The 68,746-nt window shown below is 42.0% G+C and overlaps 2 protein-coding genes across 8 annotated transcripts in view; both read left to right on the top strand.

Moving 5' to 3' along the window:
- Nucleotides 1–15,547, top strand: part of Chfr (checkpoint with forkhead and ring finger domains) — a 32,655-nt gene extending 17,108 nt beyond the window's left edge. For 3 of the 4 annotated variants that reach the window (XM_052168000.1, XM_052168002.1, XM_052168003.1), the window contains 10 exons: nt 1–40; nt 683–845; nt 2,525–2,670; nt 4,343–4,462; nt 6,600–6,683; nt 7,466–7,536; nt 8,754–8,841; nt 11,241–11,348; nt 12,297–12,369; nt 14,392–15,547. The exon at nt 1–40 is cut by the window's left edge and continues 115 nt beyond it. In XM_052168000.1, coding sequence (XP_052023960.1) covers nt 1–40; nt 683–845; nt 2,525–2,670; nt 4,343–4,462; nt 6,600–6,683; nt 7,466–7,536; nt 8,754–8,841; nt 11,241–11,348; nt 12,297–12,369; nt 14,392–14,434 — 936 coding nt within the window. In that variant the 3' untranslated portion in view covers nt 14,435–15,547. The remainder of the gene's footprint in view (nt 41–682; nt 846–2,524; nt 2,671–4,342; nt 4,463–6,599; nt 6,684–7,465; nt 7,537–8,753; nt 8,842–11,240; nt 11,349–12,296; nt 12,370–14,391) is intronic. The other variant, XM_052168001.1, reaches the window with a different exon arrangement.
- A 4,440-nt stretch (nt 15,548–19,987) lies between these two features.
- Golga3 (golgin A3) lies at nt 19,988–67,861 on the top strand. 4 transcript variants are annotated; one of them, XM_052168422.1, is made up of 24 exons: nt 19,989–20,259; nt 24,603–24,921; nt 27,116–27,265; nt 28,603–28,715; nt 30,536–31,182; nt 31,748–31,859; nt 33,861–34,167; nt 37,249–37,451; nt 39,142–39,279; nt 42,229–42,390; nt 42,754–43,122; nt 46,154–46,231; nt 47,158–47,421; nt 48,432–48,526; nt 49,947–50,163; nt 50,830–50,973; nt 51,876–52,073; nt 54,366–54,482; nt 58,680–58,819; nt 59,609–59,741; nt 59,892–60,014; nt 61,995–62,156; nt 62,859–63,022; nt 64,143–67,861. In XM_052168422.1, the coding sequence occupies exons 2-24, from the start codon at nt 24,786–24,788 to the stop codon at nt 64,312–64,314; spliced, it is 4,344 nt and encodes a 1,447-aa protein (XP_052024382.1). In that variant the 5' UTR covers nt 19,989–20,259; nt 24,603–24,785; the 3' UTR covers nt 64,315–67,861. The 4 variants fall into 4 exon arrangements, with proteins under 4 accessions (XP_052024383.1, XP_052024382.1, XP_052024380.1 ...); XM_052168420.1 differs by having other exon boundaries at nt 27,116–27,385; XM_052168421.1 differs by lacking the exon at nt 19,989–20,259 and adding an exon at nt 20,266–20,385 and having other exon boundaries at nt 27,116–27,385.
- The last annotated feature ends 885 nt before the right edge of the window (nt 67,862–68,746 follow it).

The raw sequence follows: 68,746 nt of genomic DNA, 5'->3' as shown, positions 1-68,746 counted from the left end.
CTGAACAACCTGGTGGAAGCGTATCTTATCCAGCACCCAGGTCAGCTCCACTAACTTTTCTCTTGTAGGGACCTGGGGCTGAAGCTCTGCCCTGAGCCCATCATCTCTCTAGTCCTGTCCTGTAGTAAAAAAATACTAAAATCCTAGTGTAGGCCTTCTTTCCCACCTTAGACCATTTATGTTCCTGGAAGAAAGACACACAGCCTCATGTAGCATAACAGCTAGGCGGCTGACTACCCTCCATGCTGTTAGAATCCAGTTTTCTATTGATAACCCCAAGTTATCACTTAATGTTCACTATGTTCCATCTGGGCTGCTGTTAATTCTAATTGGACAGCCCTCTTGGCCACATTTTCTTGGCACTGGCAGCTTAGCCCATGACAGCTCTCTATCTCCCACCTGAATGCTGTTCTTCATCCATGGTCACTTCTTCTTCCCTTTCCTCCTTGTGGTCTTCTCTTTCAAAGTCCATGAAACTTCAACCCCGCCTATGTATCTTCTGCCCAGCTATTGGCTGTCAGCATCTTTATTCCCCAATCAGAATTACCTTGGGGCAGGATCCCAGGGGCTAAGTGCAGACTCTGAATCTTAGGGGCCAGCACGTAACGTTACAGTAGACAGTAAAAGGCAATCCTCAACACTGTCCCTTGCCAGTGACTGTTGCTATGCCCTTTATGTCTAGATAAGAGTCGCAGTGAAGAAGATGTGAGAAGTATGGATGCAAGGAATAAAATCACTCAAGATATGCTGCAACCCAAAGTCAGGAGGTCGTTCTCTGATGAAGAGGGGAGTTCAGAGGACCTGCTAGAGCTGTCTGATGTTGATAGTGAATCCTCAGACATCAGGTTAGACCTGTGCCTGGCTGAAAGTGGGGCTCTAGGGATGAGAAGTATGTTAGTATTGTGCTTAACTGTACTGTGGGGGTGTTCAACTATAGGACTTCAGTAAGTCAGTTTCCTTAATGCTTTTAGCTTATTTCCTCAAATTGAAGTATGGCCAGAACTGAATGGACCCAGAGCAACAGTGAATAAGTTAAGAACCACAGATTGCCTTGATGGACTTTTCAGTTAATTAATTTTGAGACAGGGTCTCTTTATGTACCCTTTGCTGTCTTGGAACTCACTATCTAGGCCAGGCTGGTCTTGATCTCACAGTGATCCACCTTCCACAGCCTCCTGAGTGCTGGGATTAAAGGTCTGTGTCACCACTCAGAGCTTAGTTGTATCTCTCTATGTAACCTTGACTGTCCTGGACTTAATGTGTAGACCAAGCTATCCTTGAACTCACAGAGATGTGCTTACTTCTGCCTCCTGAGCAGTGAAATTAAAGGCATGCACCACCATTCCAAGACTCTTCAATGGGTTTTTAACCTCCCCAATAATAGCCTTCATTTTCATTTTTTTTTTCCAGACAGGGTTTCTCTGTATAGTCCTGGCTGTCCTGGAACTCACTCTGTAGACCAGGCTGGCCTCGAACTTAGAAATCCTCCTGCCTCTGCCTCCCAAGTGCTGGGATTAAAGGCATGTGCCACCACCGCCTGGTTAGCCTTCATTTTCTCAGGCCCCTCATTATAAGTCCTAATTCACTAGCTATAGCAGAAAATTCATATGTATTGTTTTACCCACATAAGCACATGTAATTTTTATAGTTAGAGACTGTGAGCCCTTAGTTGTAAATGAGTGTTATAATTTCTTAAGAGTAGTATCACAGGAGAGGCATAATACCCAGGCTGAGAGGAAATGGCCCTTTGAGACCTAATTTTACTTGGTGACACATTGGTTTCAGGTCTCCATTTTGGACCAAGGTCATGCATGATATTTTAAAAAAAATTTTTTTACCTACTCTGGCTTTCAGAGTAAGTTCAAAGCTAGCCTGAGAATCTTAGACTCTTGTCTTAAAACAAAACTATTTTAAAAGGTCTAGAACTGTAGTTGAGTGATGGAGTGATTGCCTAGCATGTGAGAATGTTTAGGTCAATCTAGCATATTAAGATGGGTGTGGCCACTGACACCTTTCATCATAGCTCACTGAGATCCTCTTGCCTTAGTCTTGACAGTGCTGGGATTGCAGCTATGCTCTGATTCTAACAAGGCAGAGAACTAGCAGTACTTGCAGTGTAGCTTTCTCTCATGAGCCTGGGTTTTCCTAGTCTGGGAGCCTATGAGTCCATGTCCACTAGTAGGGACTAAATGGCCCAGGGTAGAGTGTGCTGAAGCATTTGGTGTGAGGGACTGAGCAGGAAAGTGGCTGAGCACAGAACAGCTATCTTGTGTTGGATGCTATCCTCACTGTCAGATTGCTGTTCCAGGTAGTTATGGGTAGCATCATTCCTGTAGTAGGAGCTGGGCAGAAAAGTGGAGTTCACTGCCTTCTTCACACATGATGAAGTGGTGCTACTGATGAGCAAAGGCCTTGAAGGGTAGAAGCCCAACAACTGGAGCTGGGGGTAGGTGACGATGTAACAATGATGTCTGCATGTCTGGAGCCTGTTCCTTTATAATTGCAACTCTACTTCTCCTCATAGTCAGCCATACATTGTATGCAGACAGTGTCCTGAATACAGAAGGCAAGCACTGCAGTCTCTTCCTTGCCCAGTCCCAGAGAGTGAGCTGGGAGCTACACAGGCCATTGGTGGGGAAGCACCTTCAACATCTGCCAGCTTGCCAACAGGTAAAACAGTGGTATCTAACCATGAGCTCTTCCTTCCACTATGTTACATCCTTGTGATTTTTGTTCTATTTTCCTATTGTGTGATTCCTATGTAATGTCTCTCCTGCCCTCTATTCCTTTGCTTCAGCTCTCCTTTTGCCTCTCATAGCCTCTTGCTTGACATAACCAGTATTGGTAAGAAATTAGGGAAGCCAGGTAGATATGGAAGTATCTCTGAATTCAAGGCTTCTCTGGCATTTATATTGAGTTCTAGGCTAGTCAGGCCTAAACAGAGAGACCTTTCTGTCTCAGAGAGAGACAGAGAGAGATAGAAAGAGACAGAGAGAGAGGAGAGAGAGAAAAGTTATCAATTTGGTCAACATCTGTTTATTTGAGGGTCTCCCCTTTTGGACATACCTAATAATTGACAGTTCTGGCTTTTTGTGTTTGTTTGTTTGTTTGTTTGTTGTTTGATTTGGTTTTTTCGAGACAGGGTTTCTCTGTAGAGCCCTGGCTGTCCTGGAACCCACTCTGTAGACCAAGCTGGCCTCAAACTCAGAAATCCGCCTGCCTCTGCCTCCCAGAGTGCTGGGATTACAGGCGTGTGCCACCACCGCCCGACTGACAGTTCTGGTTTTAATGTTGGTCTTTCTCCAGCCTACTGCTTCAGGGAGTTTGCTTAGTGAGGTTTTCCAAAGCCAAAATGATCATTCTGTATCTGTTAACCAAATTAAGAGACTGGCTTCTTTCTAGCAGTATGCTGAATTCCCATTGGCTGTCTTCTATGTCCATAGAGTTGCCCATCAGTTGTGTATCAGATAGACACCTAGATGCACTGAAGAAAGCAAAACACAGGCTGAGGTATAGCTCACCAATAGAGGACATGCTGAGCATTTGTTTGTAAAGCACTGGGTTCCACTCCACCTTAAAAAGGAAAACAGAAAAGATGAGGGGAAGGGAAAAGAGAGCTGCCTACTTGCATGTGTCATGCTGTTCTTAGAGTTGAACTGACTGCAGGTAGCATTCCAGTGCTCCCTGCCTGGGACTGGCCACACTAGTTCTAGCTCTTCCTGTTCTTAGTACAGTCAACACTGTAATCACTGCCAAACTGAAGATAACCTTAGGAGCCCTGGCCCTTTAAATGCTATTTAGCCTAAGTGTGTTAGAAGGCCACTAACCTAGGATTGTAGTTAGGAGGCACATTATTGGCTACCCTACTCTCTTCCGGTTCTCTGGGTCACTTCTAGAACCCATAGTTGGGAAAGCAAAGCAGTGCTCAGCAACCAGAGGTAGATACTTGACCACAGTCCAGGCTAGCCTTTTTGCTTTTTTGAAATAGGGTCTTAATTTATTAACTCAGGCTAGCCTTGAACTTGATCTTCATGCCTGACTTGATGAACTACCTTAGTCCATTTACTTTTTTTTATTTTTAATTTTATTTGTATATATGTGTATATATGCATGCATGCAGTGTGTATTTTTGGTGCTGGGGATTCTCAAATGCTAGACAAATACTCACTGAGCTATAGCCAGCCTGAATTCTGTGTTTCAAATTGCAGAATATCATTGGGCCACTTAAGAAGTAGTTTGAATTCCTCCTGGGTTCCTCCTATGCCTCTAGTTATAAATGTTCTGTCTGCTGCCTTTCATCTAATATCTAGACATACTCTGACCTAATACATATGTGCTTCAGCAGCCCCAGAATACATGTGCCCTCTTCAAGGAAGCCATGCCATATGCACCTGCTGTTTCCAGCCTATGCCTGACAGGAGAGCTGAACGTGAGCAGGATGCCCGTGTCGCCCCTCAACAGTGTGAGTATGCCAGTCTCCCCGAGGTGCCCCCGTAGCAGGAGGACAGTCTGCCCCTCAACAGTGTATGTCAGCCTCCTTGAGATGCCCCTGCAACAGGAAGACATACTTGTATATCCCCATGGCCAACAGTGTGAGTATGTCGGTCTCCCTGAGGTGCGCACCCTCCCCCCCAACAGGAGGAAATTCTTGTATATCCTCCATGACTTGATTTTCAAATGAAATTGACTTTATGTAAGCGATGAAACAAAGATGATTTTTTTCCATCTGCATATAATCATAATCATCTGATCCTACATGAGCATGTTAAATTTCCCCACCAGTTAATAACACTGCCCTGTAAGAGACCGCATTTCCATGTGTGTGTGGTTCTCCTTCTGGGTTCTGAATCTATATCCATTCTCTTATCAATTCTATAGTCATCATATAATGTGTATAAATCTAATAGAGTTTATATTTCTTACCATTAAAAGAGGGCTTTGGATAGAGATGTAGCTGAGTGGTAGAAGAGTTGTTTGGATGTACAAGCTTCTAGGGTTCATTCCCAGCATCACAGAACATCAAAAACACGCATGGAGCTCTTCTTTATTTAATGGTTGTTTGAATTTATGTTTGCTTGTAATGCTTGTTTGTATCTATTACCTTTAAAAAATATTTCTCAACTTGAGAGTTCCTTGAATATTATTGATGTTAAATGAAGAAAGGCATAAACGCATGCGGCTGCATCAATAAGTCCCTACAGTACTTGAGCCACTCTTCTGGATATCAAGGGTACAATGTCTGATACAGTACAAGCTCTCCACTTCAGTGATGTAGTGTGTTCTGTGTGCTCAGAGACTGCTTTTGGGGAGATTGTTCTCCTATCCTGGACTTAGTGCAGCACATAAGAAACATTAGTTCAGCAGGGGTGTACATTCTGGGGTAGGCAGCTAACAAGTCCCAGGCATACCGGGGTTACTTCTAGGCATGTTGAGAAGAATCCATGGAAGAGTCCTGAAAATACCTTACCTTATATCTGAGAAATACAGATCAGCAAGCGGCAGCTGAGGTTATGTTCTTAAAACTTTGTTAAGAGGGCAGTCTTAAATACTTTTGACTTATTCTCTAGAGACTGCTTTTATAGATACAGACATTTACAAAATGATTACTACCTTTAAAAGATTTAGTTACTCAGTCCTGTAATAATTTCAGCTAGGGTTTATTTAGTACCATATTCAATGAAATTGCATTGTAGAGAATATTAAACATTAAAAACCTTTTCTACAAAGGCAAGCACAATAACAACTTAAAAACTATTTATGGTCGGAAGAAAAGTTCTCTGCAGACATGAATGTGTAGTTACTTCAAGTGTATCACATATTCAGATCAGGGAGACAATGAACTAGGGCTGTTTGGGTGCTGGGGTCAGAGACCAAGATGTTTTTAAGATCACAATTTTTTTATCCCTCCCAGAAGGGAGAGGCTGAATTATGTAAATTCCTCAGACCTCAAGGAGGTCCCTGAAGCTAGGGAAGACTCAAGAGTTATTATTGGCCACCTACCTCATTCCTTAACAATTAGTTTAAAGATAACACTGAGGCTAGGCGGTGGTGGCTCACGCCTGCAATCTCAGCACTTGGGAGGCAGAGGCAGGCGGATTTCTGAGTTTGAAGCCAGCTTGGTCTACAGAATGAGTTCCAGGACAGCCAGGGCTACACAGAGAAACCCTGTCTCGGAGAAAAAAAACAAAAAAAACCCAAAAAAACAAAAAAAAAGAAAAAGATAACACTGTTCTGCCAATCACATTGTGCCTAATGGTGGCTGCCCAGAGGACACTGTATAAAAGGTCCACTGTGTGGACTGCATGGGGTCATTCCCTCCTGATGTGCAGGGCGACCCCAGCATGCTGGATTAAATAAAATTCCTCTTGCTTTTTGCATCGGAAAAAAAAAAAATCACAATTTTTAAGATAACTCTGAATAATCATAATAATTTTATTTCAGATATTACTTGGCATGTTGTCTCTGCTCCCTAATTCCATGAAAACACCTCAGAAATATGTTTTCAAGAGTTGAGCTCTTGAGTCTGGTGCTAAATGACCTCAAGTATGAGAACAGCCACAGTCCTAGGTCTCAGTTGACTGACTGTCCTCTACCCACAGGTGCAGTGTGCCTGCAGCCCTTCTGCCACCTGTACTGGGGCTGCACGAGGACAGGCTGCTTTGGCTGCCTGGCCCCATTCTGTGGTAATGTCAACTCTTCAACCCTTAAATGCTTTGACATTTGTGTGTTCTCTTAGTGAATTTGGGGCAGGTGGTGAATTATGTTCAGAGAAAAGAGGCTTCTGTCACTATTATAGCACACAGGGTTTTTAGCTGGGTGAGACTGGAGATTACTTTCTGCCTCTAGTAGCATTTGAGCACTTGGGATACTAGTTAGTAGGGGTGAAATGTCTGGTTGAGTACCAGCTTGATTTTTCCATGTTTGGTGACATAAGTATATGATGATTTCAGCAATAGGATCTTACCTCAGATTGTGGAAGATAACAAGTAATATTGTTAATAACCTGTACTGTCTTGGAGTGGTCTATGGGACTGCTTTAGCTAATGAATAAAAAGGATGTAACCTATTCCTGGTACTGGAGTTTTGGTAGTATATGATGTCTAGTTGGGACATTGACTCTGTTTATTATATTTCATCATCCTTATTTTGAGACAGTCTTTCAGTGAACCCTAATGCTCACCACTTGGCTAGGACTAGTTAGGTCAGCAATCTCCAGGGATCTACTTGTCTCTTTCCTCCACCAATGCTAATGTTACGGAAATGCCCTGCTACACTTGGCTTGACTTGGCTTTGCTTTGCTTTGCTTTCCTTTTCTATATTCGTGCAGGGCATTGAAATTCAGGTCTGCATACTTGTGTGGCAGGCCAACTGAGAGCTTGTTTGCTTTTTATAATCTATGATTGGAAGAGATTTGGTTGTCGAGTCATCCTTATAAAATAGATAATATTCTTCCTTCCTCTGGCAGAGCTCAACCTGGGTGACAAGTGCTTGGACGGAGTGCTGAACAATAACAATTATGAATCGGATATCCTGAAGGTATCACCTCCATACTTGTCATGGGATCAGTGAAAACCGTGAGGCTTTCCTGTAACTTGTATGGTGTCTGTTAGTACACACATTTTCTCTTTAGCATTTTGCCTGTCAAAAACACACACTGTATTTTCTGACCAGCACAATCAGTTCCATGATTCTAGTATATTTTCCATATGCTCCAAAATAAGAAAATTCCTGTCTGTCCATCATGCTGTCAGATATAGGAATTGGTTAATGCATCTCACAGAGAGGGTTTCTAAATTCTGGCTTGCTCTGGATCGTTTTTTCTGAATATTTTTCCCCATGTTTGAGGAAGCTAGCTTAGGTCTAAAATTATAATATGTTCAGCTCTGTACCCTCTGCACTCATGCTGAGAACTTTGCTTCCCTTTGAGACCTCTCATTGACTTGAACATATCCCCAGGCACACTTAGCCAAGCACCATTACATCCTACTTTTGTGTACATTAGAACACCTTTTAGTGACCGCCTCGCCCAGTGTCAGGGAAAACAAAGGCCTAGCACTCAGCTATGCTTGTCATCCTTGGTGGGGAGGTTGGAAGGCAAGAATAGAAGGGAGAAATTTAATAATACTCAGAGATAAAAAGGAGAAATTCTCTTTGGAGTGTGCTACTGAAACCTCTAGCTTGTCTTCAAGGAGATTTAGCTTCTACCAGAAGTCATCCATAACTTATTATAGGCCAGGCAGGATCCAAGTAGACATTGGAGATTGTCCCTTCTCAAGGGCATATGTCTGCCTTTTCAGAAAATAGGGGAAGGAGGATCTGGTATGTTGTTTACAAAAAGCAGATGTTAGCAATGTAATGAGTTGAAGTATGTTGGAAGCAACTCTGTGACTAACAGACTAAGTCTGTTTTCATATCTTTCTGTCCCTTTTAATAGTATTTAATGTTAAAGCTTGCTATTTTCCTTCTCCCCTTCAGTGTCTTATCTGTCCTTGTGCTGTGAAGGCCTTTGTGGAATTTTATGAGAGAATCGTGACTCTTCTTCATGTCCAAAAGCAAAGGAGCCTCTTGACAAAGAGCTTGTGAAACCTATGAGGGAATTGACTCTAGTTTATCCACTGGCTCTGTGCAGATGCCACTCAAGGACAGCTGTGTTCTGGCTGTATCTACCTTTGGAGCCTTTTATGAAGTGTCTCCTTATTAGTTGAGTGATTCATCTAAACTGGGATTTCTTTTCACCTTTCTTCCCATCACAGAATTACCTGGCAACCAGGGGTCTGACGTGGAAAAATATGTTGACAGAGAGTCTCCTAGCTCTACAGCGGGGTGTATTTATACTGTCTGGTAAGCAATGCCCTCCAGAATGGGCATGAATTTTTAAGGGTGTCTTAGTTTCCTATAAAGTGGTAAGATCTTAGCAGGCCACACTTGGCAATATTACCTGTCTGTTTTACTATAGATTTATGTCTTTGACTCTGACCCTTCCTAAGATGATAGAGGAAGGTCTAGATACTTTATATTTACGTTTTGTTTTGACAAGAGTCCCACAGTGTAGCCTAGGCTGTCCCTGAACTCCTGATACTCCTATCTTCCTCACTAGTGCTAGGATAACTGGTGTGTGCTGCCATACCTGTCGAATCACTTAAAAAAAGAAAGATGTATTCATTTTATGCATATGAGCACAACATTGCTCTCTTCACACACACCAGAAGAGAGCGTCAGATCCCATTACAGATGGTTGGTTGTGAGCTACCATGTGGGTGCTGGGAATTGAACTCAGGACCTCTGGAAGAGCAGATGGTACTCTTAATTGCTGAGCCATCCCTCAAGCCCAGGCCTAATTATGTTTGATGTTTTAAAAACTTGGTGCACTTGAATCCTATATATCATGTTCTAGCTCCTTCTCTCCCTGTTAGGGAAGGATGGGAGCATAGCTAACTCCCAACTTTGTCACTTAACTTGTTGGTACTAAGTTGGCAATAAACTTGGGTATTGTGCTTTCTCCCAGAGGAGTATATAGTGTAGGAGCCTATAGAAATTGTAACAGATTTTTTGTTTGTTTTTGTTTTTGTTTTTTGTAAGACTTAAATGTTTATTAAAGAAATGTGAGCAATTTGCTTAAAATCCCTTCAGGTATTTCTTTTTTTGTTTTTTGTTTGTTTGTTTGTTTGTTTGAGACAGGGTTTCTCTGTGTAGCCCTGGCTGTCCTGGACCTCACTCTGTAAACCAGGCTGGCCTCGAACTCAGAAATCCGCCTGCCTCTGCCTCCCAGAGTGCTGGGATTAAAGCGTGTGCCACCACCGCCCGGCTCCATTTCAAATTTTAAATTGTAGGTAGTCAAATTTACAAGTCATTTCTTGTATGTGATTTCTATTCTGTTTTGTTTGTTTCTTTGTTTGTTTGTTTGGTTTTTCGAGACAGGGTTTCTCTGTGTAGCCCTGGTGGTCCTAGAACTTACTCTGTAGAACATGCTGGCCTTGAACTCAGAAATACGCCTGCCTTTGCCTCCCAAGTGCTGGGATTAAAAGGCGTGCGCCACCACAGCCCGGCGGTATTTCTATTCTGAACACTTGTAGGTTTAGCATCCCAAATTTGAAAATGCCCTCAACTGTATAATCAGTAGAGGGCCAAAGACGTGCTACCACAAGGAAAACTTCTTTACCACACCTGTGGTGGTGGATCTCTGTATGAAATCGCCTTCAGGAAATCTGTGTGAGATATGTAAATGATTCTGTGGTGAGAATTGGGTCCTCCTCCAGTTCTCATTACATATTCACAAATCACCAGAGATGGTCCCACACACTCTTAATTTCAGTACTGGAGAAACAGAGGCAGGTAGATCTATCTGAGTTCAATATCAGCCTGGTACTATCTCAAAAAAGATGTAGTGAAGCTGGAGAGAGGACGCAGCAATTAAGAGTACTGGCTCCTCTTACAAAGGATCCAAGTTTGGTTCCCCAAACCCACATAATGGTTTATAGCTATCCATAATTTCATTTCCATGTAGTTCAATGCCTTCTGACGTCTGCAGGTACTAAGGTACACATGTGGTGTACATACAGAGGAAACACTTATACACATAATTTATTTCAGTCCTTGGGAACATATACACAAATATGTCCAAATCTGAAAAATCAGTCTAAACCAGAATACCTCTGACCTATATGTTCTAGATAAGGAATAATTGACCATATTAAATACCTCTGACCCATGTATTTCAGATAAGGAATTATTAATTTCATTAACTTTACACAAGAGAATACTCTCTCCAATTTTAAAAGTTTTGGGGGATTTTTAAATATTTAAAAATTTTAATCCACGGGTGATTATTTTACTATTAAAAACTAAACTAGTGGAGCTGGAGAGATGGTTTAGTAGTTATGAACATTTGTTGCTCTTGAAGAGAACCAGGGTTCCCAGCACCTACATGGTGGCTCTTGACTCTCTGTCACTCTGGTTCCAGAGGATCCAGTGCTTCTTCTGATCTTTGTGGGTACTGTACACATATGATGCACAGACATTCATGTACATAAACACTGATAAAATAAAAATAAATCTTGAAAAAAATCCAGCTAAATTGGTATTTAGATTGGTTTTGGGATTATTTTTCAAATGTCTAACCTATTAGTTAGACATTAGTTAGTGTGTTAGTTTCCTACTAGTTTGAAGTGTGTCTATTTGGGTGTTAGAAAATGACATTGCTTGATAAATGGCTGTGTCCAGATATGGCTATGTTCCCCCAGATTACAGAATCACTGGAAATACTGTGCTGTGTTACTGCTGTGGCCTGCGTAGCTTCCGAGAGCTGACCTACCAGTATCGTCAGAACATTCCTGTTTCTGAGTTGCCAGGTAAAGAGCCCACAAACCATTTCTGTCTGTATTGGTGTCACTACTCAATTCTATCAGGCACTTAGTGTGGCATTATACTCCATACTTAGCTGAAGCTGTAGGCAGAAGACAGACAGGCACATAGGGTAGCTGAGGATGCATTTGCTTTTCAGACTTGGTCAAGACACATAAGGACATTATACCTATCACTGGAGCAATATCATTTCCTTTGCTTGGTTTTGAGATAAATTTGTTTTTCTTGTCTGACAATCTTGGCATGGTCAATGAAAACTGATCATAAGATGGAAGTTAGCATGAGAGCTTAGTAGAGGGCTTGCTGTGCTGGTGTGAAAACCTGACTTCAGTCCTTGTTTATGTAGGCCTTACAGGGGTCCTAGGTTCAGTTCCAAGAACCTACGTGGCAATTTACTGGCACCTTTTTCTGGCCTTCTCGTCACCAAGCACATACATAGCATTCTTAGGTATATGCAGGCAAAGCGTTAGCACACATAAAAGAAATAAACCTGTTTTAAAAACAAAGAATGCTGTCACACGCCTTTAATTCCAGTACTCGGCAGGTATAGGTAGGCAGACCTCTGAGTTAAGGCTCTCTAGGGCAAGTTTGCAGAATCAGCAGCAGCTGCCAGAAGCCAAGTGTAGCATCTCATGCTTGTAATTCCAGAACTAGGGAGACACAAACAAGCAGATCCCTAGCTTGGGCTAATTGGCAAGTCCCAGGCTAGTGAAAGGCCTTAGGTCAATCAGGGTAGATGAAGCCCAACATTGACTTCTACACAAACATTTGTACCCACACACTTGCACCTATGTAAACACACACACACACACACACACAGAGTGACAAAGAAGCTTTGTGCTCAGACAATTTCCTCATATGTCCAGTTAAATTCATTTAGCTACATGAAAGGTATATGATACATCTAATGTAGACAACGTACCTCTCTTTTCCAGTGACCGTAACATCCCGTCCTGATTGCTACTGGGGCCGTAACTGTCGCACTCAGGTGAAGGCTCACCATGCAATGTGAGTGAAGCTGGGGAACATTTGGGTCAACTGCAAGTCTTTCAGGCTCAGAGCTTGGGAAGAAAACAGTAATATAAATTATATGATTAAAAAATGCACTGATTTGGGGACTTTAGATGTACTTCTGTAGTAGAGTGAAGAGTTCTGGGGGCTTCAGTTCTCAGAATCCTACTCCATCCCCCAAAGTACACATATGTATACTAATTTAAACCCTATACTTCTATAAAATCATGCAGTATTTAAAATAGTGTTTTCAAGTAGAAATTGTGCTCTTGTTACTGGGTTTCCTAAATGGCTTCTCTGCAAGGGTCCTCCTCTTGGCTTTTATCTGTGTCCTCGTGGATGAGTCACGTGTTGCCTTGTCTGACAGCTTCCAGAGCGTGCAGGCAGATTCTAGTGCTAGCTCTCTCTGGGCCTCAGCACATGTCTCCCAAGTTACTGGCCCAATTTGTGTGATAGAATAACACCTGGATGTTTCTTCATATTGTGTGTGTTAAATTTTGTTGTAACTTAACCACTCCTTAACTCTTAGGGTTTTACTGCTGTGAACAGATGCTATAACCAAGGCAACATTTAACTGGGGCTGGCTTTTAGTCCATTATCATCAAGGCAGTAGCATAGCAGCATCCAGGTAGGCATGGTGCAAGAGGAGCTGAGAGTTCTACATCTTCATCTGAAGGCACTTAGGTGCAGAGGTGGATTTCTGTGAATTCAAGGCCAGCCAGGTCTATAAAGGGAATTCCAGAACACCCAGAACTGCACAGAGAAACTCTGTCCTGAAAAACAATACAAGCAAGCAAGCAAGCAAACAAAAGAGTTTGTGCTGCACTTGCAGAGAGGATCTGACTTAAGTTCCCAGCACTCGCACTGGTCATTAGTAGCCACCTATTCTTCTTTTGTCAGAGGTTTAAACATTGGTAATATACTGGCTGGTTTTGTGTGTCAACTTGGCAAGGCTGGAGTTATCACAGAGAAAGGAGCTTCAGGTGAGGAAATGCTTCCATGAGATCCAGCTGTAAGGCATTTTCTCAATTAGTGATCAAGAGAGGAGGGCCCTTTGTGGGTGGTGCCATCCCTAGGCTGGTAGTCCTGGGTTCTATAAGAAAGCAAGCTGAGCAAGTCAGGAAGCAAGCCTGTAAATAATATCTCTCTGTGGCCTCTGTGTCAGTTTATGCTTCCTGTCCTGCTTGAGTTCCAGTCCTGACTTCCGTTGCTGATGAACAGCAGTGTGGAAGTATAAGCTGAATAAACCCTTTCTTCCCCAACTTGCTTCTTGGTCATAATGTTTGTGCAGGGATAGAAACCCTGGCTAAGACAAGTATTCTCCTCAAGAACCCACATGCAGGTGTGCATACCTCCAAACAGACACATACATACAACTAAAAGTAATAAAAATAAATCTTAAAAAGAAGGGTGGGGGGACATTTGCTCACCTGTTCACCTTTGTTCATTGTTGTACAGATGTGAGTAGCAAAGACAGATGCTACTTTCTGCATGTAATTCCAGTGTTCTTCCTGGTCTGTGGAGAGGGGAAAGTGGCCCTGTTACCTCAGGATCTGTCTCCACCTTGCTGGGTGAAGGGCAGGCAAAGGCACACACTAAGAAGGCACAGCTCTTGTCCTATGATAAATTGTCATAGTGTTTTTATTTTAAAATTTAGAAAGAGAAAAAGAAGAAATACTTAGTGGAGCTGGAGAGATGGCACCGTGGTTAAAAGCACTTGTCGTCCTTCCAGACAACTTAGTTTGGTTCCCAGCACCCATGTCAAAAAGCACACAACCATCTATAATTCCATCTCCAGGGGATTTGATTTCTTCTTCTGGCCACCTTGGTCACCTCTACACACATGGCATATACAGATACTTTAAATATACATAAATTTAAAATTAAAAAAAATACACAATCTTTTAAGCATAAAAATTGTTGAATGGCCTCACATGACTCACATGTTCTTATGTGGCAATCACAGTGAGCAGTTTCACAGTTCGAATAGTCTTTAATGTTCTCTCTCTCTCTCTGCAGGAAATTCAATCACATCTGTGAGCAAACGAGGTTCAAGAACTGAATATTGGAGGAGACACATGGCACATTTAGAGAGCACAGGAGGCAATGATACTGTGTTTGTAAAATGTCCTGTGCAAACACTTTAAGGGCATCTTTACGGCTTTCCCCAAGTGGTACTGGGGTTTCTGGTCAGGCACTCCGGTGGCTCCTCCCTCTGTGGAGCTTTACCTTCAGTGGCACACACACCACAGTCCCCAGTAACCTGGGAGGCCTGCTGACTACACCAGCCCTCTGGTCAGCGCAAGAGGATCAGTAGACTGAGACCTCCCTCCCACTGGACAGCTTTCCCTCCCTGTGTGGTGAGGCCGTGACAGTGCAGGTTTGTACTTTTGTATCTTTTCTACCTTGTACCTTGACTATAGTTAATATGGAAAAGTTCATGGGAAAAGCTGTCAGATATGTCAGAAGCATTCTCTGGAAGGAAAGGAAGCATACGTTTACAGTCTCCGAGGATATATAGGATATTCTTCTGTCTGGAAAGACACGGCCTTTTGTATATTTTTTATTTTAATAAGTTTGGTGCTTATCTTCTAATAAGACTTAAATATTGAATACTGTAGCACAAATACTATAATTTATAATTTATAATTTACAAATTGACTAAAATTAGGAATAGTCTGATATTTGGAAGAATGAGCACATGTTTCTGTTTATTTAAAAAAATTATCAAATGTCCAAAACTGCTAATCTGGGGAGGATGTCTTGAATATCCAGGTCCTTGACACAGGTCTGGCCAATGCCTCTTGTCCAGCAGGCCAAGCCCTTAACCTCTGCCCGTAATCCTCCAGTCCCTGAGAGCAACTCCCTGCTGAAACCCCAGATGGCTCCAGACTTGATAGGGTCTTTGCCTTCCAAGCCCTGATCTGGTACATTAGGTTTGCCATGTCATCTGGAAGAATACTTGAAATTTTCTTTTTAGGTTTTTAAAAACTTTTTTATCTTTTATTGAAATCACCTGTTATATTTGTTTGCAACTGGTAACTTTTCGCTTCTCAGGAATACAATTTTCAACTGTTGTCTTGCTCTTGATATAGACTGAGAGGCAGTAAGCTGTGTTTGTGGGAGATGGTTCTCTTTTTTTGATTCTAATAAATGAGCTGTGTTTGTTTCTCTTCTTGAGTTGTATTCATGTGTGAGGTGCCACATGCTCCATGCTAACGCAGACACTACTAAATTCTTCACTACACTAATTGTTCACTACTCTTAATATTTACTTTATTATTGCCTGCTAGTCAATCTGGTGGCTTCACCAGCAGATAATGTCAAGAGATGAGCAGACAGGATGTCTGAGCTCAAAATACGAGCGTCTCTGAACATGGCACAAGACAGTATGTTTATCTTCAGACCTGGGCAGTGTTAGTGCGTTAACTGCACCTTAAGCTCTGGTGCTTGATATTTCATTCCTGGCCCCTGTAAGCAGGTTTACAGAATCCTATTCCAAAGGGAAACACCGGGGGTATTGGCACCAGGGCATCAAGCTCTTTAGGAATCACTTAATCCTTAGTTCTTTAAGAAAACATAATGTCTAAGAATCACTTCAGAGAGGCTGAAGGGAGCTTTGGGCCTTGGTAAGCATTGAGCTGCTTATAGAGGCAGGTTTGTGGGACTCAGGCAGTGTCTTTATGACCATCTGAACTTCCTTTCTCTAGATCCTATATTAGTTACTTTTCTTGTTGGCATGTGAAATAAGGAACGGCTTATTTTGGTTCCGAGTCTGGAAGCATAGTCTGTTGTACTGGTAGAAGCATGTTGATGGGCATGTGAAGCAGCTTGTCACACTGAATCTGCAGTCAGAGAGCAGAGAGCAGCGAAAGCTGGTGCTCAGTCTTCTTTGTATTCTGTTCATCTTGAGGACCCAGCTCATGGGCTGGTGCAACCTACACTCAGGGTTGTTCTCCTCAGTTAAACCTTTCTGAAAACAACCTCAAAGACACACCCAGAGAAGTGTTTCCTAGGTGACCTCAAATTCAGTTGATAATAAAGTTGAACCACTCCACCCCAAAACAAAACAAAACAAAACAAAAAAAAAAAAAACAATAATCTGGAGTTGTCTTGCTGCCTGTTATCACCTGTAGGGTATGCAGGTTTCCTCACAGAAATGACACAGGCTGTTTTCTCTGTAGTTCTTGACCTAGCCTTGGTACACACCCAGAGTGGGGCCTGCAGATGCCCACTGAGTCTCTTGTTTCCTGGTGCAACAAGAGGCACTCCAAATTCCTTGTTAACTCTGTCTGAATTTGTGAACTTCCTTAGGCCAGACTCCCAATTACAACTGAAAAAAAAAATGGCTTAAAGGAGCCCCTACTTCCAATTACAAAAAGCTGATTAAATCTTTAGGCTTACTCATCTTGATTACCTTATACTGTAGGTAAGAGGTGGTATAGTGGTCAGACCCAGGATTCCAGCTGGCTTCCCTACCCTGGAACTGGTGTTTGCCTCAGAGACATAGCAAACTCAGAGATTTAGCTGGGAGTTCAAAGTAGGTTTCTGCTAACTGAGGGGACTCTGGTGAGAGCTTACCCTGCATTGGCCTGGCAGCCTGAGAGAAAGCGATAGAGAGCCAGGATGGCCTTACATAGCTAAAGTGAGGCCTGGGTAACAGACCTAGAAACTTGCCACCAGAAGCTCAGAAGTAGGAAACTGATATTTAGTAAAAAGAACACAAAGTCCAGTGTGGATCTAACATCAAGTGTCGCATAATGGAGGAACCCAGGCAGTGTCTTGAGGGTTCCCTGGCTTTGCCTTTTCTCTGCCTCCCCTCAAATTTTGTATGCACACCAGTTAATGTTTATACACTGTCAGGGCTATATAAATGGGCTGGGTGTTTCCTCAGGAAATGAGAACAGAGGCCCATAAAATAGGAGAGGCCAGTCTTTCAGACTCAGCAGATATAGTTAGCCACATGAAGTAAACTCAGGTGACCTATAGCAGGGCTGCCTCCTGAGCACTAGTGCCATTAAACAGACATTAGCTTAAACATCATATAGCATAGACTCCCATAACTTATACTAAAGCTAAAGGGAATAAACACTTGGACTTAAAAACAGTTCCAAGTCTACTGTAACCATGGACCTTTTCACCCATGCTCAAGTTCCCCCAAATCACAACTGAGACTGAATTATATATGAATAATTGCTTAGGCCAAAAGTTTGGGTCTGTTCCCCAACCAGCCCATAACTCAATAACCTATTTGTTGTATTCCAAGCCCTGCCACGTGGTTTGTTATCTCTCTTCAGGGTTCATGAGACAATCGCCAAAAGTTCCAGGCAAATCTCTCCCAAGCCTTAGACTCTATTCCAGAATCCTTTCTCTATACAGGAACTTCCACCTCCCTATTTCCTGTTTAAGCTCATAGGCTAACAACCTTTCATTGACAGGTGAAGCTTCTATACATTGCACAAAAGATTCCCTCCACAGTCTATTACTCTCTGTGAGTAATAGATTCTGAGAGAGTAGATGCTCTCTGAGCTCCCTGGACTATATAATATCCTTATGCCTGTGACTTGTCTTTCTGACATCTCAAATTTTCTTGAAACTCCAGAGTAGATACTGTCATACCACCTACACACACCATGAAAGCCTGCCTTCATGGTCTTCAGCATCTCAGAAAATTTCAAGACCTTGTGACTCAGGTCAAAACCCAAGCATCATCCTTCAATTCTCTGGAAGAGGAACTGCATTCTACATGACAAGAATGACTGTTGTTCCCACAGCCAGAGCTTGTGCCTGGGCCAGTACTTACCTCTGATCGCTGTAGCCTTTGCCATCTCTGAAAGTTCTGCCTTCCTGTTGTCACAGACCCTATGACACTGACCTTTCCCTAGCCTCACACTGACCTCCCCCGTGCTACTCACCTTTAACACTCTCCTAGATCTTCACAGGTTCACTATTCTCTCAGGCAAGTTTGAAGCACTTTTTTTCCACAATTTTGTTTTGTTTAGAAATTGACTCAGATTGATGAGAGGTCTCTAAATTTTTTTTAAAAAAGTATTATTGTGTGTATGTGATATGTGTAAATATATATGGTGAGTGTATCATGGTGCACATGTTGAGATTAGAGGCCAAGTTGTAGAGTTGGTTCACGCCTTTCACCTTTATATGAGCTTCAAATTGCCAGTCTTATGTTGCAAGTGCCCTTACTTGCTGAGCCACTTACCAGGTCTAGAGAGGTCCTTTCTAAATCATCCATAAGATTGCAGAATATCTGCCCACCTATCATCTTCTGTCTTGTATGTCTGTTTTTTACTGTTTCCCACCAAGAAATAAGTTTCCTGAAAGCAGGGATTTTAGACAGCATCTGGCAAAGTCCTTGGCACACAACAGCCCTCAGTAGCTATAGCAGGTTCGCTCATCGCCCCTTAGACATATAAAGCTGAGACCCTGTCAGTCCTTTTGTCCACCTCAAGGCCCTTCAAATTTTTTCATTGACTGATGAACAGAAACAAAAGAGAAATATTCATTTTTCTATCCATCGTAGAATGAATATTCAGCAAGAATATTCATAAGAATGAAGCACTAGCTGGGTGGCGGCACACGCACGCCTGTAATCCCAACACTTGGGAGGCAGAGGCAGGCGGATTTCTGAGTTCAAGGCCAGCCTGGTCTACAGAGTGAGTTCCAGGACAGCCAGGGCTACACAGAGAAACCCTGTCTTGAAAAATCAAAAAAAAAAAAAAAAAAAAAAAAAAAAAAAAAAAGAAGCACTAAAAGATGTACAACATGGATACAATTTGAAGAAGAATTCAAAGCTATATAGTATATGATTCCTATTGGTATGAAAGGTACAAGGAAGGACACTCAGAAACAAAGCAGAGTGGTGACCAGGGCTGAAAGAAGAGGGTGAGGAGAGCTACTGCAATGAAAGTTCCCTTCAAGCTGGATTATAGTTATGGGTGTATAGCTCCAAATTTACTGAAGTAATGATCAAATGATCAAATTGTACACAAGAACAAATTTTACAGCATGTAAATTATACCTTAGTAAAGCTACGGTAATTTTTATTTGGGGTTGGAAATGTAGCTTGGAGATGGGGAGATTGCTTGACATGTTTCAAGGCTCAGGACACAGCCTCTAGCACTGAAAAAACAATGTATACTTAACATTTTCCCCCAGGTGGCTGTCATAGTTTAATATATTGTTTGTTGCGAGACCTTCCTATTCCTTCCTATCTCTTCACACACTAGAGACTGAACCCAAGGGTTCTGAACTACATTGCAGACATCTTTTTACTTTTTAAGACAAGACCCACTTTATAGTCCAGTCAGTTCTTGAGCTTGTGATACTTGTCAGACTTCTTCGTGCTGGTAATGCAGTGGCGTGGCACATCGTCCGACTGTGAATAACACTGGCATAAAATAAACTAGGCTTCCAAACACTTAGGAACAGGTTGTCAATACTGTGGTGGAGGCGGTGTCTGACGGGAAAGCCACGCCCTAGGGGCGTGGCCACGTGAATCATCCTACCAGTCAGAAGGCCGCGAGGGGCGGGAACGTGATGCGTCCTTGTTACGTCACTACCGCCGGAACCTTTTTTTCCTATTTTTATTTTTTTTAGTCTGATTTGGTCCTTGTATAGGAAGTTGTTTCTCTGAAGGGAAGGTAGACAAAATTATAAGGCCACATTCTGAAGGCTATCTCAGTTCTGTCCGGAGATCCATACTAACCCTAATTCGGAAGTGACTACTGGCCGCAGAGGACAGCCTCTCTTCCGGAACGAAGACCTTACGGACAGTTTGTTTCCGGGGGGTTGCCCGAGACTGGTGCCCCGTTGCGCCCCGCCCCTTACACAGCCACGTCCTACCGGAGCCGCAGGGTTGGGCCGCTACGGGTGAGGGTTGTGGGGCAAATACTGAGGAGGGTCGGGACCTTGTGGTAGAGGACCGTGGAGGGACTGCTGGGGCAGCCCTGGCCGCGCCGGGAGAGACGTACGTGGGCAAGGCGGATGCAGAGTCCGGTGAGGGTCGCGCAGACTATGGGTCTGCGGCGGTCAGCTCAAGTCAGCTTTTCCTTTTACTCTGTGGGGCTGAAAGCCTGCTTCGCTGTACGGGGTTGGTAAAAGCAGAGGCTTCCTCTGCACCTCACGGGATGCTGTCGGCCCTGATAGCGTGTGCCACTGCTGCTTGGTTGGGTCAGCGTGTTTGAAGTCTGCTCCTTTTGCAGTTGATGACGAAGGTGGCATGGTGGCAAGTTGTTCCATGCATGGGGGACTTATATTGTCTTGATTCTGGTGCTCAGAGGTGTTTCATGGTGCTGCTGAATATGGTCAGTGGAATCAGTGACCAGAGAGAGCTAGCCTAACAGCTTACCACCTTTCCACAGGCGCTTACTGAATGTTTATAGAAAAAGAGGCCTTGTTTGTAAAAAGGTTCCAGGATACAGTAGTGCTGAGGTCTCTGTTTATGGTGGAGGTATACTGACAACTCAAAACAGTTGAAAGTATTAGCTTTGTGCAGCATTCGGAAGAGTTTTCTTTTGAGTCAAGGCAGGCCTCTGTGACAAGAAGCGTCTGTGCAAAATTATTGAGAGGAATGTCTCAAGAAAAGTGAACAAGAAATGTAGAGACCCTATGTAGAGTCAGTTGTACTTCTGGGTGCATAATATAGCCAGATAATGAACAAAATACACAGCATGTGAGGGGTACAGGCATAAGTAGGAACCCCATTAAAGCGATCTCCAGTTTAGGCTAAGAGGTTTGTATTTTATTGTCAGTAGGACATTGTAAACCATTTACAGATGCCTCCTGACTTTTACTTTTATAATCCTTTAATGACTCAGTTACAGTGTACCTTGAATGGAAAGAAAAGGAAAAAGCTGAATATGGTGGCACATGTCTGTAATACCAGCTCTTGGGAAGTCAAAACAGGAAGACCTCAACCAGCTACACAGCAAGGCCTGAGGCCCAGGCTACATAGCAAAAGTCTATCTAAACATTCAAAAGCAGATCAGAAAGACTTTTCAGTGCTTAAATGTTATAGAGTCTGATAACCTGAGTTCCCTTGAAGCCCTGTGGTGAAAGGAAAGAACCCACTCTTCAGTTGTCCTCTGACCTCCACACACCTGTGCGTATGAACACAGACACAATTTGTAAAGTCTGGTTTCCTCCCTATTTCTCAGTAAAGAAACAGAAGAAATTAAAGTTATTCAGATTAAAAATAACTGGTTTTTGGCCAGTTGCTTTAAGTAGTGTTATTTTCTCAAGTGAGAATATAATTGCAGCTTGGCTTTCACTATTAATTTTGAACAACTGTTGAAAGGAGAAATAATTACACTTGTTTAGCAAAGGCATGAGTAAATCCTGTATCTTACTGTATTCAACTCTAGCAAAATTTTTGTATTCATTTTTCTCTGGTTTTTATTGATGAGGAAATAAGCTGAGAGTGGCTCAGAAATCTAACAATATCTTACAGCCAAATGGAAAAACAGGATTTGAGGCAAACATATTTAACTGGGAGGCCTTTGGTTTTTACTTATACAGAATGCTACTTGCTATTGTTCAATAGTGCAGCATCAACCAGACATCTTCAGGAATTCCTGTTTTATTTTTGCCTGTGCTTCATGTCTAGTTGATGATAACCTCAGTAATGGAGTAGCTGTTTTTTGTGGATCATGTTTATGGACTGCTGGGGAAACTGGAAACCTGTTGCACCTGAGATGGTGGTTTCTCAATGTGAAATCTGGCCAAACTGCTAAAGTTAGGTATATCTTGGAAATTTCTCAGTGATAGCTTTGATTTGCTATCTAGAAATGGGGGTGCAAATGGTTAAAAATGAAACTTCGAGAAGTAGTATGTGACTGTAAGCTTAGCATTCAGAAGGTGGAAGCAGGAGAATCTCCATGAGTTGAGCCTTTGTTTAGAATCCCAGACCCAAAACAAACAAGTTGAGCTGGCTGAGATAGCTCAGTCAGTAAAGTGCTTGCTATACGTGCATGAGGACGTGAGTGATTTTGATCATTTGCCAGAGCTCATGTAAGAAAGCTAGGCATGGTAGTGTACAGTTGTAACTCTAACGCTGGGGAGGTGGAAACAGTCAGATCTCTGGGGCTTACTGGCCTGCCAGCCTATTCTTAGTGATGAATTCCAGGTCAGTGAGAGATACTGTCTTGAAAAACAAGATGAATGGCACCTAAAGATGTGCAAATACATGTGAACAAAAAGAGCCAAATTGACCAAACAAAAGAAAAATATAACAATAGTGAATATGATCTCTTTGTTTAAAACAAACAAAAAAAATCACAAATGTAGTATGTATTACCAAAAACAGGGTGTGTGTGTGTGTGTGTGTGTGTGTGTGTCTGTGTCTCCACCCCCACCCCAGATGTCTCATCTTCCTTGGTGTCTAGAGATTTGCCCTTGTCAGCAGTGTGAGGTAATGAGACCCTTTATGGCTGAATCATGCCTACCTAAATTCAAAGAAGACTGAGGTTAGACAGTAAATGCCAGTTTACTGACCACCAGGCAGGACATCTGTCAGAAGCCTTACTCCTGGCCCAGTCCAGAAATTTCATCTGTAGGTCCACTTCAGGGGGGCTAGCTGATTGTGAACGGGAGCCATCTGAGTGAATTAACCAGAGTCAGTTATAGTTTGGCTATACAGTTATAGCCCTCTGTTCTGGAGGACTGTACCATTCCATCCATCTCTGAGAGCAGAAAGGACTACTTAGGAATCAGATGTCTTGCTCAGCACAAACTCAGATTAAGGGGAAATAAGAGGCAATAGGTGGTAGCCTATCTATCACCTATCTCCTCCAGCTTGTGACAATTTGATGCATTTGTCATCAAATTTAAATCAGTGGAACTTGAGTATTATTGGCTAATGTTTGTCTAGTAACAGTCTAAGTCATAAGCATTTCCACTGCCTCTAAGGCATATCTCTGGGACTATTTGGCTACACTCCTTTTGTGTTTATCCTATACTAGACCTATATGTCATTGGCTAAATTGATAGGCTAAGATGACGTCATTATTGGTGAGCTCCTTCATTCACAGGCAGTCATCAGTCACAGAGGACAAAGTCGGAGGCCATGTGTCTGCAGTGACAGGTGTCATTGTGCTAGCCCTCCTAAAGAGTCAGCATCACACCTTGCTATATAATTTCCTTGTGTGAATTTTTTTTTTTTTTTTTTTTTTTTTTTTTTTTTGGCCAGGGTCTCAACTTTGTAGCCCTGGCTTGCTTGTAACTCACTATGTAGATGAGATTGGCTTCAAACTCTGAGATCCACCTGACTCTGCCTCCTGAGTGCTAGAATTAAAAGCATGTGGTACCACACCCAGCTTCAGTATGATTTATAAGCTCAGGATGTAGGTTATTTTGTCATGAAACATGTTAAACATAGAACAGAAAGAAAAATATGGAACTTATTTTGAAAAATATCACAGATACAAATATTCCTACAGTGTGCCTGGAAGGTTATATTTAAGTCTGACCATTTGACAAGGAAATAAGTTAGTAATACCATCAGCACACTTCAGTGTTAATAACTAATTATTAGACTCATGGTGAAGTTATATTTTCTTAAACTTAACCCACCATAGTGATTACTGGTCTTGCTAATAGGTAAAGGTGGATGGTTATCTGCTGTGAGATGCCTTCTCTGCCCACTTTCTAAGTTAGCTGCCTTTCTGTGTGTCCTTGGATCTCCCTTCAGGATCACCATTTATTAGCATACTATCACCTCATCCTTTAAGTAACCACTTCTTTAATTTTCACTCCTCTAGATCTGAGTTGCATAGCATACAGTATGAGCTTTGGCTTTGCGTATAGTCATCCCAGGAGTTTGATGAGCATCTAGGCCTGTCTAGTTCATAAGCTGCTGGCCACAATGGCTATTTACATTCAAATTAAACTTAAATAAAATTTGAAGTTCAGTTCCTGTTTCCACAGGGACAACTACAACAGACTACAAGCACTTTTTAAAAACCTTGGAGAATCTTTGTGGCAGAACTTCTAATAGCTGGCACCAGGAGAGACTGCCTGCCTTAGGAAAGGGCTAAAGTGTTGCTAGTTTGATATTTTACCCTCAAAACCTAGGATGTTGTGGGTGCTCGGGGATTGTGGAGTGGAAATCTGTATTTGTTTTCTATACAAATTTTCTATACAAACTCAGCCTTGTAACTGTTACTTAAAAATCTAACAAATTGTTTCACAATGCATTTTTCTCTTTGTCCTCTCAGGAATCATGGTATTGCTTGGTTTGACTTCAAGCCATTTATGAGACATTAAACCTTACCCTGAAAATGGAAAGCAGCATGAGATTCTTCTTAGAAGCTCTGAGCTGTTGCTGATGGCAAAAAGCAAACTTAATCTAGAGTTACTTGTAGCTCCTCAGAATCTTCTTAGTCTGGGCTGCCCTGACCATGGATGGAGCATCAGCCAAACAGGATGGCCTCTGGGAAAATAAGTCCAGCAATGATGTTTCATCTTGCCCTGAAGCCTCACTAGAGAATGTAGGCTCTTTGGCCAAACCACCTGACCAACAGGATACAGCTCAGGGTAAGTCATCAGGTCATTCTGTGATCTAGCACTGCACTCTGAAGAAGAGGTCAGCTAGTGTTTTGGAGGGGGACATGAACTTTTCATTAGTAATCTTACAAATATTTTCATTTGGTGCTAATTTTAGATAAAGCACAGTCTGTAGTCAACAGAATAGGAGATGTGCCATGGCCAAAGCAGAACTGCTTCTGAAGGCTTCTATTGGATTTTCACTGGTGAATTAGTGCTTGAAAGTCTACCTTTTTGGTTGATTGGTTGCCAAACTTTGAATAACTGGGATTGATTAGTGGTCTAAGATTCCTGAATCATGTTTCTCTGTTGTTTGTGTACCATTAATAACTCAGGTGATTCCAATATCCCATGCAGTTGGGAGCTAGCAATGCAATATGAACTTTAAAAAGATAATTATCTACTGGTTCTCTAGCAGAAATTACATTGTAGGTCTTATAAAATGATGTTCCAGCAGTTAACTTGCAAGTACTCATTTTCATGCCTGAGACAGTGGGTTCTTGCACAGAACAACATCTTAGATCAGCCAGTTAGAAGATTTATGTTACCCATCATGAGCAGTTTTAGGGGTTAAAAGAAGTAATGTGTGTAACCACTTAGATCTACCATTTAGTGAGATTCATAGAATCTATGCATTGGGTATATGTGAGGTTTAAAGATATGATGTATATAACATGTAAAAAAGAGCTGGAATGTAGCTCAGTGGTGCTTACCTGACAGGTATGAAGCCCTGAGTTCAGTCCCTATACCTAGTGAGCATCTAGTAAGAGAATGTAGCCATTTTTATCTTCCTTTTGTCATGATGTTTATATGTAAGTTTGTGTTTGGAAACAAAGTCTTCATACATATTGGATCTTGCTTTTAGATTTTAAGTGTAGTATGCTGCTCATAACTCATTTTGTTTATGAATCTACGCGTCAGAAAGTGATATTAACACTTGTAACTTGTATCTACGCGTCAGAAAGTGATATTAACACTTGTAACTTGTATCTGATATGCAGAATTCCTGCACCCTTTAATAAAGGGTGGGACCACAATCCTTGCACCTTTTAGTAAATCAAGACCTTTGGTAAAGCTGACGGTGTGGAGCTATGCTGTACAACAAAATGATTTGGGCCTTGATGATGTCTGTGTTCTACTCTCTACTTAAAGCTTTCATTTTCAAGGAGGAATGGTGATGACTAATAGGAATTTGTAAATAACAACCCCATTTTTACTTGGCTTGCGCAAAAATAGCGACTTTCCATTGATATTGGTGCCTATGAGATCTTAAGCCACTGAGCCTGGGAATACCTTAGGATGAACCCTCTCTCCCTCCTTACTGATATGATAACTGGTTTATCCACCAGGGGAAGGCAGAAGAGAGTCTAAATTTGTCTTAATTTTGAGACCCTCTTCTTTATCTTTTTTGAGGAAGAAACTGTGTTTTAGTTCTTTGCACAGGAATGGCAGTATGTAAGGCTGGGTTTGGGCCATGAGCACAGTCCTTGTGGGTAAACTTGGGTTTTACGTTTTTTAAATGTTTTTGAGGCTTTCCTCAAACTTGCTATATAGTTAAGGTTGATCATGAACTCTTGATCTGCCTGCTTGTATCTCCTGAGTGCTGAGATTATTATAGGTATGAACAGCCACACCTAGCTCATGAAGTTGGTTTTTTTATGATACCTAACTCTTGCTCATCCAGCCAAAACAAAATTTGATTTCTGTTCACTTTAGCAGAGTCACTCTGATTAGAATCATCTACTTCTTTGGAGAATGTATTTTGACTTTACTTTGAAACCAGCCCTTGAAAATGTGAGCTTGGATTCTGACTAGCCTGGCTGTCACTTACACATTAGAAAAATCAGCCTTGCTTAATCCTCTGCTCCTCCCAGCAACACTTAAAGAAATAGATTTTCAACGTTTGGTTTTTATTTTTCTTATTTAAGTCAGAAGGAAACATGAGTTAAATACAGCAGTCATAGTGGAGAAGATGAGGCTGGCTTACAGGTGAGGACACAGGCTTTGCCCCAACTTCCCTTGCCTTAAGATAGGTATGGTGGCTGTTTTCCTGAGAGTCAGAGAAAACAGACTTATAAAATACAGAAATGCTTTCTCACGGGACCTATATATAGCTTATGTCTGGAAATGACTTAAACTTTTTCAAACAATGTGTCTAACACACACACCTTCTCTCTCTTTACAGATGCCAGTGTTGAGGTAAACAGAGTTTTTAAGGAAGAAGGAAGCCCAGATAGATCCAGCCAGGTGGCCATCTGTCAGAATGGGCAGATCCCAGACCTTCAGTTGTCTCTAGATCCCACAACAAGCCCAGTGGGGCCTGATGCCTCTACAGGTGTGGATGGTTTCCATGACAACCTAAGGAACTCTCAGGGAACTAGTGCTGAGGGCAGTGTTAGAAAAGAAGCTTTGCAGTCTCTCAGACTCAGTCTTCCCATGCAAGAAACGCAACTGTGTAAGCATCCATTCCCTCTGGACTCTTCCCACCCCTTTGCTATCAGCACCTTCTACTTGGAATCAGTGCTTGACTGCTCCTGTGTGAGCAGTTCTGAATTGCCCTGTCTTATTTTTGTACTGAATGGGGGAGGCAGAGGGATGCATCTTAATGATTTAGCTTCCCTTTAAGGAGTGCAAATATGTCTGGATGTTGAAACTTTCTGCCATCTAGTACTAGCAGTGGTATCAAACTCCTTGACAAACAGACCTCCCATGTCATTCTTCATGGGTGGCCAACAAACAGGCAGGGAATTAATCTTAAAATGGTGAACCAGATTCTCACAAGATCCTTTGCATGTTTATATGAATACCTGGATTTTTTTGTCAGGGTCTTTAAAAATGAAATGTATATGCCTGTAATTAGCTATGTAAAAGACTGAAATTACTGGGAAGGGTTGAAAATTGAGGTCTGCTTCAGTGCCACTTAGGAAGGCCTCCATGTACAAAACAGAAGGGGCTAGAGAGATAGCTGAGCAATTAAGAGCATTTGTTAGTTTTTGACCTCTTATCTCTCTGCTGATGTTTCACAGACACATCTGCTGGTATTAGAATTAAGCCACAAACCCAGCCCTGGTGAGAGAGGCTGCCTTGGGTTTGCAAGTACAGTAACTTTTTAAGTTAACACACACACACACACACACACACACACACACCAGTTGGGTTTTATATTTTAAATCTTTTTTTTTTTTTTAAAGCATTCCCTTTGAATTTACTGTCCTTGAGTGTGAGTTCTGGATTTGAGCTCATTTGTCAGGAAACTGATGTAGCCTGCCTTGACCCTCAAAGCAGAGCCCTCTAGGTCTTCACTCCATACTAAGTGCTGCAGAAGGACTAATCAGCCATTTTGTTTATTAAATGGACAATGTCTGAATAAATAGGGTTAAATAGACTCCTGATTTTTACATGGTGTTATGACTTGTTACTGCAGCAGTTGAGATAATCTGTGAGTGTAACTTCCTAAGAAAATAAGTCTGTGTAATGAAGCTCAGTGTAGCTGTGTTCAGTGGCTATGGCCCTCAGTTTTCTCTCAATCTGGAAATTGTCATGGAATATAGGTGGCTGTGTGTTTTCATAAGCTAAAACATACTGGTGATTCAATCTAAAACATCAGTGATTACCACCAGGTTTTTTGTACCCTGGTCCTTATTAACTCCTCAATGGCCATTTCCCTTGCAGGCTCCACTGCATCTTCATTGTCCTTGGAAAAGGAGGAGCAGGTCCGACTGCAGGCCCGGAAGCGGCTGGAAGAGCAGCTGATGCAGTACCGAGTTAAGCGCCATCGGGAGAGGGTGAGTCTCTTGGATTGGAGTCTGGACTGTATCCTGTCTCCTCTGTGAATTCTGAGCACCTCTGAGTTCCACAGCATAGAACTTGTCCAGTCCACCTCTGGGCATTCCATTCTTCTCTGTCTCCTTTCCCTTTGTGATCTTTTCTAGAAGTTATTGCTCCTATGTTTAACTGCTGCCTTTAGGATGTGTGTCATCCTCCCTATGCATTCCCACCCTGGGGTTATATTAATTTGGTAGAATGACAGGATTGAAGTTTTTCTAGAGGAAGTTAGGCTAGAGAGATGGCTCAGTAGATAAGGGTACTTGTTGCTAGTCCAGAGGACTTGGGTTTGATTTCCAGCACCTATAAGACAGCTCATAACCCTCTGTAGCTCCAGATCCAAGACATCTGACACCTTCTTCTGGCCTCCGAGGGAACCAGGCATACACATGCTGCTCAGATATATATACAGGCAAAACACCTGTGACATAAAGTAAAAATAATTCTTAAAGAAAATTATCTTGACCTACATAGCTTGAATTTTTCCTTTATCTCAAATATCACTCAGACCGTTTTGGAATTTCTAGCTAGTATAATGAAATAAGAGTTAGAAATACTAAAAAACAGAAGGATTGGTGTTATTTGCAAGTTGATAATGCCTTAGAAGATTGTGAGTACCTGCGGTGGTGGTGCATGCCTTTAATCCCAGCACTTGGGAGGCAGAGGCAGGCAGATTTCTGAGTTCAAGGCCAGCCTGGTCTACAGAGTGAGTTCCAGGACAGCCAGGGCTACACAGAGAAACCCTGTCTGGGGGGGGGAGGGGGAGGAGAGAGAGAAAAAAAAGAAGATGGTGAGTAATCAACTGAAAACCATTACTAGGTATAAATTACCCCACTCCACCCCACCCCTACTACCTGCTCCAACCCTGCTCGCTCCAGCCCCGCTTGCTCCGACATATTTATTATACATAAGTACACTGTAGCTGTCTTCAGCCACCCAAGAAGTGGGCATCAGATCTCATTACAGATGCTTGTAATCCCATGTGGTTGCTGGGATTTGAACTCATGATCTCTGGAAGAGCAGTCAGTGCTCTTAACCGCTAAGCCATCTCTCCAGCCCCCAGGTATAAATGATTTTTTTAGGAAATTTTCTATTTGTTCCTCCATTCATTAATGGGAAAAATCAGTAATTATTCTGCCACGATCAGTTGTAAAAAATCACTTGGGAAAGAATTTACAACAATAAAAATGATAAAATAGCTGGGAATTAAAATGATAATAAACTGTATTAAAAATGGAGCAAGAGTTCTACATGGCTGGGTGGTGTGGCACAGTTATATTCTAGGAATAAGATGGAGGCAGCCTGGACTGTGAGATCCCTATGTCAATATCTACCTTTGTTCCACAAGAAAGGATACCATATGTATTTGCTGAGTTATATGTAAGCAGATATGACTAAAGAGGCTCATTATCTCTTGAATAATTATAAGTCTAAAGTAGATCCAAATCAACAGAACATTTTTTTAAAAAATTCTGTATCTGAGACAGAAACCAGGACAATAACCAGGAAATTAAATGAGAAGAATTTATTATGTAACTCACTTTGATATCTTTTAAAGTGTTGGCCATTAAAGGCTGTGCTTCAGGCCCAGGGATGGTCAAGTCTGGTCATTCAATGCTACCTAAGAGGTAACTTTTCAGAAGATCTGCTGTGCCCAACATTTAAGGGCCTTGGAAGACTGTTGTTGGTCAATGTTCACTGGTGCATGTTTTCTGCATGACAGTTTAAAAATGCTGCTTGCTAATCTTAGTCGTATTTTTATACTTTTGTTGTTTCTCAGTCCAGCCAGCCTGCAACTAAAATGAAACTTTCTAGTACACTTGATCCTGAGCTCATGTTAAATCCAGAAAATTTGCCAAGGGCCAGTACTGTAGCTGTGACAAAGGAATATTCCTTCCTGCGTACCAGTGTTCCTCGAGGGCCCAAGGTAGGCAGCTTAGGGCTGCTGGCACATTCTAAGGAGAAAAAGAACTCCAAGTCAAGCAAGATCCGGTCTCTGGCTGACTACAGAACTGAGGATTCAAGTGACTCTGGTGGTCTTGGTTCTACTGCTGATGCTGTTGGAAGTTCCCTGAAACAAAGTAGAAGTAGCACTTCGGTTGTGTCTGAGGTTAGCCCGTCATCTGAGACTGATAACCGTGTAGAGAGTGCCTCTCTGACTGGGGATAGTGTGTCAGAGGCTGATGGAAATGAGAGTGACAGTTCTTCACACAGCAGCTTCTCTGCCCGAGGGGCCTATGGTGTCCTGGGGAATGTGGGCATGCCAGGAGCAGCTTACATGGTTGATGGCCAAGAGATTTCTGCTGAGGTCCTGGGCCAGTTTCCTTCAATTAAAGATGTACTACAGGCTGCAGCAGCCCAGCAACAAGATCAGAACCAGGAAGCCAACAGGGAAGTGCGGAGCCGTAGAGACAGCATCTGCAGCAGGTAGGGCAGCAGCCTTGAATCTGAACTCTTGACTGCTTCTATGCCATGTATCTTTGCTAATGCACCCCAATCTTTACATTAGCATTTCACCTATATACATCTCTGTCGCTTTCTTTATAAGTAGAGTCAGCTCTAAACCACTCATGTGGTATAAAAAGCATTGCGGACCTATCTCTTAAGACTTCCTGGGTGCTTACAAGTTCCTGTTTCTAGAGCATGTTCTTCTGTAGGAGGCATGAACCTCAGATTCAGTTCACTTCTTAAGCTGTATGTTTTAAACTCTGGGAAGAAGCTGGATGTTGGTGGTGCATACGCATGATCACAGCATTTAGGAGGCTGGCTGAGGCAGGAGGATCATATGTTTAGGGTCAGTCTAGACTACATAGTTTCAGGTCACAAAGGACCTATGTATTTTCTACATAAAAAGAACTCTTTTTTTAAAAAGTAAAAACCAAAAAACTGAAAAAGCAGAGGGGAATGTAAAAACTGGACAGTGTGATGAAGGATAAGGAGGAGTAGCACTTATCATGTTCTTACTTCTTGACTTTGTACTTTTGATTCCTAGTGTGTCCATGGAGAGCTCTTTGGCTGAACCACAGGATGAAGTGTTGCAGATTCTTAAAGATAAAAGGAGACTTGAAGGACAGGTGGAGGCTTTGTCATTAGAAGCCAGTCAGGTAGGGGATGTTTGATTGTTGCTCAATAAGCTAAGTTTCTGAAAAGAATATGTGGGTCTTTGCTGTATATAATTTTATAGATAACTTTAATATTATTATAGATAATTGTAATTCATTAGCCAAGATGTCCATGTTACTCATTTTTGTCTGCTAGGTGTGTTCATCTCAAAGTTGTTCTAGTTTATGTATGGCTCATTCTTTCCCTTTGTCTCCATCAGAATTTGCCAAGAGCATCTCCTAAATATACCTGAGATTTGTGACAGTTAATTTTTCCTGTTGTCTTTACATTTCTCTAACAGAGTAAAAGTTTCATTTTATCCCCATTAACTATTTTTTGTGTGGGTTCTGCATTTACTTAATAGTTTTTTAATTTCTTTCTTTTTTTTTTTTTTTTTTTTTGGATTTGGTTTTTTTGAGACAGGGTTTCTCCGTATAGCCCTGGCTGTCCTGGAACTCACTCTGTAGACCAGGCTGGCCTCGAACTCAGAAATCCGCCTGCCTCTGCCTCCCAGAGTGCTGGGATTACAGGCGTGCGCCACTACCGCCCAGCCTGTTTTTTAATTTCTTAAAAGATTATTATATTTATTTGAGTTCATATAGATGGTGGGGTTGGATGTATATGTGTCATGTATGTGGAGGTTAGATGACTTGCAGGAGTTGGTTCTTTCCTTCTAGCAAATGGGTTTAGGGAGTCAAACTAAGGTCATTGTGCTTAGAAGCAAGTGACTTTACCTGCTGAGCTATCTTGCTAGTCCATGGTCTGCTTTGTCTGATATTAATTTTACTATATCTTGTTTTTATTTGGGGGAGGGGTGGAGCTGGAGAGATGGAGCAGTATCTTTCTTTTTTTTTTTTTTTTTTTTTTTTTTTTAGATTTTGGTTTTGTCGAGACATGGTTTTTCTTACAGCCCTGGCTGTCATGGAACTCACTCTGTAGACCAGGCTGGCCTCAAACTCTCCCAGAGTGCTGGGATTACAGGCGTGCGCTACCACCGCCCAGCGGTTTTGTTTTTTTGTTTTGTTTTTGAGAATTTTTGATTGTACACAGTTTTCTGTGCTAATTGAGAATGTCACTGTCTCATCACATCCATTGATACTTCCTCTGGATACTTAGTCCTGAGGTAGGTCTAGACACCTTTATTTCTTTGGAACTTGCTTTCTTTCTAATGCACTTGTTAACTGGGTCCTATTAAACTCAGGATGTGTATGGATCTCTGGCAGTTTCCTGTGGGTGTCAGTTATATTTATTCAAAACTCCTACTGATCTGGGATACAGCTCAGGGTTAGAGCATTTTTCTAGCATGCTTAAGTCCCTGGGATCAGTCCCCAACAGTACAAAGAAATAAAATCTTGTTAAGTTTTACTGATTATCCCAGTTCCTTTGGTGTTTGCTCCTCTGTCTGTTGGACATTCTATTGTCACACTTCTCTTTAACATGTTGTGTTGAGTTCCCACACATCTTAGATCAGGGTGAGTAGAATATGCTGGTGCTTATCTTTGTCTTTCATTTATCTTTTAATTTTTTGTTTATCAAATCCCTTTTGTGGTTCTTGGGATTAAATTTGGGTCTTATTACACGCTAATCAAGCACCCTGCCACTGAGCAATACTCGTAGCCCTCACTTGTCCCTTGGCTGTAGTTTGTAGATCTGTATCCCAGATCAGTAGGACCTGTTTGCTCTCTGTGCTCTATCCTGTAGCATTGTTGCTGTGCCCACTCAACACATTCATCTATGTTATGGCTTATCCCTTGAATTCCTACAGTGGTACCACTTTCCTCATTGAGTTCAATCTGACTGTGTTTATCTCTCAGGGATCTGTCAACTTATTTTATATGAGGAACAGGTAACTGTCACATTCAAGTGACTGTTTTTAAGTAAAACTTATTTTTCTCTGTCCCACTGATAGTAAACATAATAAGTTTTAGCAGTCTTGTTAAAACATTGGTAAAGAGGGACTTATTTTTCTGAAAACCATTATGGGTGTTTGGGGATATTTTCAGGCACTTCAAGAGAAGGCTGAGTTACAGGCCCAGCTCGCAGCCCTGAGCACAAGGCTACAGGCACAGGTGGAACACAGCCACAGCAGCCAGCAGAAGCAAGACTCCCTTAGTTCCGAAGTGGATACCTTGAAGCAGTCTTGTTGGGATCTAGAGCGGGCCATGACTGACCTGCAGAACATGCTAGAAGCTAAAAATGCCAGTCTGGCATCCTCAAACAATGACCTCCAGGTGGCAGAGGAGCAGTATCAGAGACTGATGGCCAAAGTAGAAGACATGCAGAGAAACATCCTCAGCAAGGACAACACAGGTAAAGTCTGCAGCCCAGGTGTGATTTCTGGATCTTGTAATTGGTGTTATGTGGATAAAGCTTCAGGTTCATGTTAGCTGAGTATTAATATAGACACTCTCTACATTATTACAGTAAATACAGTTTGGGCTGAACTCTTGAGAGTCTGTGGTTTTCCATAAAGATGTTAGTCTAGCCTCAGGAACTGACTTTAGATTTTGACCACTAGAAGGAATCCTTTCTGTTCTCCTTGCTCCTAAATCCACTGTTTTGGGGGTGGTCGAGCTATGTATTTATCCTACATTTTATAGCTCGTCTTTTGCTGTTTTGTGGACTTTTCTTTCTTCCGCCCTTTTCCACCTCTTTTCTTCCAAGCTTTCAACCCCCTGACACTAGATAGGAGAGAAAAAAAGTTTCAGGGGGTGACATTATTGTTAAGACTACTTTCTGCTATTAGGGGCATTGAGTTCCTTGGGATAAGTTTGATGTTCAACATCAGGATATCTAATTTCTTTGTGTTACTTCTTCTTTGCACATAACTACTTGACAAACTACAACCAACAAAAAACAACAACCACCCAACTAACCCTATTTCTTGGGGCTCTAGCACCTATATACTTTCTGAAAAATCCCCAGATTTTGAAGCATTACACAGTTGCAGAAACTATCTGCAGCTGGCAAAATCAAGCTCCTACTAGAGCATGAGGCAAATCATAGTCAGCTGCTGTGGACAGTCTGAAGCAGCCTCACATCCCACACCTGGGATCAAAATGAAAGCACTTTCCTATTTCCGTGTTTTTATAAGAAACCAAAATTCTCACAACATTTATTTCTACTAATTTCAAATGCTGTCTAAAATATTTAAGAGCAATGCCTATGTTATTGATTAGTAACCCTTTGTTCACTATGTTGGTCTGTATCCCTTAGGGGCCTACCTATAGGTCATTTATAAAGATACCCTGCTTTCAGTCTTCACCTGAGCCAAACCCTGATACCAACTGATACTTAAAGGATGTTATTTGAATACAAGATGGAAAGAGAGGGGACAGTGGGGTTGGGAGATTGAAGGCCTTGTGATAAAGAAAAAACGCAGGCTTCTTAAGTGAGGCTTTTGTCCAGTGCAGGGAGGGCCATGTCTGCAGGCTTTATGTTTCAGTTGGGGCTATGATGACCTTAAGAACAATAGTGATGAGCTATTAACCCAGAAGCTAATTTCTAGCACCAGAACATCAAAACAGTCCCTTAAAATGCTATTTTTCAGTCTCTGAGCATTTTATGGTACTTAGTTCATTAGAGGGAAAAAATATGAAAACTAAATGGGTTCCTTTTGTTCCTTTCTAAGTTCTCATTACTTTGGAATTGAAGCACTGCAAAGAAGGGATCCTGAACTCTCTTAAACAATCTTACTTTTATTTCTTTTTGAGACAGGGTCTTATGTAGGTTAGACTGGCCTTGAACTTGCTATGTGGCTGAGGATGACCTTGAGCATTGGATCCTTTTGCCTCCCATCTCCCAAGTGGTAAGCTAACAAGCTTGTGCCACTGATACCTGGTTGTCCTAGTTAGGGTCACTGTTGCTGTGATGAAACACCACGACCAACGCAGCTTGGGGAGAAAAGGATTTATTTGGCTTACTTGGCATCTTGCTTTTTATGCAACCCATGACTACTAGCTTAAGGGTGGCACTCTGAATGGTGTGCCCTCCCAGTTCAGTCACTAATTAAGAAAATGCCCTACAGACTTAACCTATAACCTGATCTTACTGAAGCATTTTCTTAATTGAAGTTCTCTCCTCTCAGATGACTTTAGCTTGTGTCAGAATCACATAAAACTATCCAGCAGACTGATCACCCCTCTGTCTGTCTGTCTTTCTGTCTCTGTCTGTCTTTGTCTCTCTTTGTCAGTCTTTGCTCTCTCTCTCTCCTCATTTAAAATACTTACACCAAGTTTAGTGGCACGTAACTTTAGTCCCAGCTTCTTTGAAAACTAAGACAAAGGAATGAAAAGCTTGTGGCCTGGACAGCTTAGCAATCCCTATGATCACATAAAATAAAGAAGTGAAGGAAAATGTCTTCAGAATACAAGTAATTTCTCAAGTTTAGGATATAATCTAATTTTGTTTGTGATGTTGATGACTGACTTCTTCATCTGTCCTTCTTACTTTCCTCCTACCCTGTTCATGCTGAGTTGACCAAATGACCAATCAGCAGGTGCTACTGCAGAATCAACCTTAGGACACTAGTGCTGTTTCTTTATGTCAGATTGATGTCACTGGATTCCCAAGGATGAGAGCCATGGTGACATGGCAGTTTCTGGGACACATGGTTGGGTTTTGGTCATTGTGGATTCCATAACTGGAATTTCTTCCCAGCGTAATTTTTCATAAATCCAGCCTTACTCAAGTACTTTTATGATTGTTTACAGACATGGCCATGATATTAGTTAAATATTTGAATTACTTGATGTGTGTCCTCTACCTCTGTAGAAGGAGGCAGTACTCAGATCTCTTGAGCCCTTGGTCCTGCCCTCAGCTCAGACTGTTAATGTGTGTCCTCTTTGTGTCTGTTTAGTGCCACGCGTCCAGTTATGGCCTGTCTTGGGGGGTAATTGCTATTTTAAATGGCTCCAAATGCTGATATTCTATATGTGAGGAGGCTCTAAGCAATATTATAGAGAAGACAGTTCCTTACAGAAACTGTCCTAAGGCATTGTAGCTGACTTACATAGAGATGCTCACCATGAACTTTATAATCATTCATAATAATTAAGATAATAGGTAGGTGGATGAATAATTAACAGATATAAGCAGATATTAATTAAGGTGTGCTTAAACTAAATCACAGATCAATGAGCAGATACTTTCATCGCTAATAGAACTGTTGAGACTGGGGACTCATAGGAACCCCCTTTCTGTCTGGGAGTAGTGGTTCTCTGTCTACCACTGCTGTTTTTGTGGTAACTTTATAGAATATGGCCACTGTGCAAAAGCAGCGTCAACGGTACTGCTTCTCTCTGTAGACTTCAACATTAGGTCAGATGACCCCAGCTGTGGGTTTTTGTTGGCGCTGGTTATTCTGAGTTGGCTGTGCTTGCCTCCTTTCAGTGCATGACCTGCGGCAGCAGATGACAGCACTACAGAGCCAGCTCCAGCAAGTACAGCTGGAGCGCACAACACTAACCAGCAAACTGCAAGCATCACAGGCTGAAATCACTTCTCTGCAGCATGCCCGGCAGTGGTACCAACAGCAGCTTGCTTTGGCCCAGGAGGCCAGGGTCAGGCTGCAAGGAGAGATGGCCCACATCCAGGTACAGTGCTGGAAACTTCCTTCAGGGCTGTGGGACACGTTTCCCCTGCATTGCAAAGGTGTGATGGCATCTAAAACTCCAGAGACTAAAACAAGAGGATCACATGTTCAGGGCTAGTAGAATGGTGGTAAAGGGTATATATGGTTTTAGATATCATGGATATGTTTTGTCTGCTGATTACTTTCCAGCCAACACCCATGAGAGCTTCTCAAGCCTTCCCTTCCATCAAAGGATAAATCTTTCTTTGACCTCACCACTTAGACCCACATTTTATGGACTTTGATGGCTCTTCCATCCTTTCCTCTGTGCTCTGAATCTCTCACTTTCTTGTGATGTTCCTATATGACAAAGAATTTGGCAGGTAGTCCCTTTCAGAGATTGATTTCCTCTGGCTACTTGGCTTTGACCAACAGGTATTTCCTATGTGAGCTGTTGCTTTCAGGCTCTTTAAGGGACATTTTCCTCTTCCCTGTCTTATTAATAGAAGCTAAACAAGCCAGCCTTTGCATATGTGAAGACATCTGTTGGTTTGTGTATCCTTTAGACAGCAGTAACACTTTAGCATGAGGCCTGTCTTGGCACCTTTACTTAGGCAGCATGCCTCTGAAACATGCAAGAGAGATAAGTACGTTTCTGCAGTATATTTTACTCTGAAGGTCAGGGCTTGACTGGCTATACTGATTGGAGATAACAAAGAGCACTTTCTGTCAGCCCTTTAATAATGTAGCTTACGCAGGCATGGAAACACATCAGTAATACCAGTAACTGGAATGCAGAGGCAGGTGGAGCTCTGTGAGTTCTGAGGCCAACCTAGTCTGCAAAGCTAGTTCTAAAGGCTACACAGAGAAACGCTGTTTCAAACAAGAACAAAAAGACATAAATTGCTATGCTCTTTAGGTGTAGAATAGTCAAAGAAGTTGGATTCCTATGTTAGTAAAACTTCCTGCTCCTCCCTCCCCCAAACACACACACACTCTATAAATAGGGTTCTTCATGTTGTTTTCGCTTTCTGTTGTCAGGGTCATTAACAGTCCTCATTTTGCTGTCTTTAAACACAGCCTCAGCAATTGCTGTACCTCCTCGCTTTCTCTGTGCAGCTCTGAGGCCCACCTTGAATTTGTTCCATCTTGAATTTGTCACTTCAGAAGGTCTGCTAGCGTTATACATGAGGCGGGGTGGGGTGGGAGGGGGTGGAGGGGTGCCACAGACCTGTTGTACTTGAATGTTTGTATATCTTGCATCTCTGCTGCCTCTCACGCCTTTAGGGGCTGTGATGCTGGGTTCCCTTTCTTGAAGACACTGTGAGTTAAATTAGGTCCTGATTGTTTATGGAACTGGTGGGGATCTAATGGGATCTGGTTAATAGTGTATAGGTAGATCTTAAGTAGGAACTGCAGGGTAGGTCATGTCCAAATTACATATTCTCAGGTGTGAAGGCCTGATTTGGTGGACAGCCCCCTTCCCCATACAGAGCCCACATGGCTCAAGTCAGGGTCGGTTGGCAGAGGATTTGTGTAGGTGAGTCCTGGGGTAGAAGCCAGAAGGGCTTTCCCTGCAATAGGTGACACTGAGAAGTTCAATCAATAGCCATTGTTACAAAAGAGAGAACATCTTAGTGAGTAGGGATAAGCTAGGCCACTCATGATGGCTAATTTTAAGTTTCTTTTTACCTCCTGGGCTTTCTTTGAAGGTTGGACAGATGACCCAAGCGGGCCTTTTGGAGCACCTGAAGCTTGAGAATGTGTCCCTGTCGCAACAACTGACAGAAACTCAGCATCGATCCATCAAGGAGAAAGAGCGCATAGCTGTTCAGCTGCAGAGCATTGAGGTGAGGACTGTGGTGATAATGGAGTGATACTTTTTAATTCCACATTGATTCTTGCAGCAAGTGTAAAACATACACAAACATAATCAAAATACCCATAAGTAAACATAAATATATCTTTTGAATATGTATACTTTTCTATATTATTTAATATTTCAAAAACTTATTTTGTGGCTGCAGACATGGCTTAGTGGGTAAGAGCACTTGCTGTGCCAGCATGAGGACCTGAGTTACATGAAAGTCAGACATGGCTGTGTGTGCCTGTAACCCCAATGTTTGTGGGAGGTGGAGGCCAGGATCCTGTGAGCTTTCTGGCTAGCTAGCCTAGACAAAATGGCAAGCTTCTAATTCAGTGAGAGACATTGCTTCAAGGTAGTATGGTGGAAAGAAACAGAAACACACACAATATTTTCCTTGGGCTGTGCATACACATACGTGAGTGTGTGTTGCCACACATTTATGTGTATGCACCACAAAAACATATATCATACACACACAATCCCTTTGAGCAATGTGCAGTGTAGCCATTCAGCATTTTGGAATTCTACCTCTTGTCTGGTCTGAGTGTCCTTGGGGCCTTACTCTTCTTTAAAGCCCCCCGTGGAGTTCCTGTCAGTACACCTTTGCACTCTTGAGACAGAGCTAACCACAAAGTGAATGGACAGAAAGGGCACTAAGAATATTGGTATTTCCAGACCCAATGATAACGAGTTTGTATTTGTTTGCAAGCATTCAGCCGATTCAGTCCTCTAGTGCACAGTGCTCTTCTGAAGGCATCTTCATTATTGCCTGCTGTTTCTACAGATCATCCATCTCTAGATGATGATGGTGGCATATGAACTATGTTTGACATGGATCTAAATCCTATTCTCTAACACCTTGGTCAGTAGTTTTCAACCTTCCTAATTCTGCAACCCTTTAATAGTTCCTTATGTTGTGATGACCCCTAACCAGAAAATTAATTTTTTGAATCATGGCATAAATATTTGACATGCAACCCCCAGATTGAAAACCACTGCCCTGGATGATTTAACTACTCTTGAGACTTTTCTTTTTTTTTTTTTTTTTTTTTTTGGTTTTTTTTCAAGACAGGGTTTCTCTGTATAGCCTTCCTTGGCTGTCCTGGAACTCACTCTGAAGACCAGGCTGGCCTCGAACTCAGAAATCTGCCTGCCTCTGCCTCCCAAATGCTGGGATCAAAGGCTTGCACCACCATCACCCAGCTCTCTTGAGACTTGCTTTCCATCTTGCTTTTCAGAACAGGCCTATGTGGCTTCAGACTCTCTATAACCTAGGATAACCCTAAACTCTTAACCTCCTGCCTATAATTTCCTGAGTGTTATAATTATACACATGTCCCACAATTCACATTTTAATGTAATGAGATCAAAACCAGAGCTTTGTGAGTTAAGCAGGCATTCTGTCCCTAGCTCCTTGCCCTAGTCTTTACTTTTTTTATAAAATGAATAGTATTAATTGCTTAATATTTTTGTTTCAAAAAGCAAAAATGAAAAAACAAAATGTAAAACATTTAGCTAGTCAAAGACTGGCAGGATGGTAAATTTACTTGCTGCCAAGTCTATTGACTTAAGTTTAATTAAATGCAACTCAGATGGTGGAAGAAAAAACTGACTTCTGCAAGTTATACTCAGACCTCATCAATGGCACCATGGCATGTGAGCACATGGCACGTGTGCCTGCACACATGTGCTCACATGTACACGCACACACAGACATAAACTAAATATAAAAGTTTTATATATAAAAATTCTAAACAGTAATGATTGTGAACTGTGTGCCTGAGTCAGTTCTGATCATGATCTTTCATAGATAGTTACATAGGAATTTAGCTTTCCTATGGCTTCTCTGATTCTTCATCTTCTCAGCTTTCTACCTGTATGGAGCATACAACCATTTAGCTCAGATAATGGAAGAGAATTATGTTGAGAGCTATAATGAATAAAGGCTCTGCTAAGAACTAAAAACAGTTTTGATATATAACATATCTCCTGTAAGAAATGTACCAAAGTTGGATGTGATGGTATATACCCAGTGCTATCCCAAGTATGTATCACCATGGTATACACCTGGTGCTATCCCAAGTATGTATCACCATATGTAATTTTATATAGTACTTCCTAGGCCTTCCTGCATGTCAGGCAAAAGCACTTTTTGTGAACTATATTTACAGCTCAATTTTCTCAAGTGTTCCTCCCTCTACCTCAGCTTTTTAAGTAGCTAGGAGGGTTGTTTGGCTGGTCTTCTCTTGGGATGAGCCTAGGTCAACTGGGATAAAACTCCTGAGTAGCCTGGCCATGCCTGTATGTAAGTCCATAGGTACCACCCACTGACTCTGAGCCTGTCAGGTTGCAGTTCATAGACGGGATGGAAATATGAGTATGAACTTGCTTACATAGCAGTGGGTTTCTCTGTAAAGGATGAGACTTGAAGTTTGTTATTGATGATCAAGTTTTTCTGCTTTTTAAGAAATAGGGCTGAAGAGATGTCTCAGTGATTAGGAGCAATTGCTGTTCTTTTAAAGGACCCAAGTTGAATTTCCAGCACCCATATGCAGTTTACAACCCTCCCTCCCTCCCTTCCTTCCTTCCTTCCTTCCTTCCTTCCTTCCTTATTTATTTATTGTGAGTATGCGGTAGCTGTCTTCAGACACTCCAGAAGAGGGCATCAGATCTGGTTACGGATGGCTGTGAGCCACCATGTAGTTGCTGGGATTTGAACTTATGACCTCTGGAAGAGCAGTCATGCTCTTAACTGCTGAGCCATCTCTCCAGCCTGCTCACAATCCTCTTAACTCCAGTTCCAGGAGATCCAACACCCTCTTCTGGCCTCACCAGGCCACTAAGCATGCATGTGGTACCTACCCATACACATAGGCAGTAAATACACACACATAAAATAGATCTTTAAAAGAAATACTGTTTTCTTATTCAGGCTGACATGTTGGATCAGGAGGCAGCATTTGTACAGATTCGGGAGGCAAAGACAATGGTAGAAGAGGACCTCCAAAGGAGGCTGGAAGAATTTGAAGGTGAACGGGAGCAGTTACAGAAAGTGGCAGATGCAGCAGCATCCCTGGAACAACAATTGGAACAGGCAAGTAGTGGTGTTCTCTAGACCCCAGCGTCACAGAGATTTCTGTGGATACGGGCCTTGCCTGGTATGCATGTCCAAGTGCCATTCATACATGCTCTGTGATCTCTGACATTAGACTGTATTGCTAGTTCATGTTTGTTTTGGGCTATCTGTTGAATATATTTGATGGTCACTATTGACTGTTCTGTTGCCAGCCTGATCACAGGTTTGCTTCTTTGTATTCATGTTCTTCTACTCTAAAATTTTATATAAAAAAGACCCTTCAATGATTCATCAAAGTTACTTAAATTCTAAACATCAAAAATATATAAATTCTTGTACCAGGGTAGAAGGCAGCATGTTAAGTTTATTACTTATTTCCAGGTGAAGCTGACATTGTCTCAGCGAGATGAGCAGCTTGCAGCACTTCAGCAGGAGCACCTGGATGTGATAAAGCAGCTTACATCTACGCAGGAGGCGCTACAGGCCAAAGGGCAGACCCTCGATGACCTGCATACACGTTATGATGAGCTACAGGCAAGGCTGGAGGAGCTGCAGAGAGAGGCTGACTCCAGGGAGGATGCAATTCACTTCTTGCAGAATGAGAAGATTGTCTTGGAAGTGGCTCTGCAGTCGGCTAGGAGTGACAAGGAAGAACTGGACAGAGGAGCGAGGCGTTTGGAAGAAGATACTGAGGAGACATCAGGAGTTTTGGAACAATTGAGACAAGATTTAGCTGTCAAGTCCAACCAGGTAACAGTAACTTAGATGTTTCCTGAAGGGCCATCCATTGATTCTTTTCTGGGATGTGTTCTGTTGCAAATGTGACTGTTTGGCAGAAGTGTTCTTAAGCAGGAAACTGGTAGTTCTTGTTGTACCCTTTTTCTCCATCAGCCTCTGGGTGTGGAGGAACCATATATTGGGAAAACAGGTGGTGTATGTGTGTGTGTGTCTGTGTGTATGTAAAACAGGTAGTTGTGTGTGTGTGTGTATGTAAAACAGGTTGTGTGTGTGTGTGTGTGTATGTGTGTGTGTCTGTCTGCGTGCACTCGTACAAAAACTGAAAGACAGTTTTTGTTGGTGGTGTTACAGCTTTCAGCTAGAGGGAAAGTTGTAATATACTTGGCTTTGCTTTTTTTTTTTTCCCCTGCATGTGGCAACCCAGTCACGATGTGATATGGTGTTCAGAGTGGGATAGATCACTTATAGTAGATTCCTCCTGTTAACACACAATGCCCTGGTATATAAAAGCACAGCCCAGAAAGCTAGCTACATATGGGAAACACCATCGTGCTGATGGTATGGTGCTGCTAGAAACAAATGGATCTATAAAAAATACTTAGTAAAGATAGATGCTCAGGAAGTGGAACTAGTCTTGGAATGATTCTGACCAAATATCCTGCCTTATCAGGACAAAGGATTAGAGATCATGGCCTGTTTCTCTTGGAGACATTAATTTAGGGGGAATTGTCAGAGTTCTCTATTAGTGTAAGAGGGACCTCAGCTGACACTGGACAGTATTTTTCTTTATCTATCTATCTATCTATCTATCTATCTATCTATTTAATGTAAGTACACTGTAGTTGTCTTCAGACACTCCAGAAGAGGGAGTCAGCTCTCATTACAGATGGTTGTGAGCCACCATGTGGTTGCTGGGATTTGAACTCAGGACCTTCGGAAGAGTAGTCAACGCTCTTAACCGCTGAGCCATCTCTCCAACCCCCGAGTATTTTTCATATTGAGATTTTACTGTGCTGTATTATGATTTCCTTAAAAATGGAACAGCATAGTGGGATAAGTTTCTCCTGCATGTTGTCTGGAACTCTGAACTCGTCTTTCCCGACTTGAGAGGATGAGACATATAGGCATCCTTACAGGAAAATCAGTCTTTCAACCTCAGCCCTGGCCAGGTGTTGCCTGTCCCACCTGGCTGGTTAGGATGGGCATATGTTCTAAGGGCCTCTAAGAAAGTGCTGTCCAGATAAGGCTCTGGGGTTTTCTGACCTCAGTTTCCCCCTTTGCTTAATTCATCCTTTAATTTCTATGGTGGAATTGTGATATGGCCTGGTGTTCAGGTGACAAAGGTGACCTTCTGGTGTGCAGGAGGAAATGGAACACATGTCTAGAAGAGCCAGAGCCTTAATCCCTTGTCAAGATTCCTGAAGGAGAATCTGAGAACAGTCTCCAGATTATAGGGAAAATGGCTGCTGGTTTTCTTTCTGTGTCAAGTTATCACTGGACTTGTGTAGAACATGTTTTGGTCTTTGAAGAGAAATAATTTGAATATAGAAAATCTTAGTACTCAACAAAGTCTTCCCATCTCTGAGGCATTGTGTGCAGATTGGTGCTCCAACTGCCTTACATCTCAGACGATGCTCCTAACTGCTGTCAGGTGAGCATGATTTCATTGCCACTTCAGAATGTAATAATTAAATTAATGTAATGTATCTGATTATCTCTATCATATATCATGGGCATGTGTTATGCAGAATGTTGTACGAGTCCAGATAGAGTGTGTGTGGGTTGTTCAAAAGCATTTTTTATTGGGTGTGGGGTGTGACATAGTGGTAGCACACTTGCCTCATATGTACCAGGGTTCAATTCCCAGAATCCCTCCATCTTTCTTTCTCTCATACACAATAACAAAGCAGCAACAAGCTTCTTTTCTGTAGCCTTCATATACATCATGTATTCCTGAGTCCTTGGGGCTCTTCATGTGCAGAGCTGAGGTGGTCTGGGGTCTGAGATGTCAGTTTCTACAAGCTTCCAGATAGTATGTCTGGTCTGATCTCTGGTATGGGTTAAGTCACAAGATGTGGGGTGTTGTAAGCTGAGATTCATTGTATCAGAACCCCATTCATTCCTTTATATAGTGTCTGGATGCTTTCCTAATATAAGAACAGAGAGAGCTAAGAAGCTGTAGGTAGATGTGTTGCCCACAAAACAGATTTCCTCTCTGGCTATTCCAGGAAGGGCTTGCGTCTGTCTACTCTAGAGCATCCCCTGCCTTATCCTTTCTTTCACTCCACTACCCTTGACCTTGTCTTTGTACTTTTAAGTGGCAAGGAAGAAGGATGCTGGTCATGTGTTCTCCCTCAGCAGCCTTTGAGCTATCAGCACCTTCTGTGCTCTGGATGGCGCTGGCTCTTAACAAATACCAGTGGGCACAGACCTAGAACTGTCGGGCTACCCACTGTAGGTATAAATTTTTTGCAACCTACTTTTAATAAGGGTTCAACCTCTCATCTATCCCACCACCCATCAGAGGTAGTGGAAGAGAATAGTTATTAGGATATGGGGGAAATGGACCTGTTCAGCAGTTGTTTTTTGGGGGGCCAGCTCAATCTTCTTTATCATCAGTTCAATCCTGTAGCAAACACCAAATACAACTCAGCAGCTGCAGACCAGTCCTCTAGGCAGGCAAACCACACATGAACTGGCAGCTACAGACCAGTTCTTTTGGCAGGCCCGCACCAGGCATAAACCAGCAGCTGTCCTTCAATCCTGAAGGAACCATGGACTGGCCTGAAAGAGCCTCAGGCCAACCAGTCTTGGGAGTGGCAAACTGCCATAGGAACCCTCATGAGCCGTTTTGGGGCAAGCTTCTCTCAATGGCAGCATTCCCACAAGTTGAGCTCAACAACGCTATGTAAAGCAAACCAATACATGGGTGTCATTAGCAAAAAATAGCAAGGTGAAGCAAACCAAACCAATGCTCTCTCTCCTTCATCAAAGGTCCTTTGGCTTCCACTTCAACCCATTCTTCTACAAACCTCTCCTGTAGGTGGAGCACTTGCAGCAAGAGACAGCCACATTGAGAAAACAGATGCAGAAAGTAAAGGAGCAGTTTCTTCAGCAAAAGGTAAGACTTAGGAAACAAGTGTTGGGCATACTGCTGGGTAGTCTGTTGCAGTATAACAAAATCAGAAAGAAGGAAGCATCTGGGTCTTTCTTATCCTTTTTAAAGGCATACTTATTCTAAGTTATCACTCACCACATAGAAGGCAGTGAGGTATCATGCCCTTCCTCTCCTGAGGAAGGATCTATGATCCTCAAAGACTGAATATCATACCTACCATGTGGTATGATATGGTCTTATGAGGATGCCCTCATCACTCCCAAGAGCTGTGTGTATTTTTTTTGTCAGTGTGTACTGGTTGTGTGTGCTTACACTATAATCCAACATTAAAACAAGTGTAGTTTGTACCAAAGAGGTCCATGACCTTGTCTCCTGGTGGATGAATGACTCTAATTCCTTACTTTGTTGCCAGCCATCAGTTGGCTGTTTTGTTCTAAGAGAGGAAGATCCTCCAAAGCTTGTTTATAAATACTGTTTCGTTTTATTACTGGGATACACAAAGTATTAACTTTCAGAATCCAAGAACCCCAATCAAAGGGCGATAAGTCCTTGTAAGATCACCAAGAAGACATGAGGATCCCAGGAAGATAATGGGATGCTTCATGCAATGTTCAGATTTGGGGTCATTTGTAGTCACACTGTGTGACAGAAATCCAGACATGCTTTCATCATTGGTGTTTCTCAAGGGTAGTATCAGGTTTCATTAACTGTATTGTTTTATATAAAAAGTTATACCCTAGGGATAGAGATTTAGTTTAGTGGTTAAAGCATTTTCCTCTAATTCTCTAAGCCCTCGGTTCCTACAATGTGGGTAGGAAGACAGTTATACCTTGAATTGTTGGTAAACATTTTTATAAGATTTTTATAAGGCAGCCTTATTCCATGAGTAAGGTACTGACTGTTATTGGCTTATTATTTGTGTCCTGAAGGTGATGGTAGAGGCATACCGTCGAGATGCTACTTCCAAAGACCAACTCATTAATGAGCTGAAAGCCACCAAAAAACGGCTGGACTCAGAGATGAAGGAACTGAGGCAGGAGCTGATGAAGCTGCATGGGGAGAAGAAGACTGTGGAAGTCGAGCACTCACGACTGCAGAAGGACATGTCTCTGGTTCACCAGCAGATGGCAGAGCTTGAGGGGCATCTTCAGTCAGTGCAGAAAGAACGAGATGAAATGGAGATTCACCTGCAGGTGGAATGCAATGCATGCATCCTTTTGAGTTGTGAAGGTTCAGCCAAGTGTGCTGGGGGCTTACTGTGTACAGGATGGAACAGGGAGCATTGGCCAAGAAAGACTTTTAAAACATCTAGATACAAGGTCTTCTTGAAACTAATATTCAGATAAATCCATCCTGTGATGCCACATCAAAGAAACAAAAAAGAGTGAGCATCAGGACATGCCATGTGATACAGGGTCTGGGGAGCTAGTGTCTTGAGCCCAGAAGTCCACAGAGTTGGTACCAGACAGAAAGGAGAGAGTGAGTGCTCTGCAAATAGCCTGGGCTTAGGCAGAATGTAGTTACTGGGAGGATCGTGTAGCTACCTACCCATTCCCCCTGGACAGCTCTACTGCCCTGGCGTCTAGCTGTTTTAATGAGTGCAGTGACTGACTGGCTCGGTGATCAGACAAGGGGGTAAGAAATGACTTAAGGTTAGAGATAGAGATTTCAGTCCCAAATAAGGAACGCTTCCTGGGATGAGAAATTTGGAGAAGTGATATGCAGGATGCTAGAACAGAAAACACTTGACATGCTGAAAGTCCCTGAGAGGTCGTGGCCCCTCCTTGTTCCTTTCATGAGGCATCAGATAAGGCACCGGCTAGCTTGAACTTATCTTTCTTGCGAGGACATAAGCTTAAGAAGACATTTAATGGTCTGGACATAGTGGCCAGAAACTTCTTGTGGTTGTTTTGTTTTGCTTTATGTATACGGATGTTTTGGCTGTATGTCTATCTCTTCACCATTTATGTGCTACCCATAGAAGCTAAAAGAGGATATTGAATTGCTTAGAACTGGAATTAAAGATGATTATGAACTGTTATGTGGGTTTTGGGAATTGAAATTGAATCCTCTAGGGAGATCAGCCAGTTCTCTCCAATCCCCAGAAATACATTCGCTCGCTAGGAAGTGTTGTCATCAGTGACAGATATCTGGAGTAGGTGGCCTTTTACTTACTGCACGTTTTTTGTTGTTCTTTTTAAAGTCTCTGAAGTTTGACAAAGAGCAGATGATAGCCCTTACTGAGGCCAATGAGACACTAAAGAAACAAATAGAAGAACTGCAACAAGAGGCCAAGAAGTAAGTCTGAGCAGCATATACCTGCTTATGGAGGGCACCAGCTCTGGTAGGAGAGGGATTAGTTTGGATAGTCCTCCATGTTGCTGTGTTCCTAACATACCCTTACTAAACTTGAGCTCGTGAAAAGGTAGCCTGGAGCATGGTTCTAACGTTCCTTCATGATTTAGCAGTTACCTCTTATTTATCTGAATTTATAAGTTGATTTCCTCAAGCATCCTTTACAAAAGCACTACCCACCTGCCTCAAAGCTGGAGATGAAAGCCAGGGTGTTGAGTATACTAAATAGAATCTCTACCATGAAGCTACATGCCCTAGTCCTAAAATCTCCTTTTATTTAATTTGACTTTTTATGCCACACAATGGTGTCAGTGTCCTGTCATCCCTGCTCTCTCACTAGGGTTGGCACTGAGACACATCTGTCACAAATAGAAACACATAGCTCTTATCAGCAATTATTCATATATGCATATGTACACATATGCAAATATCCTTTTGGTCTATTTATTTTTATTTTATTTTTCTAGACAGAGTAGCACTGTGTAGCCTTACCTGGCCTAGAACTCATTGACATCCAGCTATCTTTGCATTTTTGGTTTTTGAGACTCTCTCTCTTTATAGCCAAGACTGATCTTAAACTTGTGATATTTCTACTTCACCTTCTCAAATGCTGGGATTACAGTATGAGCTCTGACTCTCAACCTCTCGGGGACCTTTTTACTCCATGGTGTGTATTCTTTAGTGCGTATATCTTATCAGCTAGTAATATCTTCAAAATCTGCTGAGAGTTTGTTTTTGACCCTCAAGAAGAATGTTGGGGATATTTTTTGGTTGAAGTGTGCTGTTTCTCTGCCCTCACAAGATCATTTTGTTTTGTTGAGTAAAGGTCTCTCCCTGTAGCCCAGCTGTTCTGTGTCCAGCTATCTTCCTGCCTCAGCCTCTCAGATGCTGGAATTACAGGTGTATACCATGGTACCCATCACAAAATCACTTTTAAATTGTGCAGAGAAGAGGGCTGATCTTGATGATGGTGAATTCAACTTAGTAGATGTATACTGTTTCTATCTCTCTAGCATGGATTCCTGTCAGATAGCTTTTCTCTTTTAGTAACCAAAACAAAAACACACTTGACCAAGTTCTCCTGAGGGTCAGCCAGGTTTGGAGAACACAAAAGTGGTGGAATGCTGTTAAGCTAAAGTGGCCTCTCAAGAGCCAGTACCCTAAGCCTGGGGTGGTGGCAGGCACATTTCTTGAGTTTAAAGCCAGCCTGGTATACAGAGCAAGTTCCAGGACAGACAGGGCTACACAGACAAACTCTTGTCTCAAAAAAGCAAAACAAACAAACACCCTATCCCCTTGGAGTTTCAGGGCAGGAAGCTGGTTGGTTGCACTGAAGGTTAACACAGCTTTCTCATTGTCTCAGGGCCATCACAGAACAGAAGCAGAAGATGAAGAGGCTGGGCTCAGATCTGACCAGTGCCCAGAAGGAGATGAAGACGAAGCACAAGGCTTATGAGAATGCTGTGAGCATTCTCAGCCGTCGCCTGCAGGAGGCTCTGGCCACTAAGGAGGCCACAGATGCGGAGCTGAACCAGCTCAGAGCTCAGAGCACAGGTGGCAGCAGTGACCCTGTTCTACATGTAGGTAAACACATTTCTCCCTGAAAGTCCTTAGGACTCTTGATTTTCTTTGGTTGTGTTTTTTGTTTTCCAAGACATGATTTTTCTGTGTAATAGCCCTGGCTGTTCTTGAACTTGCTTTGTACACCAAGCTGGCCTTGAACTCACAGTGGGCTGAAGCAGGACAATCGGGATTTCAAGGTTAATCTTGGCTGTATGGCAAGTTCGAAGCCAGCATGAGCTACATAAGACCTGTATCAAACAAAAGAATAAAGCCTTATGAGTTGGGTTTAGTAATGTAATCCCATCACTTGTGAGGCTGAGGGGAGAAGTTCACTTCTTCAGAGCCATCCTACAATGTTTAGTAGGAGGATCTGTTTCAGAAATCAAAACAACTGGACTAGCTGAATGGCTCGATGGGTATAGGCCCCTTCCACCATGCCTGATGACTTGAGTTTGATCCCCAGTCACATTGTAGTAGTCAGGAAGAGACCTGACACCCAGAAATTGTCCTTTGAATATGCACACAAGAATACCCACACACATGCATGTACACATACAGTAAATGAATAATATGGAATAAAAATTTTAAAACAACAAAATGTAGAATGTGATCAGGTAAGTGTCCATGAGAGTTGAAGGAAGAAAAGGCTAGTGATTAAATATGTCTCCCATTTTGGCTTTTAGGAGAAGATTCATGCTCTGGAGGTGGAACTGCAGAATGTTGGTCAAAGCAAGATACTGTTGGAGAAGGAGTTACAAGAGGTGATCACAATGACTAGCCAGGAGCTGGAAGAGTCCCGGGAGAAGGTGCTGGAGCTAGAAGATGAGGTAATACCTGCATTGCTAAGCACAGAGTGGTTGTGCCTTTCTCCTGGATCCCCTTGTAACTGTTGGTGGACCACATTGTTGCCAGTAATCTAGGGGGGATGTCAATAGTTAACCACTTTTACAGTTACCACATGGCTGAGACTTCTGAAACATTTGGAGGCAGGTGTGTCTAGCCTATATGCTACATGAGTCCCAGGATAGTTGTAAATCCATCCTAACAGATTTGTAGATAACAGAATTGTCATTAATTCAGTGTTTAAAGGTTAGATAATCCTGTTCTTTTCCCAGTTAGAAAGCTTAATTAACAAACCCAAATTAAATCTTCCAAAGAACTGACAACTCATTTTATTGGCTCTGTTCAAGCAGTGTTTCAGCACCGTCACTACGGTTCTGTCTCCAGCCCCTGGGCAAACCCACTGCCTACCACGTTGCTACATCAGGGCCTTTAGGAACCTTACATAACATTTAGAGATGCATGTTTTGTCTAGCAATCTCTCTCCTATCCTCAAGTGGCTATTGCTGAGATCAGATCAGCTCCATGCTTGTTTGGGAGCAGCTTATCTGAGGCCCCGGGGAGCATTTCTGGACTGGTTTCTAGGAAACCTGTGAACCCAAAAGAGTCACAGACTCTCAGATCATAAGTCAGGGACAGTTTGTGCTTTACTCTTAGCTCTTGGTGGACAGTGCTTACCTTTTCCAGCTGAGTATTTTCAGTTGAGTAGTCTGTCTAGCAGAATATAATTTTTGTATGTGGGGAGGTGTTGCTTTCGATCCAGGGTCTCCTATATCCAAGGTGGCCTTGAGTTGATCTTCTGACTCTGCCTCTCAAGTACTAGGGTTATGGCCATGGATCACCACACCTGCCCAGAGCATGAAATTTTAAATGTACCAATATGTTTCAGCTTCAAGAATCCAGAGGCTTCAGAAAGAAGATAAAACGTCTTGAAGAGTCAAATAAGAAACTAGCTCTGGAGTTAGAACATGAACGAGGAAAGCTCACCGGCCTTGGACAATCTAATGCAGCTCTGCGGGAGCACAACAGCATTCTGGAGACTGCTCTAGCCAAGAGGGAAGCTGACCTGGTACAGCTGAATCTCCAGGTGCTGCATGAGAGTCATGTGGAACATACTAATTACCAGTGTCTCATCATACTGAGTCATAGCCACTTTCAGGGGAACCACACCACAGAGAAACCTAGCCATTGAGTAAACTCGGATCCCCAGCTGTAAGAGCCTGGGCTCATTGTACCAAGTTCATTAGACCTTTTTGTGTAGTAGGCTCCTAGTGGGACAGGTCAGACTGTCCTCTAGTTCTAGACAGGAACCTGAACAAAAGACACTTGCCTGAAGTCATGATAGGATTTAAAGCTAGAATTTGAATTCCAACTTGGCATCTTACTGTAGATTCTGTTCTTAGCTCCTTAGGTTCTACAGTGCTTTGGAGGTCGCTAAACAGTTCAGGGGAAGTTTCAGAATGTCAGTTAGGGGTCACTGAGGCTACATCTTCACTAATGGTCTCTCACAGTGCCAATCCTCAGCTGCTCTCCATGACCCCTTCATCCCTTCAAAGCGAGTACCACCTGAGTGATAGATAAAGTACCAAGTTCAACTGCCAGCACAAGATACAAATTTGGCCAGTTCTGGAACATAGCTTTTCTGTGTTCTCAGGAAACTTCCTAGATTTCACCTTAACGATGCTGGTCTCTTCTCAATCACCATTAATTTCTTAGCTCCAGCTAACCAGCATCAATTGTCCCAGGAATGCCATGTTTTCATTTCAGTGGTCTCTTGTTAATCCTCATCACACCTGACTCTTAAGCCCCTGCAGACCAGAATGACAGAATCTTAATTCAAAGTAGCAAATAGCCCTATTGGAGTTTCTAAACTTGCCTGTGAAACATCACAAGCGAGGCCTCCATCTCTGCACTGGTCCCAGCATTCTTAACCTTCCAGGCTCCAAAAGAACATCCTACTGAGTTCTCAGGGGTTCTTCTAGCTCAAAGTTCCAAGGCCCTTTCACAGTTTTCCCCACATCATGGTCAAGTCTGTCACAGTAGTACCCAACTACTGTCTTAGGGTACAGTTGGTTCTTGTAAGTCTGGGAACTGGAGTGGATATAAAAGCCAGTAGAGGCAGAGAGAGAGAGAGAGAGAGAGAGAGAGAGAGAGAGAGAGAGAGAGAGAGAGAGAGAGAGAGAGAGAGAGAGAAGAAGAAGAAGGAGGAGGAGGGAGGAGAGGAGAGAGTGAGTGAGTGTAAGGAGAAAGGAGTTGAAGAGAGCAGTAGGATTGGGGAGGAGCAGTAGAGTATAGGAGACAGAAGCGTAGGGTCAGAGAAGAAAGAAAGTTGAGTAGGGCTAAAGAAAAGATTTCAAAAAGCAAAAATAAGAGATAGTTGAAAGTGAATTGGGCTCCCAGACTGAGGAGACAGTTGGTGCATTGTTGTTCATCACTGAAGGAAGTCAAGACAGGAACTTAAGCAGGGTAGGAACCTGGAAGCAGGAGCTGATGCAGAGATCATAAAGAGGTACTGTTTACTATCTGGCTTCCTCTAGCTTTATCATTCTGCTTTCTTATAGAACACAGGACCACTAGTCCAGGGATGGCACCACCCACAATGCTCCCCCCATTGATCACCAATTGAGAAAATGCCTTACTGCTAGATCTCATGGAGACATTTTCTCAACTGAGGTTCCTTCCTCTCTGATGACTCTAGCTTTTGTCAAATTGACACAAACCAGCCAGTACAGCCATGTCACACACACACAAGCCTTAAAATATGTCGTTACTAGAAGAGTTTAGTTAATTAACATTTTGCTGCAGTTTCTATCACTCCTGTTCTTGCTGGGCTGTCTTCCTTGTAAACATTTCTTATGATACATTTGCATCTTTCTTTTGGGTTCACAGCTGTGCTCTTGAACACAGCCATGTGACACACTCCTGTGAGGTCAGACTTCTGCACTGATTGATCTCTCTCCCTCTCCCCTAACCCCCACCCCCATCCCAATCTCTCTCTGAGGTGGGGATCATATATCTAGGCTGGCCTTAAACTCACTAGGTAGCTAAGGATGATGACCTTAAACTTCTAATTCTTCTGCCCTTGAGTCCTAGGATTATAGCTGTGCCTGTTTGGTTTTATGCGTAAGTGCTGGGAATTGAATCCAGGGCTTCATGCCTACTAGGCAAGCAGTCTACCAACTGAGCTACATCTCTAGCCCAGAGTGGGGTTTCTCATCTTCCCTACCTTGTTCCTTTCCTGAGATGCCATCATTATGTATACCATCCTACTGGGTTCCACATGATGGCCGACTGTAGAGGATCTCAGATCGTATTGCAGGTTGTATAGTTGCTTAGAATTGATACTGCTCCTTATTCATCCTTTCCTAATGTGATATAGGTACAGGCAGTTTTACAGCGCAAAGAGGAGGAGGATCGCCAGATGAAGCAACTTGTCCAAGCCTTACAAGTCTCATTAGAGAAAGAAAAGATGGAAGTGAACAGCCTAAAGGAACAGGTATGTGGCCAGCTTCAAATTTATCGGGCCTTCCAAGAGGTGTAGCCCTTCACATGATAATTTTGTTTCTAAGGACTGGGTAGTTATAACACAGACTGCAGAGAACATGGCATTGTTTCTTTGTAGAAAATGACATCATAGTAAACAACTTTAGCAATGTAGGTTGGGAAGAATTGACTGAGCCACCCATACATACACACATTAGTCTTTGCTAGGAAAAGACATCCATGTAAAGTTTAAAAACCACACTTCCTGTTTGTGCACACTCCCAGCATTTAAAAGACTGAGGTAGGAGGATTCTGTCTTCAAAGCCAACTCGAGCTGTATATAGTGAATTTGAGGCCAGCCTTAGTTCTATAGCAAGACCTTGTTTAAAAACAGTCAAGAATGATGGCTGCATACAGCCTTAAAGCCCATAGAACTGTCTTTGTGGCTGGCTCCTTCCCACAGTCCTGTCTTACTGATCCATCATGTAAGTCCTAACAGCAAAGTCCTGTGGTGGCTAATGTGCATTCCATCCCATGCTCTGTTCTTGGTTTGGTTTGGTTTGGTTTTTCTTCCTGAGACAGGGTTTCTCTGTGTAGCCCTGGCTGTCCTGGAACTTGTTCTGTAGACCAGACTGACTTCAACTCAGAGAGATCCACCTGCCTCTACTCCCCAAGCCTTGTACCACCACTTTTTTTATGCCCCCTTCTCTTTTAGAATGTGAGCTTTCTCCTGACATACCTCTTGGCACAAAGCAGACACTCAGCCACTGCTGTGTGTGTATAACATTCTGTCACTTATATACCCATAACATTTTTCCTTTTTCTTAGACAGGGTCTCTTGTAGCACAAAATGTCTTTGAACTTGCTGTGTGCCTGAGGATAACCTTGAACTTTTTATTTTTACTGTTGTATTTTTGAGATAGGGTCTCATGATGTAGCCCTAGCTGGCCTAACACTGGCTACATGGACCAGGCTGGCCTCTATCTCCACATGCCTCTGCTTCCCGAATGTAGGATTAAAGATGTGTGCCATTGTGCCTGTAAACCATGAACTCAGGATATCCTCTTCTACCTCCCAAGTACTGGGGATTACAGGTGTGTGCCTCAGTGCCCACCCAAGAGAGTAAAATATAATTGGAACTTAAAACATTTTTTTAATTTATCAGGTATATATATGTACGTGATGTGTGTGAGTCATGGCATACATGTGGAAATATAGGAACAACTTTTGATGTTGGGTTTCAGGAGCTCTCCCACACACCACACAAACACCGATACAGTCAGACAGGGATGGTTTATTGAACACATTCCTAAAGACTTGACTGATCAAACAGGGCAACAGATATATCAGACTCAGGAAGCTGAAAGCTGTGTGCTGAACATTTCTCAATGTCAGCTTTTAAATACTAAAACAGCAAAAACTACAATGAGCTCCATGTTTCCTTAGTAATTGAGACATAATAGTTCAAGCTAACCCTTCTCTTGCTTGGTCCCGAGGGAAGGCTGCAGCTGGAGAGTTTCCTTTTTAAAAAAAAAAATAATAAGATTTATTTATTTCATGTTTGTAAGTACACTGTTGCTGTCTTCAGACACACCAGAAAGTGACATTAGACCCCATTACAGATGGTTGTGAGCCACCATGTGATTGCTGGGAATTGAACTCAGGACCTCTGGAAGAACAATCAGTGCTCTTAACCGCTGAGCCATCTCTCCATCCCAGGAGAATTTTTTAAGAGTAACAAACCTCAACACGAGAACATAACAGGGTACATGGTCAACATGACCCTGCTCTGAGTCAAGTTATTTTTCTGTGTCAGTGACTAGTAGGCTAGTATCAGGAATCTTCCTTGATTGATCTCCTACTTTATCCTTTGAGACAGGATTTCTTTTTTTTGTTTTTTGGTTTTTGTTTTTTTTTTTGGATTTGGTTTTTTAGAGACAGGGTTTCTCTGTATAGCCTTGGCTGTCCTGGAACTCACTCTGTAGACCAGGCTGGCCTTGAACTCAGAAATCTGCCTGCCTCTGCCTCCCAAGTGCTGGGATTACAGGTGTGCACCACCACAGCCCCGGCAAGACAGGATTTTTTAATCAGATCTGAAGTTTGCTGATGGCTAGTCTCCTTAGGGATCCTATCTTTCTATGCCTTTTAATGCTGTCCCTTCAGATGGCCTACCATACACACTTTGTTTTTATGTAGATACTAGTGATATGAATTCTGATCCCCTTGCTATGATGGCAAGTACTTTAATCACTGATACATCTCTCCAGCCTATAAGACATTGATAATGTGCTTTAAAACCTTAAGAAGGAAAAGAGGATTTGTAGAAGATGTTTGTTTTTGGGTTTGTCTTTTCTTAGACAAGGTCTCCCTATGTAGCCTTGGCTGGCCTGGAATTTACAGTGTAGACCAGGCTGGCTTCAAGCACACACAGATCTGCCCCCAAGTGCTGGGATTAAGGGTATGCATGTTAATACCTAGCTGGAGAAAGTTTTAAGGGGTTTGTGTGTGTGTGTGTTAGTTTTACTTGTTTTAGAAGCAGTCTTTCCTAGCACTTGAGAGGCAGAGGCAGGCAGATCTCTGAGTTTGAGACCAGCCTGGTCTACAGAGTGAGTTCTAGGACAGCCAGGATTACACAGAGAAACCCTGTCTCAAAAACAAACAAAAAAGAAGCAGTCTTTTTTTTTTTTCTTTTATTAAAACTTGTTTTATACAATCTATTCTGATCATGCTTTTCTCCTTCCCTAACTCCTCCCAGATCATCCCCTACCACCACACCACACACCCCCTGCAACTCTATACCCTTTCTCTAAAAACAGGCAAACAAGAGAAATAACCCTTTTTTTTTTAAAGTCCATTGAGTTCATTCTGTGTTGGCCAACTACATGGGTCCAAGCCTGAGGTGTAGTTAATATACCCCGTGAAATTCCATTGAATAAACTTAATTTTTTCTTTTTCTTTTCTTTTTTTTTTTTCTTTCAAGACAGGGTTTCTCTGTGTCCTGGAACTCACTCTGTAGACCAGGCTGGGCTCAAACTGCCTTTGCCTCTCTGCCTCTCTGCCTCTCTGCCTCAAGCGCTGGGATTAAAGGTGTGTGCCACCACTGCCCAGCATTAGTTTTTTTCTTTGTAAGTAGGTATCACTGGCAGATAGTTTCTTGGTTGGGTTGGGAGTTCCTGTGCCCTTACCCTTGCCATTGTTTGGACCCTGTGTGTGCTGTCACAGTTTTCTTTGCATTCTTACATGTTTTGATCCTGTGTGTTTGGAAGACATCATCCATCCCTCTGATTCTCTACCCATTTTCTGAATATGTATCTCCCTGAGCCCTGAAGGGAAGGATTTGATGAAGATTTAGGATTGAGCATTGCAAAATTTCTCGCTCTCTGCACATTGTCCCGCTGTAAATTTCTCTATTGGTTCTCATATTAAAAGCAGACATTTTGAATGGAAACAACTTGACAAAAAAAAAAAATCTGTATAATTTGAAGGACCATTCAAGTATAGAGGACATTGAGTAAGTAATGATGATACTGATGATGTCTTCTTTTTTTTCTTTACAGTGAACCCTAGGTTTCTAAAGTGCTAAGCACAATTACACATACCAGCTGTAATTATTTCTCTAATGTTTCTTAATTGTTAGAAAAGAAAATGGAATTTTTTTTATGCATTAAGAATTTGCTTGGAAATCTTGAGAGAATCTATTGTTGACTTTGAAAATCACCAAATGTTCAGAGAAGGCCAGTTATATTGTAAATAGAATTAAATCTTAATTACAACTAGATGGAAATAGAAGAATTAGGAATAGCTGGGAATGGTGGTGCACTCCTTTAATCCCAGCACTCAGGAGGCAGAGGCAGGTGGATCTCTGTAAATTTAAGGCCAGTCTGGTCTACAGAGAGAACTATGAATAAACTTAAATAGTAATAAACAGTTAATAGTTGAGGAATATAAAACCTATTTAAACTAAGAAAACTGTGAATGAATTTTGTCTGTCAGCTATATGTTACTGGTCTAGGGCATGCTAAACATAGAGCCAGTTACCTTTATCTTTATCAGTAAGTTAGTCTTGAGAGGAAAAGACACAAGATGATATCAGTTCTACACAGGTTTGAGAAGGGCTTTAGTGCTGGTACTCGATATTCCATCAAACCTGTAGTGTTCATTATGGTACAACTTGTGTGTGAGTAATGTCAACTTCTTCACCTTCTTCTAGATGGCTGCTGCCAGGATAGAAGCTGGACACAACCGCCGCCACTTTAAGGCAGCTACTTTGGAGCTGAGTGAGGTGAAGAAAGAACTGCAAGCCAAAGAACACCTGGTACAGACACTGCAGGCTGAAGTGGATGATCTGCAGTGAGTACCTGATGCTTGCACAAGCATACCCCAGCACTGGCCATGGTGATCTCAGTCATTTTCCATATACCACATCATAGCAATTGGGATTTTCTCTCATCTTTAATTCATTTTGTATCTCACACCAAGGATCATCTGTCTTATCCTAAGGTGCTAAGTACTTTAGGGGCAAATCAAATTATCTGACTCCTTTCTCAGGAAGCCTGAATTTAACCGTAACCCAGCTCTTTCTTGACTTCTTCCTCCAATATAAAGAATCCCCATTTGAACCCTCAGTCAAGGGATATTTTTACAGTCATTGTAGTATCACACCAACAGAATATCAGCTTAGACATGAGGAAAAGGACAGGATAAACCTAGGCTGCACATACACCTGCAGAAGCTTCAGAGGAGTCGGGCGGTGGTGGCGGCGCACGCCTGTAATCCCAGCACAAAGGCAGAGGCAGGCGGATTTCTGAGTTCCAGGCCAGCCTGGTCTACAGAGTGAGTTCCAGGACAGCCAGGTCTATACAGAGAAACCCTGTCTCAAAAAAAAAAAAAAAAAAAAAAGCTTCAGAGGCCTTTGTGTTATGAAAGTGTCTGACAGCACACTAATCTGAGTTTTTGTGACTAGAGTGTACAGAATACAAAGGGCTTTGCAGGGGTAGAGCATTGGAAAGACTTCACACTATCTATAGCTAATGGTAAGGAGTCTCACCATGGACAACCTTGGAGAACAAATTGAGAGAATTTTGTCATTTCATTTTTAACCTGTTTGCTTGTTTGTTTGCTTGCTTGCTTAAATGACAGGATTCAGGAGGGAAAGCATTCTCAAGAAATAGCACAATTCCAGACTGAGCTGGCAGAAGCTAGAACCCAGCTCCAGCTCCTACAGAAGAAGCTAGATGAGCAGATGAGCCAGCAACCGACAGGGAGCCAAGAGGTGACACGTAGGCCCCTGTTTTCCTACTGCTCAGACAGAAAGTATATGCTTTTTTAAATGTAATACTAAAAGATGAATAGACATTCCTTAGAACTGTTTTTACAGTATAAGATAGCTTTTTAAAATTAGTCATGTGCTTTTGTTCTTTAGATGGAAGATCTCAAATGGGAATTGAATCAGAAAGAACGAGAGATTCAGTCCCTGAAGCAGCAGCTTGGCTTGACAGAGCAACAGGGCAAGAAAGAACTAGAGGGTACACAGCAGACACTTCAGGTTGGTCTTATCCCTGTCCAGGGTCCTGGTTCTGTGTTGAAATGAAGCAGTCCCAGCCAGGCTGAGTGTTAACAAGAGTACTCATTGAAGTGGATCACTGTCTGGGCTCCCTGACCCCACCCACCCCAGTGATCTGAAGACATTGTCCCCATTTTAGAATGAGGCTCAGCATGGTTACCTGGTTTAGGTTACATGCTGGATGGAGGACAAACTGAGACAAATTCAAGCACTCTCCTTTTGTTAAGCTATATGAAATGTATGTACCAGAAACATACATTTTTTTTTTTAGCTCTAGTAAGTAGTATCAATATGCAATGTGTGCTTAGTTTAAGATCAACTTCTCCATGAAGGCTCAAATGAATAGTCTTAACTACTTAGGGAAAAGACCAGAAACATAACTTGCTAATATTCCTTGCTTGTTTAAAAAAAAAAAAAAAAGGCTCAAGTTATGAGATTGGTTTATATTGTTTCTTAGGAATGATTTAACTTATTCTAATAGCTGACTTTGGAATTTAAAGATTCTTTGGGGTTAACTGTGGCAATGCAGATATTGCTATTGGAAAAGGCTCTGTCTTAACTGGCAGGAGTGCTGGATTGATACTCGACAATTAAGAGCACTTACTGCTCTTGCAAAGGAGCTGGGTTCGGTTCCCAGAACTCACATAGTAGCTCACAGCTTCCTATAGTTGCAGCTCTTGGAGAGTCAACACCCTCTTTTGGCCTCCGAGGGCTCTTTTATGTTGTGCTACACATAAACACCTAAGCACTCACACATAAATCAGCCAACCAGTCACTCTAAAAATAATGTTAAGGGTTGGAGTTGGAGAGATGGCTCTGCAATTCAAAGCTCCCATTATTCTTCTAGAGAACTCAAGTTCAGTTTCCAGTGTAAGTAAGGCAGCTCACAACCAAATGTAACTCCAGCTCTAGAAAATCCAGCTCTCTCTTCCAGCCTCCACAGGTGCCTGTGCTCATGTGCACACACCTATGCACAGACACAGATGCACATAATTAAAAATAGGATAAATATTTTTTAAAGTCAGTGGTTTGCCAGTACCTAGGAAACTGCTTAGATGAAAAAATAATTCATCCCTAGCAAAAAGTACATTTCCCAAACTGACATACAAGTTAACATCTTAAAGTGTGTTTTAAGATATTTATTTTTAGATAGGCTCTTATATAGCCCAGCTCTTATGACCTCAATTTGGTCATATGTAATTAAAAGTGGCCTTGAACTATTTCTTTTTTCCCAATAATTAACATCCTGATCAAAGTCCTCCCCCTCCTCCCAGTTCCCTCCCTCACACAGTTCCTCCTCCCATCCTCCCTCCCCTTCTCCTCTGAGAAAGGGGAAGACCCCCCTGAGTATCAGCCCACCCTGGCACCTCAAGTCACTGCAGGACTAGGCGTGTCCTCTCCCACTCAGACCAGACAAGGCAGCCCAGTTAGGGGAATAGGATCCATAGGCAGGCAACAGATTCAAGAACATCCCCCACTCCAGTTGTTGGGAGACTGGTGTGAAGACCAAGGTCCACATCTGCTACATACATGTGAGGGGCCTAGGTCCAGCCCATATATGCTCTTTGGTTGGTGGTTCACTTTTTGGGAGCTCCCAAAGGTCCAGGTTAGTTGACTCTTGGTCTTCCTGTGGAGTTATATCCCTTTGAGGCCCTCTTTCCCACCACTCTTTCATAAGACTCCCCAAGCTCCATCTGATGTTTGGCTGTGATCTCTGCATCTTTTTCAGTCAGCTGCTGGTAGAGTCTCTGAGAGGACAGTTATGCTAGGCTCCTTTCTGTAAGCAGAACAGAGTATCATTAATATTATCAGGGATTGGTTCTTGTGCAAGGGATGACTCTCAAGTTGGGCCAGCCTTGAACTCTTAATCCTTCTGCCTTCTGAGCCTCACCAGTCCTGGGATTATAGGCATGAGCCACTCATTATGATCTTTTAGCTTTAAAAAATATCATTTTCAAATAGACTATCAAGTCTGAGTTGGAAATGGTACAGGAAGATCTGTCTGAGACCCAGAAGGATAAGTTTATGCTTCAAGCCAAAGTGTCTGAACTGAAGAACAACATGAAGACTCTGCTGCAGCAGAACCAACAGCTCAAGCTGGACCTCCGCCGTGGTGCAGCCAAGGTTGGATTTAGGTTGCATCCCTTACAAGTTAACTGTCTTTCTTATTTAGATTTTGGCTGGGGTGGGGGTGGGAGGTGGGGGCAAGAAGACAGGAGATTGGCAGGTTTTCTAGTCATTCACAGATCAAAACATTTAACCAACACTGAACTATGTTGTGCACAAAGATCATAAAGAACTCTGCTTGGACAGTGGCCAAACAACTTTATTTTGTTACCTTGTTCAAGAGAATATTTATTTCTCCTCTTGAACACACATATCATCTTGCTGTAGTACTATTTTAAACTACTGAACAATCATGATGTCCTGCCATTGTGGGACACAGGGCCTTCAGATTGGTCAGGTGAGAGCATCAGGCTAGTATCAGCCCTGATGGAGGGTTGAAATAGCTGGCAGATAATTTTTGCACAATCGAAGTAAGTATCGCCTTATTTCTTAGGGAAGCTCAAAGTATAGGCTTATATCTGAGGAAACTCCCATAAGAGAGCTCTAATACCATGTTCAGTTATTTCTCCTTAGGGTCATGCACAAGTAGTTTGTGCTTAACTAAGTGCATTACTGGACCAGCTAGTATATCTTAACCTACTAACTATTGGGCTGTCTTCATAGACCTGGCAGTTCAGTCCTCTTCTCAGAGTGGGGATGCAGGGAGGGTCAGTTGTCACAGTGGAGAATGAAGAGCTAATGATGTGCTTTTAAAAACAGAAGAAAGAGCCAAAAGGTGAGTCCAACTCATCCAGTCCTGCAACACCCATCAAGATACCAGACTGCCCTGTCCCAGCCTCATTACTAGAGGAGCTGCTGAGGCCCCCACCTGCTGTGAGCAAGGAGCCCCTCAAGAATCTCAACAGCTGTTTGCAGCAGCTCAAGTATGCTCTGTTTTCTATGCCCCATTTTGTTCAGCATTTAGACATGATATGTTTTTCCTAGGGGCATCTCTTCTGGTGTTTGTACATTGCTTATGTCTTTGAAGCTCTTGTGAAATAAAGGATTTTTACTGGGGTCCATGTTGTAAGATGAAAATAGCTAAGTGAATCTTGGAGGGCCCTTAAACGGTCAGGTGTCTTACCTATGTCCTATATGATGAGCCTCTTAGCTTAGGACAGAAGAGACCAGCATCATGGGCTATATATGGCACATGGGACCCTGAGAGGCAGGTGACCTTGTTGGGGGAAGTCACATGTGACAATACCCTCAATTGACAGCTTATAGACAGCAGCTTTATTAGCATCAGACCTTCAGGTCTGTGTCTTTCTCACGTTTCTGATGGAAGCACCTCTCAGAAAACAGAAACCTATATCAGATTGTTTGCTGGCTCCTGCCCAGCATGGGGAAAAAAATGTCAAGAGCTTTTGTCTTCTTTGGCTCCTGTTGCAGAATAGTTGATGACGCTGGGAACCCCATGATTGTATTATTTACGGGGAAAAACCTGTTTCTAGTTATGATGTGTCTCAGCCTAGCATACACCTTTAATCCAAGACATTTCTGTTTATTGTAAACAGGATTAAAGTCAACCATAAGTCTAGAGGAGGAGCAGTCAACCAGTTGGCAGGGAGTGAACATTGAGAGGGAAAAACATAGAGAATAAGAGGAAGTCAGGAGAATAGAGAAATCATAGGCTGTAAAAGGGTAGAACATTGAGTTTGAGGTGTTTTTGAGACTGGGTGGAGAAGAGCTTCCTTTTCCTTTGGGTTGTTGGCTGAGAAGGAAAGTCAGCTGGAAGTTTTCTCTGCCTCTCTGAGCTAGCAGGCTTTTACCCCAGCATCTGGCTCCTGAGTCTTCATTAGTAAAATTGAATGATGGAGATTTTGTTAATAGCAAACAACAGATTCCAGCTGATTTTGCTGGTCTGTGATAACATTTATTAGTCTTTGAGAGAAACACATATGACCAGTAGTAAGTAGTAGATTGTTAGAGCTATGGCTGGTGATTCTGTCTGATCCTTGTATGATTTAGGGTTTCTTCTTCTGCCTTCTCTCATCTCTCCAGGCAGGAAATGGACAGTCTACAGCGCCAGATGGAGGAGCATACCATCACTGTGCATGAATCCCTGTCCTCCTGGGCTCAGGTGGAAGCTGCCCCAGCAGAGCATGCCCATCCCCGGGGAGATACAAAACTACATAATCAAAACAGTGTTCCCAGAGAAGGTCTGGGCCAATGACCACTGTTGTCCTAATCACCAAGTATTTGTGGCTGTTGAAGAACTACTCTTAACAATATTATTTATTTGATCGAATGCTCTGGTGGCGTTTCTTTTTGTTGTTGTTTTTTCCTTTTTTTAAGAAATGAGATTTAAATTTTCCTTTACTTTTTTATCAAGGATTAAAACAACAGAAAAAACTGGGAGGTAGTGGTACACACTTTTAATCCCAGCACCCAGGAGGCAGATGCAGGCATGATCTCTAGGAGTTTGAGGCCAGCATGTTCTACAGATCAATAGTTCCAGAACAGCCAGGGCTACAAAGAGAGACTGTCATAAATAATAAATAAGTAAATAAATAAACAAACAAGTAAATAAATAAATGGATGAAGCAAAGATTAAAAACAGTCATTTTAAACCACAACTAGCTTTTCTCATGAAATGACCAAATCTTAAAAACATCAGAGTTTGGACTGCTGGTGAAATCTGAGTGAATCTATCTGAACAGTCACTTGCAGAAGGACACACATAAAACCTTTACTTTCCTACATAAATGAGTTTTTATTTACACCTTTTGCTTTTTATTTCATTTGCTTTTCAAACTATCCTACCTAAATAAGATGTATATATGAATATTAAGTCTTTTGAAAACATATATCTATATTATTTAAGGACCTAATTGTCTTACTGATTTCCTTTTGAAATTTTACTATGGAAAACAGTTATACATGTAGCTTTAGGAATATCAGTTTAAAAATGTATTTTAAGAAATATAACTTAGCCGGGCAGTGGTGGCGCACGCCTGTAATCCCAGCACTCTGGGAGGCTGAGGCAGGTGGATTTCTGAATTCAAGGCCAGCCTGGTCTACAGAGTGAGTTCCAGGATAGCCAGGGCTATACAGAGAAACCCTGTCTCGAAAAAAACAAATCCAAAAAAAAAAGAAATATAACTTATTTTCTATGCATCCTAAAACCAAATACTCTTGGCACAGAAAGAGTTGTTTTAGTTTTAGTCTTTTTATTTCTGAGAGTCTTTTCTGCCAACATCTCCATGAATTAATAACACCTCTCAACTCTGTGGCTTTACATGGTTTTACTCACTTTGGCCCTACCAACAGGGCAGAGCTAGTCAGGCCTTGCAGTTAGCAGGGGACAAAAGGACCTCCAAGGTCTCCTCATAGTAACTTGACATTTGGAGAACACTGGTAGAGGAAAAGAGTAGGAGAGGAGGCAGCCTTGGTCTTGGGTTATAGGCTGCATACACTGTGTCCCAAAGATAGTTTATTAAGCACTGTGAATGTCTGTGCGGCCATCAGGAACTACCATGGACATCTACTGAATACTTGTGGCACAAGAAGTCAGAGTAATACCTGGAAGAGGGTAGTAGGCAGCTTTGGTCTTCTAAGACAAGTCAAGAGACAAAAGCTTTTTTAAAGTCAGCACTAAGTGTGTGATTTATTGCTGTCTGCTTCCCAAATCATAATAATGCTTTATATACTGACTAATTAGAACAGTTGAGGTCTTTAATCTTTGTGAATGCTCATGAAGAAAATTTAAAATAAAGTGGGTTTTTTGATTCATAACTGTAATTCCAGCATTTTGGAGGCAGACTCAGGAAAAAGATCAGTTTAAGACTAGTTTTCAGCTATATAGCAAGTTCCAGTCAAGAGTGGGTTACATGAAACCCATGACTTAAAAAGACATATAAGCTGGAACAACAACAAAAAAGATATGAAATATTGTTAGAAGGGAAAGAGAGAAAGACCTGAAGAAGGAAGCTCTAAGTATTAGTGATCAGCTAGTTGGTGTCTTTTAGTGGGTTTCTTGTCTATGTTGTGGATAGTCAGTTTGGAATTTTTAATCTGTGTTCTCTTATAATATCCTATTAGAAGGTTAGCTAATGTGGTTAAAGTAGAACTATCCACAGTAATGTCAGTGTTTGAAAAATATTCTCTAGCAAGTATTGGAACTTCAAAATGTATAAATCATTTGTACAGGGTTTATCTTTTAAAAAATTTTAAAACTTTATTATAAATATACCTTTTCAATCTCTAAGTTAGAAATTATAAAAAGATAATAATTTACATTCTTATTTATTTTGTATTTTTAATGTCAAACCCAAGAAATAGTACTTGGTTTGGACTTAATTCTGCAACCTTCTTCTATGTGAAGAGATCTTCAAGTGAGTTGTGTTGATTGTGTTGTCTGGGAAAGAGTAAGCTAATTCTGAACTCATTCAAGTGAAGGTTGGTTTCATGGGTTAACCCCCATTTCTTCGGTTGCTTTGCTGTCCCATACGCACGTACACTCTTAATATCCTCAGAAATGGCTCTTCTCCTAAACTTTGTAGTCTGCCTTGTAGATTCTTGGCTAAGTTCCTCTTGGCTCCATGAAAGGCCTGGCATGTCTTGGCTTCTTTCTCTGTCCCTCTTTGTGCACCAATGTGTCTTTTTTCACATTTGTGGCTCAGAGGACTCTCAGATTGGAGCTGGCATTCTCTTAGGGTTCTTTAAGTCACCTTGAATTTGAGTTTTCAAGTTTCCTTTTTTGTTTGTTTGGTTTGGTTTTTTTTCTTTCCTAAGAGGGATCTAAGGGATTCTATTGTACTTCACCTCCTTGAGCTTATTCTTGAGTGAATATAGCTTGATTACTGTTGCCTCTGCAGCCAAAACTGGGAACTTTAGATATGCTCATGAAAACCTGCAGGCAGGTCTGGAGGGTTGTTTTTTCAGGCAGGCTCACACCATTGTGAACGATTTGAGCATATATCATATATGCTGTACCATGTCTTATACTGGACACTTTGGCTTGCATGATTTGCACTATTAGTTGGTTTTCTTAAGTTTAAAAAAATTACCATGAAATTTCAATCATTGTTTTTCTGGTAGACATCCAATTGATGCCATGATTTTAGATTTTTACACCATTGTAGTAAGCAATGATTTTGAGAAGATGTAAGGCTGACTTTACATGGACTTCAGGGAGCAGGACTGCTGTCTCAGAAGGTAGTCTTAGTGTATATATCAGAAAGCTTGGTTAAATTCTTCTCCATTTCACAATAAACTTTACCATTATGTGGATATTGTAAAAGCCAGAGTCTTATAGGTCACTATGATATATATTTTTCATATATTTTGAAATAAAAATTGGTAGGTGATTTTGGATTTGAAAGGGACCATCATATTTTAAAAGTCCTGGAGCCTTGGAGCATCCCAGTGATAATAATAATACTGTGGCATGAGATATCCTGAGTCTTATCCTAACATGCTCAGTAGTTTGGAATTCTAGCTCAATCTACTCTGTAGTGGTCATAGGTACTGACAGGATCTTTGGGTCCATGTCCAGTTTAGGGGGTCCAAAATTTCAGTGGTTTTTGAGTTTCTCATTTTTATAAAAAGTTATCTCACAAGGGAGTCTTCACATTGGGGCTTTCCCCAGGAAACTGTCATCACTGGTAACAAACTGTAACTTTAAAAGGCATGTTGTTGCTGTTATTGTTTTGCCTTTTTTTAATGTAAGTATGTTTGGGAACTCCTTACATTTTATGCAATAAACTATTTTTGGTAAAGGTTTTCATAATTCATTGGGGAGGGCTTCCTTTTTAGTACTAGCATTTTGTCATATTTGGGAGTAGCTTTTATAGCTCATGTTGTTTCGCACCATTTTAAAAGATAATTGTGCCCTTCCAAAGTTTGAGGTAGGATAAGAAGATACACACCTTGTTGTATTAGACCAGCAGAAGTAGCATGGAAACCATTTCTCTTCATTGGCCTGCATCCACCGTCACCATGAAGGGGCACACTTGCATGTGCAAGAGGATGTTGAGAGCCTGTCTGCACGATGCTCCTAAGCTGACTAGTTTCTGCTGGGTTGATTTTCATATCTCAAGCAACCTTTTCTCTTTTTCACTCACCCTTTATTTTTGATCAATGAATTATATAGGTCTACTTCAGGTAAAAGTTATTAGTAAGCCACACAATTTAAGTATGAGAAAGGAGAAGAATTTGTGAAGCTCAGTATATAGGTCCCTGAGGCACTCAAAAACCTGATAGCTTGTGCAGTATTAGAAGCAAGTTATGAAGGAACTGTGAAGAGACACCATGTCCACAGCAATGTACGTGTGTGTGTGTGTGTGTGTATGTATGTTTGTGTTTGCATGTAGAGAGTTAGGCAAATTCCAAAAAAGATAAAATTGTACACATATTTTTCTTTTTCAGTTTTTCTTTTTTTGTTTGTTTTTCCAAGACAGGGTCTCTGTTAGCCCTGGCTGTCCTGGATCTCACTCTAGATCCTCCTGCCTCTTCCTCTCAAGTGCTGGAATTAAAGGCATGCACCATCACTGCCTAGCAACCACCACTCTCATAAAGGAAAACATTTAATTGGGGCCGGCTTACAGTTCAGAGGTTTAGTCTTTATTGTGGTGCTAGAAAGGTAGCTGAGAGTTCAGCATCTG

This window comes from Apodemus sylvaticus, chromosome 22 (assembly GCF_947179515.1).
Source record: "Apodemus sylvaticus chromosome 22, mApoSyl1.1, whole genome shotgun sequence".
Taxonomy (NCBI): domain Eukaryota; kingdom Metazoa; phylum Chordata; class Mammalia; order Rodentia; family Muridae; genus Apodemus; species Apodemus sylvaticus.
The sequence above is the reverse complement of the archived record's forward strand: the minus strand, read 5'-3'. Positions and strand labels throughout refer to the sequence as shown.

Coding starts and splice junctions, on each gene's coding strand:
- Golga3 (XM_052168420.1), top strand. CDS start 24,786: ATGGATGGAGCATCAGCCAAACAGGATGGCCTCTGGGAAAATAAGTCC. Junction 27,386..28,602: donor CATGCAAGAAACGCAACTGT/GTAAGCATCCAT, acceptor TTTCCCTTGCAG/GCTCCACTGCATCTTCATTG. Junction 59,742..59,891: donor AACCGACAGGGAGCCAAGAG/GTGACACGTAGG, acceptor TTTGTTCTTTAG/ATGGAAGATCTCAAATGGGA.